A 71,524-nucleotide genomic window follows, 5' to 3' on the forward strand; every position below is an offset into this window, starting at 1 on the left:
CCATTTGTCTTTACTACCTCATAGCTGTCAGCTTTTCTTCTAGCTGCTACTATGAAATGAGCACAGGGTCGTTTTGGCCAAAAACCACTCAGGAATCAAGAATTGGAGGAGGAGGGGAGCAATTGCTGATCTTTGAAGGGAAAACTGGAGAAATCTGGGAAAGTATCAATTGAGTGTTGCAACCCTCAGCCTCCAGATCGAAAATCACCATTAATCTTACCCAATAATACATTCAAGGAAACTGTAAGCATTTATCCCAGCATCACCAGGGTTCTCTAATCCTTCTGCCACAAAGAAACCTCTTCTCTTCCGAAATAATTTGATATGTGGAGAAACCCTAAAGTGGCATTCAGTTCTCCTATTGCAACAGCTGTATTAAACAAAGATGGAGATTGACAGTGCTCTGTGACTGCCTTACTCAACAGAATTTTCCTGAAGCAATTTATTTCATCCATGCTGCCTCAGTTTCCCACCTGTAAAATGGACAGAGTGGGAGCTTCAGGTTTGACATTGTGTGCCAAGATGTGTCCAAAGAGAAATGAGTTTTCTGAGAACTTGTTGATTTTCTTCCCCCAGCTGAATGGGTTCTCAAACACATAAAGAGTCAGGTAAGAAACATTCCCAAGAACCTGGAAGAAGTAAATAACCCAGATTACTACAGAGAGAGTCCTTGTTTGACCATCCCATGAAAAACCAGCACATCATGTTCAAGCTCTTTCTGTTATATGCTTTAATAGACAATCAGATAAACACATTTCTTTTCCCCAAAGAAAGAAACCTTCTGCAGAAAAGGCCACTACATTTCAGTGTACTGTATCTTCCAACTGGGCCAGAAAGTCTAAACATTTCTTTCCAGGCTTAGGTTTCCCAGAAGATGGGGGTTTTTCACTGGCTTGTGAAAATTCAGATAATTGCATCAAATACTACCAGGATTTCAGAATGAAAGAGGTCCATCAGGACCAGAAAGAGAAGGCAAAGAGAAGACAAAGAGAAGGCACCTTTCTTTGCCCTGTTCAAGCTTCTTGGCATCCTGCTGGGTAATTTACCCTCGTTTTAGGGATGCAGAGACAGCCCAACAAAAACTTGAAAATGGAAGGGGGATGAATTCTCACTGTTTTAGCGAAGTCCTAGGTAAGAGTAGCCTACCAGAGGGGTGCTGGCTCACTACACAATTAGATATAAACACTACAACACCCACTCTGTGTTCTAAGTGGGAACCAGCAGGCACTGGTGGTGGCCCAGATTGTCACCTGGGCGCTGCTGGGCACTGTCACCCACCTGCCTGGCCCCACTGCTGCCACCCAGCAGCCCAGCAGCCCTAAGCCTGGTCTGCCAGGGCAGTCCGGAGCCAGGCTGTCCCCTCACTCCCCTCCCACCTCCCCCTCGCCGGCCGCCAGGACTTTGTGTCCTAAAAGCTCATTCTTTCCATAGCGTAAAAAATAAACCAGCATGTGCTCCTCTGCAACGCCGCCCGTCTCCACCACTGCCCCGGGTGGGTTGTTGTTGTCGCTCGGCTCTGCCTCTCCTTAAACAACAGAATTACAGCGGGTCCGATCCTGCAAAGTGCTGAGTAACTGCTCGTTCCCAATAAATTAAGCAGGCACTCAGCGCCGCAGCCCGATATTTGTATCCGTGTCCTCCCGGATTATCAGTCTCTCCTCCTCGCTCTCTGCCCGGCCCCTCGGGGAGCAATTATCTGTGAATGAGAAGAGAATAACTCTTTTAGCAGAAGGTTTCCACACTCGCGCACAAGGAGCGCTCTGAATGGATTTATCATGCTTGCTAAAAAGGGAGGTGGCAAAAAATCCTCTCTCCCCCCTCATCCTTTTTTTCGTCTATATTTTACTGAGAAATCCCTGAAGCGGCAGCTGTTCCCCGGTGGCTCCGCACACCGGGGGGAAAAGGAGAAAAAAAAAAAAAAAGGAAAAAAAATAGAAAAAAAAATTGGATATAGTAAAACTTTTTAAGGGAGGCATGAATCGGTTCTTCAGAAAAACAAGGCAGCGGTGCCAACTGGAAATGTTTGCTTTGGGGGTGAGTTAGATGGCTGGCGTCAGCCAGGGCTAAAGACATGCCAGCGGAATGCAATATTGGGGAAGCAGCAGGTCACTCAATCACTGGCAATTTGCCCAGGAGCAACTGGATGCCTTCAGATTTTTTTTTTCCTTGTGTGTGCATGTTGCTTTTTTTTTTTTTTTTTTTTTTTTTTTTTTTTTTTTTGCTAGGCAAACAGAGCCCCAGCAGTTTTGAGGCTGGGGAGCTGGAGAATGGTATTTCTGAAAGGCACGTTCCTGCAGGAATACCCCCGTGGGTCTGCTGGGCTGCGCAGCGGTGACATCTGGCAGAAGTGGCTGCGTTGGGATGGATGAGGCTGAATCCTGCCTGCTGCTGCCTCCATGCACAAGGCAGCAGATGCAAGCACTGGGCAGCCCCAAAGAGGGGATGGAGCAGAAAGATGGAGCAGTGTCACCAAAGTACCCTCCAGCAAACTAGAATATTTTTTTCCTCCAGTAGCAAGTACTACAAACACTACAGAAAAGACCTTTGTTTATATTTTTTGGGAAGCAGTAGGACTTTTTTTCCAAGGTCAATATGCTTTATGGGAGTGGAGAAATTAGGTAAAAGACAAAAAGAAAAATCTCCCCTAATGAACAATGCCCATTAACTCCCCACAGCATAGGAGGAGGAAAAGACCCAAAGGCATTTTTTGTCTGCACATCTGTAGTTTTTCATTGCTCTATCATTTGTGCAGAGCGCCAGGCTGCACGCAGAGCCCAAATAAGCCAGGGAGGGAAAGTGTCCCGGCAGGAGAGGCTCTCAACGAGGCGGTGGCCTGACTTGCAGCAAGGAGCAGAGTTAGGGATCTGCCTTTTTTGCTAACACGGGAAATCAGTGCTCAGCCAGCAAATGAATGCAGCACAGTCACCAGCACATGATGGGCTGATGTCGACCGTGGCAGCTCTCCAGAGGTAAAAAGGAGCAGTAAAATTGCCCTCGTTGTTGCCTTCTCCATCCATATGAATAAAACCCAATGTGTGAGAGGGAAGGCATCCCTTGTGAAAGCAAACCCAAAGACCAAGTTTTACCTGAAACTCCAAACTTGCAGGGTTCAGTCCCACTCTGAAGCATTTTCACACTGAAACAGCACCACCACACCCACCCAATTTCCACCACAGTTTCACCACTCTGCAGGAAAAAGTCACCCAGGAGATTGAGGCTGCAGAAGGAGGAGAGGGAAACTACTGCAAGAACAAATCTTATCAATCCATGAAAAAATTGGAGAGAAAGTAGAGATGTAGGGAGGCAAACCACAGCCATGGTCAGCAGGTAGGGATCCCTGAGGGGTCTCCTAAGCAGGGTTTTTACCTGTGCTCTTCTGATGTCTCCTGACCTGGCAGCTGCCCTTGCACAGTTGTGACACAGCCACCAGCCCACCCAAGCCCAAAGACCATGAGGCTTTGAACTGAAACATCAGCTCAGGACACCATGCCCACTTGAGATGCAGCTTCCCCCCACCCCCCCCCATTTTTGGTTTCCAGAGTCACTGGTCCAGCAGAGATGGTTTTAATTTGATCACTCTTGTCTCTCCAACAACACCTTCCTTTTTACATTTTCATCCTGGTTTTTGCTCTTGATCCAGCTGTGGGGAGAAGGAGCTGAAATGCCCTCAGCATTCAAGGTCTCCATCACTCTCCTTTTCTGCATTCATTTTCATCTTGTTAAGATTCATCCTTTGAACAAGAGCTTGTCATTAAACCATGGGACCAAGGCTTTATTTAAAATGAATTGCATTCTCAGGTCAGTCTCCAGCTTCTTGTGTGATCTTGAGAAGAATCTCCTTTCCCTAGGTCCTGCTGCTGTAAAATGGATATTGTAACTTTTCCTTGCTGTGCTTTTATTTTAGCCTCAAGAAAGAGACTGTGTCACACAAAGTGTATGCCCAGAAAAGCAGTGACAACTCTTTGGTTATATTGTAAAGCATCTTTAACCTTTATTTAACAAATTCCTGACAATGTACTGGGGAAAAAAAACATTTCACCAAGTCCTTTCTCACATGATTAGTTCTTGTAAAGAGTATCACACTGGTGTGTCCAGCCCATACAACTGCTCTAGATGCTGTAGTTGTCTGCTCAGCCTTGACACTTAATTACCTGCAAGTGCCTTGTTCTTCCCAGAGCACCCTCAGTGGGGTCCAAGGGAGCACTGATGGGCGCTGAGGAAGGAAAGGGAGGACACACTCAATCACCCCAAAGGATAAATGTCATGGTGAGTTCTGACACCCAGCCCTGTGTGCCAGGGCTGCAGATCAAGCCAGGGTGGCCAACAGAGTCAGGCAGGACTGAGCCATTTGCTTCTCCTGCCTCAGTGCTGCTGGGTTACTTGGGGAAATAGGTTTTGGTTCCCACACCTCTGTTTCCCCATCTGGAACTGGGAAATAATTGTCTTGGCTTCTTTTTAAAGGCCTTCCACATGAACAGCCCTTTTAAAGAGGTAAGTTGTATTATAAGCAACGGACTCTCACGTCTGCCAAGAACCAAAAGTGATATGAGGGAGATGAAATTCAGGCCACCTCATCAGCAAAGCATGTTGACCTGGCCTTCAAGACAAGGTTAGGGCCCTTGGTGAGAGCCCATTCCTTTTTGGGATGGAAAGGAGTGGACATAGACCCAGCACATGCTTTCCTATTATTAGTCATTTGTATCCATGTATTGCTGCAAATGTGTACAGCCCTCAACAACCCACCAAAACAAGGACACAGCCTAAAGTCACCTCACCCAGCAGCTCGACCTCACAATGGGGGATGAGGAGAAGCTGCCAGGTGATTTCCCCGTGACAGCTCGGGCAGGATGGATGCAACCTGTCCTCACCAAGCCTGCAAGCCCCAGCAGCTCCATGAGCCTCTCTGTGGGACTGGAGAGGGACAAGGGCAGGCTGAGGGACTTGCCTGGGGACCAGCTGGAGAGCTGGGCATTCCTGGAGGACCAGGTGGGTGACTCGCGTTTGGCCGGGGGAAGCAGGCGAGGTGCAGGCACAGGCGAGGTTCGTGAGGAGCTCACAAACGGGGCTGGAAGCACGGCCGGGAGCTGCTTTGCACGGCAGGGCCAAATCCGCGGTTGGCAGCGCTCCGCTCCAGCCGCGCCGGTGTGTTTGTGTAAGGATCCAGCCCTGGCCCCGGCTGCCGGGGCTGGCATGTCAGCCTGGAGCCCAGACACCGGGACAGTGCCAGATGCCGATGCCGGGCATATTTTGTCAGCTGCGCGGGCTGTGAGCTGTCACACGGGGCTGGCCGTGCACCTGCGCGACCCCGAGCCGCTGCGAACAGCCGGACACGGCGCTCGGATCGCAGAGCGCCCGTCCCGGCACGGGGCGAACCGGCCTCCCCCCGCTGCCAACCCCGCGGCTCCTCTGCAGCCGGCACCCATGCAGATGTTAATGCACGAAGTGCTTGCTGCTCCTCGGGATTCGGGCTGAGCGGACAGCCCGACTCCACAGCTCCCGGGCACCCCGGATCATGGGATGCACCGGGAGCTCCTGGTGCAGCCCCTGGAGCTGATGCGGCTCTGAAGGTCTCCTGATGTAAGTGCTGAATGTTTGGGATCCTCTAAGCAAAAATAAGGCCAGCATCTTTGGAGAAGAGCTAACCCAGTGACAGCTAACACAAGTGTGTTTGTGTCATGGTTGACGCTAGCACAATGACAGTGCCCCCATGAAAATACATTCTCCTTGATGTCTGCTGTGAGATGTGACCAGAAATGGAGCAAAGCAGGAGCAAAGCAGCGGCAAGAGCAAGAAAGTGAAAAAGCCAAGCAAAAAGCAAGAGTTAAGTGTGTTTAGTACCCAAAGGCAAGAGCTGCAGCAGGCGCTGACAATTTGGAGGTTAAAATCTCCTCAGACATGGGGGATAGCATCGGAAGAGGTCAGGGAAGGAGGCATTGAGGACAAAGCTGCATTTACATATTTTATCACCACCTCCACAATAACCTGAACAACAGCCCTGAGCAATCCTTGCACCTCCAGAGGAAAGGTCCTGCTGTGTCCAGCCCCTTTGCAGGAAACACTCAGTGGGTCATGGCCTTCACATTCTCTCCCTCCTTTCACTGCTCACCCAAAGTACGAGCAATCTGACTAATTACTAGAGTTAATTAGCCTCAGGATGAAACATCCAACATGGACTGCAGACTCTTAGGAAATACATCTTAGTGCCTTGAGACACAGAAAAATGATTTCCCAAGCATCATGTGCACAGCACAGCCGGCTCTGTGACTTTCCCTCTTTTTCCTCACCAGTTTTTTGGTTCTCACATGAAGATGATTTCTAATGCCAAAGCATTGTGCTTCATCTCTCTTTATGTCAGGCCGCAGGCTCACCACATTTTGGACTGGTTGCAACCCATCTGGTTTCACTAATACTTCTAATATAATATTTATAACTAGCTAAGGGCTGATCATATGACGGGTGTAATCCATAAGTCACGTGCCAGTTGTGGTTATTCTACACCTCAAGCCAATCTTATTTTGGTGTCCATAGCCTGCTGGGGTATTTCTGTGTTTTGTCACTGTTGTACCTTTCCATCTTTAAAGAAGGCTGTCTCAGTAATTGAGAGAAAAAAGGATCACTTTATTTCCACCCAAAAGTAGGAAATAAGATGAGAGAATCAACCAAAGCCTCTGTTTGCCATCATCTTTGGATTTTCTGAAGGAACTTGTGCTTAGGGAAGTTGTTGAACCTAAACAAAATCATCTTCTCAACAAGTTCCTCCTTCCCACTGCCACAATGATCATCCAACAGAAATCAAAACCAGGTCTGACAGCTTTAGCTCACCCATAGCCAGCTGTGGCAGCCCAGCTTCATCCTCAGCAGACACAGGACACTTCCTGGCAGACAATCAGGTGCCAGGGAGGAAAGATCCTCTGTATTAAAGGGAGAGCTCCAGCTGCATGCAGGTAACATCATTCTTGTTCTCTTTGGCCTTCTTACCCCACATTGCCAAGGTAGGCAGGTGGGAGCAATCTCTGGAAAAATGCTCAGACACATCAAGAGATGTTCTTGACCCCTCCCAAATAACACTTCATAAAATACCTTGAAGAAATTTTGAATGAGACCATATTTGAGGGCGAAAAAAACCTAAATAAACAAACAAAAACCACTTTTTCCTTAGTTTTGAAAAGAATGAATATCATTAGTGTTAAGCCACTGGCATCAGGCTAGGATCTGACCCCATGTGGCTGCAGAGGCAGAAGGGGAGTGATTTCTCCCTTTCCACGGGTGCTTACAGTTGGCCACAGCCTGCAAAAGCAAATGATTTAATGATTCATGCTGGCAAGCAGGGAAGGATGACTTCAGGTTTGAGCTTCCCACATCACTTCCAGCAGCTCCCCCCGCAGATCCAACACGTCAGTGGCCAGGATGATTGCACAAGGCAGAGCCAAGAGGTGCTGCCTTCTCAGCCTCTGGGGCAGGACCATTTTGTGTTTGGGCTCCCCCCAGACGAAGGAAGGAATGGTGAATCTGACTCCATGTTCTCAGAAGTATTATTTTATAATACTATATTATATTAAAGAATTCTGTACTATATTATACTAAAGAATACAGAAGGATACTTACTGAATGCTATAAAGATAATAATGAAAACTCCTGACTCTTTCCAGAGTCCCTGATTGGCCATTGAGTCAAAACAACTCCCAGCAGAATGCAATGGAACAATCACCTGTGGGTAAACAATCTCCAAACACATTCCACATGAGCAAAACACAGGAGAAGCAAATGAGTTAATACTTGTTTTCATTTTTCTCTGAGGCTTCTCAGCTTCCCAGGAGAAAAATCCTGGGCAAAGGGATTTTTCAGAGAATGTGAATGCCACAGGAGCACAAAGCTGGATCCCCATGTGGCACATGGGAATTCAACAGCAAAGCAGAGGCTGTGCATCAAGCCCAGGAGAAGCTAAACCTCTCCTTTTTATGCAGAGCCTTTCAGCAGCAAGAGCCTCTACCCCATGGGTCAGTTTATTCAGAACGCAGTAATGGGATTAAGAAGCTCTTCACTGCTTGGATCACTTCACAGTGGGAAGATCCAAAATCAACTGATGGAAAACAGGATAAGTCCTCCTGCAGAGGGAGTAGGATTGTTTGTGGAACAGAACAATCAAACAATGACTCTGAGCACTTCAAACATGCCATGCTTGGAGACACATACCCCAACCCTGGGGGCACTGGGCACAGTGTCAGCGCTTGGTTGGGACCCCAAAGGGGTTCTGTGGAGCTCTCAGAGCTTGAAGGTAGCAGAAGTGACAGGGAAAAGGAGCAGTCATCCTCTCAGGCAAATCTCAACTGTGAACCTCAGGGCTGGAGGCTCAGTTCCCACGAGGATGCTCTTGAAGGAACTTAAAAACCTGAATTGCCCCAGGATTTGTGACTGAGCAGCCCCAAATAACACATCCACCATCATATGAGTGTGGTGTTTGTGAGGTCCTCAGGACGAGGTGAGAGATGAGGAATATGACTCCATGTTCTCAGAAGGCTGATTTATTATCTTATTATATTTATATTATACTAAAGAACACTAGAACTATACTAAAGAATACAGAAAGGATACATCAGAAGGCTTAACAAGAATGATAATGGAAACTTGTGACTGACTCCTCAGTCTGACACAGCTGATGCTGATTGGTCATTAATAAAAACAATTCACATAGAACCAATTAAACATTCACCTGTTGGTAAACAATCTCCAGACCACATTTCAAAGCAGCAAACACAGGAGAAGCAAATCAGATAATTATTATTTACATTTTTCTCTGAGGCTTCTCAACTTCCCAGGAGAAAAAATCCTGGTGAAGGGATTTTTCAGAAAATATCATGGTGACAATATGAGGATGTGCAAAACACTGCTCTCCACTGCAGAACTAAGAGGAAGGGTTTCCCCTTCCCCACAGACACCACGTGGCCTTGTACCTTGCACAAAGCCTTATCTCCAAAGAGAAATTCTTGCAGTATCTAGCTTGCCAAACTAATTTTCTGGTTCATCCAGCCCTCATGGGATTTGGCATTGAAGAGGGTGAATTGGCTGAGCAGCAGCAGCAGCAGGCACCCAGAGCTTGTGACATGAGAGCAAGGCAAATTTTGGAAACCCATCAAGCCTCCACCATCAAGAACAGAAGTCACTCAACCAACCTCTCCAAGAGCCTTCATGGGTGAAAATATTTCACACTAAAGGCAGTCATACATTTAACATGTACACATTATTTCAACTCTGACAAGTTTTAGGGGCTTGCCAGAAATAATTATTAGAGGCTTTGTACATGTCTTGTTTTTCTTCAGTCTCTCCCATGACAGGGAGTGAAGTCTTGTGACAGCCAAGATACAACTAAGAGTTTCCAATGTTCACAAAGAGCTTGACACCTCAAAGTTACATTATTCAGGATCTTCTTCATCTGGAAGAGTGAATGGACTAGAGCTGGTCTGAAAATTGAGCTTTCTTCTCCCACAAAAATTCTGACTTTTGCTTAAAATAAATAGAAACAGCTAAAAATAAACTTTCTGCTGTTAGATATAACACTTCAGTAAACATCTGAAATTTCATGCCAGAAAGTGACACTTTTCAAGGAAAAAAATTGCTTAATCCACAAAGGCATTTCTGAGAGAAATTATTTGAGAGGTAAATATTTTGGAGCAGCCCTGGAAATGCACTTTTGCCTAGCTCAGTGCAGTGCACATTGCCTATTTTAACCATCAGTTGGAACACTGATATCTGCACTTTTAAATAGAGAAATCTTTTTTATCCTCCCTTCCAGGTAAGCTCTGTAATAGATCCTCAGAATGATTCTATGCTTTTCCTTCCCCCATTTCTACCTTGATTGTGACCAGGTTTGATACTTATCATGATACATCTGTGGATTTGAAAGCAAATTACTATCTCAGGAATGTATCAGGGGCTCTGAATGTCATTAGGAGCAATCAGTAGCAGGAAAATGATTTTAAGTAAGAGTAAATGTGAAAATTAACGAGCCTCAATGTCTTGTTTGACTGTGCATCATGTTTGGCTCTGCTCAAAGGTGGGTGGGAAGCACAGGAATAAAAATGTCCACATGAAAACTGGAGTCAGATCCACAGCACATATTTCACCAGGCTCCTGTTTCAGGGCAGCCAAGGTTGGCTTTCTGATCAACTCAGCCCCAGAATCACAAAGAGAAACATTATCAGCTCTTTCTGGTGTGCTAATATCCAATTTATTTTTCAGCAGTGCAATTTCCTGCCTGCTCTTTGAACAGCTATCAAAGGACAAGACACCAGATCGTGGCAGACATTCTTCTAGTGCTGACATCTGCTAAACTAGTCAGTCTGCTCCTATACAGCCCACTCAGTGCATCCTAAAATATTTTATAAGGCACCAGTGGAACAGAGAATGGTAATGTGGGTCCCTGACCTTTATTTGAGCCACCTTGATGTTCAGTACAGATGGGGAATCACAATCCAGCAGCCAGAATTTCTGGGTCCACTCAGTTTAGGGTTTCTGCGTTACCTCCAAACCCAATGAAATCCACTTAATGCCATCTGGCACTTCATATCCTTCACAGCTTTTCATCTGAGACCATTGGCAAATCTGCATATGAAACTTAATCCAAAACTCTGAAAACCAATGGAAAGATAGCATTGGATCATTTCTAAAAGTGCAGGACTTTATTTAGGAAACTGCTTTCTACAGCTTTGCTGGAAGGGGTTCGTCCTTTGAACAAGCACTCAACCAGCAGCAAACACATTCCAAAAAAACATCTGGACACCTAGGAAAAGGTTGGTCCCATTACATTTAGAGAAGCCCAGAAGTATCACTGCTAAGCCATTGCTGAAACTCATGTGTGTCAGCTCTGTGGCTATTTTTGCTTTGGGTGACACCATTGATACCATGAATAAATATCAACCTGTTTCACAAACATAAGCAAGTACAGCAAGGGACTACTCACAGCCCATTTTCAGAGTTATTCATGGAACCTGAAGTCTCTGTGTCACTGCCTCTCATGTCCTCTCTGGCAGTGTCCCAAAATATTTCCCATACCAGTGCTGACTTCTGCCTTAGTTTTGAGGTCTGCAGCCAGGGGAGAAAAATAAGTGCCTAAGCACCTGGTTGTTTTCTTGAAGGTTTGATTGCAGGTTTGCCTCAACCAGTCACTGTTTAAGGAGCTCTTTTCATTGCTTTCTGCTCCTCACCATCCTTCTGAGTTGTGATTGTATCTCCTGAGCATGATCTCTCCTACCCCTGTTTCACATCTCCCTGACTTCATTCCCATTCCATCTGTCCTTGTCCTGGGTCCTCCCTTGTGTCATTGCTCTTACCAATCTTCAACTTAATCCCAGGCTAAACTTTTATTTTATTCTTGAAAGAGTTTCTGGGTGTATTTTGGCCAAATTTCCAGCCCATCATCTTGCTTCTCCAGATCACTGTGTTCTTCAAATTCATATCCATTGACCACATTTGTTTTCATTCACTTCTTATGAGCCCTGCCCAGTCCTGGCCACCTTGCTGAGACTCTCAGTATAATTTCTCTTTCCCTGTGTTCTTTTGGTACAGTGTTCAGCAGGGCCCTGATCAGCACACAAGTGAGTTCACAGACCAAACTGTCAGAAAGTTGATAATGCCCACAGAGTATGCATTTATGTGCTGTGAAACATTTTAGGAGGCCAAAGTGGAGAAACTGTATTGCAGAACTGCCTTGAATTTTGGCAGGGGTTGTATTTTATATCACATTAAATGTAGGAAGACATTTACTGACTAGTACTAACCCAAGTCTTGCATTAAACTGATGTATATTTTACCAGTCACATCTTTCATATTTTAAGTAATTGAGCTTTTTCTCTACTTTCAGGATGCTGACAGGCAGTAACACAAAACTGAAGAGTTGTACTGAAAGGGAAAGTTAGGAGTCAAATGGTTTCAGGACTCACAGACTTTATTTGGACAGTACCTAAATGTTAGCAGAGTGAACAACAGAATAAAGTCTAGCAGAAGCAAAGTATGGGAATGAAGTTCAGAAAGGGAATATGGAAGAAACATGCACACAGGTAAGGCAATGCTAGAAGTCAATATAAATGTATTAAAAAGCCTTCTGAAAAGCAATTTTCTGCAGCTCTGAAAGCTCATAACAAAAGCTGCCTCACAGCAAGTAGTTTTCCAGACAGCTGTTCAGACTGATAGATGATCAATACGTGATAGATGAGCACTCAAGACACATTATCTCATGATAGCAAAGTCAAATAAACACTGAGAATGCATCCCACACTGCAGCGTTTCCTCCTTGAGAACACATCTGCAGAGATACCTCAAACTGAAACATCAGTGGGAAAGGTTTTCCCACAAACTGATAAAATGAATAGGACCAATCTGCAAGAGCAGACAGCATTCACCCAAGAGCTCTGTGGAAATCCAAAGAGGAAATTGCTGAATGGTTATCCATGGTGCAGAGCCAGCCAGCTGTTTAAATCAGCCTATGCCAAAAAGAACAGAAGCAGTAAATGTGATGCAAAATGAAAAAGCAGTTTCCAGAGAAGGAATGAATAGAGACAAGTGTGATTCCATGTAAGGCAAACTGATAAACATTCTAAAAAGAGCATTGGAGACATCAGAGAGCAAGGTGCAATGGGGAAGAGTCAAGTGTTGCATCTGTAGGACAAAATTCTGTTTCACAAATTGAGGTTTTTGGGGCTGTCACTGAGGGAATGGGGATGTGAGTGATGCCATTCACTTGGCTTTACAAATGTAAGAACCTATGAAAAATTTCATGGTAAGAGCTACCCTGGATGGTTTTCTAAAAATGAGAACTTGGTGCTCCATGGGAATTTTAAAAAGCAAAGAGAAAATTGAAAAACAGTAGGAAAACACTTCAGAGCAATATCACAAATTTTTGCACAATGCTCCAACGCACCAATCTCACAGAGGATAGAGCAGAACTACAAAAGGCAAGGAAGGGCAACAAGACACCAGAGACAGGGAACAGTTTCCAGACAAAAGAGCCAGAACAGGCTAAAACCCTTCATCTTGGGAGAAAACCCAGCAGAGGGGATCTGAGAGAGGTCTGTGAAGTCACGACTTGCATGGAGAAGGTGAACAGGAAATAACTGCAAATTATTATCTAAAATAAGTGCACCATTTCTCAAAACTTCAAGAGACAGACAGACACTAACTAATGAAATTATGGGACACCAAGTTAAGAACAGAAAAAAAGGACATTAGTCTCACAAATGAGTTATGGGACTGTCATGGACACTAAAAATTACAAATTAGTACAAATGGGCTTAAACCAGTAATGGTGGCTAGCCCCAGCAGGGCTGATAAACACCATAATCCAAATTCAACCTCAGGAGATTCCCTAGCTGCTGACTGCCAGAAGCTGGAATGATGTACCACAGGTAGCACCACTCTGCACTCAATGTGCTTCTTACTTTTTTTTTTTTATTATTTCTTCCAGTTTTCTAGAATCTTTCTATTTTATGATTTCAAGATAAGTCACAGCAGCATGACCCTGGACCCCATGCCTTTGATCCCTAATATGCCACTAAAGAAATGTGTCCCAAAATGAAGTTCAAAGTTAACCAGAGACAGGTGTTACATGAAATTTTGTGGAAAAATACACAATTGATATCTTCAAATAATAAATTCAGCCTTTCTGATGAATGATTAATAGAAGAAAATAATAAACTTTAGCAGATGGTAAGATCTCCATGAAGAGGAGCCTCTCTAAGCATCCTCTACTTTCCATAGGTGGGAAGAGCCCACTGGAGATGTGGGCACATGTAAGTGGAGCTGTGAGTGATAGCACTCTTCCCTTTTCACCATTAAAAGTTCTTTTACACCTGGAGAATCTGACCAGGATTCTCCAGATGTAAAAGAGCTTTTAATGGTGAAATAAATATGGAGTAATAAATAAATAATTTGGAATAAATATGCCTCAAATTGCACACTCTTTACATAACCACTAAGAGTCACTGGGAGTTCTTGGGACCTTGCAGACCACAGTCAACAGCCACCATTGAAAAATCTGGCAAACAAATGTTTGCATTGCCCTCACCCACAAAAGTAAACTTCCACCCAAAATTTATAGGTTTTAACTAAAAGAGAGTCTGTCCTGCACCTATGTCCTATTTAAGGTCAACTGTCCTTTTTCTAAAACAAAAGTATATCAAGTAAAAACTTTAATATCTTCAGGCCTCATCATTTTCACTTTTCTGGTTGTTTTTTGTTTTGTTTTGTTTTTTTCAGGGGTCCTGTAACTTCAAAAGAGAAAAGCCTAAAGAATGCTGTGTGCACATGGGGTAACTGAGTTTGAGCAAATGTTGATACTGGGCATCTTGCTGGTGCTGTAGGAGCCAGGGAGCACAGAGAGAAGGTGGATGGGGCAAGGAAGGACACATTGCTGCTTGCCAGGACCCAGGAGACCAGGAACACTACAGGGAACAGCCCAGTAGGGGATTTTGGCAGAGCTGGGACTATACCTCATGTCCATCTCCACACACAACCTCTCTCCTGACCACAGGAACAACCTCCCAGCCTCAGACAGGTCCTAAGCAAACAAATGGGAGGATTTTTATTGGTTTTAATGATGTATGAGGTCAGCTGGAGCAGAAGCCAGACCAGCTGCCAGTGCAACTGTGCATAAATCAGTGCATTGGCTCACAGATGGAGAAACAGTTGAGGTTTCTGCAGGTCCTTACCCAGCTATTCAACCTCCCATACATCTCACACCCAAGCAAGGCTGGAGCCAGCACTGCTCTTGCTGAAGTCCATGGGTGAGCTGTGCTGGGCCTCGATGGCCCCAGGGTCACTGTCTAAGGTGCCACAGAGTGGCCCAGGCTCTGACAGTCACTGGAGACACTTCTACTGCCCTGCCTCAGCCTGGGGGAGGCACTGAGACACTGCTTTGGGTAAGGCAGCACTTCCACTAGGGCTAGGCTGGGAACTTCAGCTTGTTTTCATTTCAAACAGCATTGCTTCTTCATAAAATTGAGCCTCTCCACCTGCAGCAGAGTGCATCCAAACTGATTTGCAAGACTGCCAAGGACCCAGTGTCTCCCACCAAGGAGCATGGTGGTGCATCAGAAAGTCAGATACCAGCTGGATTCAGTGATTTTAGGGCTAGAGGGATCCTGTATGATTATTTAGTTCAGCTTTCCACACACATTCATACAGTAACTCCTGCATCATGCCCCCAGCTTAAAATGTTACATCTATTTTTGAAATGTGTCCAGTTTTTATTTACACAATTCCAACAGTTTAGACTCCACTATTCTTTTATGTATTGCATTGCAAAGATCATTATGCTTGGCACAACTGCATTGGTCTTCTCACAAGGCTCATTTGTTGTGCCTCTGGGAATCATTGCACTTCTTTCTGACAGACAGGAGAGCCATGGGACAGCAGCAACAGCCTCCTCATGGAGGTGTGGACAGGCAACAAAAGCATCTCACCCTCTGCTCTTTGCTGAGATACACTGACAAAAGATATCTTCCAGACCTCAGATCATTGCTACAGCCAAAGGGAGAGAGAGGAGAGGAGAGGAGAGGAGAGGAGAGGAGAGGAGAGGAGAGGAGAGGAGAGGACAGGAGAGGACAGGACAGGACAGGACAGGACAGGACAGGACAGGACAGGACAGGACAGGACAGGACAGGAGACTTAAATTTCATCATTCAGGCTAAGAGAATAAAATAAAGCTGCAGACTGTCATAAGCACTTTTTTCCTCTAAATGCATATTGGCTGTGTCAAGTAAAAAATAAGCATTTAAAAAGAAATACAATTTTAAGTCAATGACAGATATTATTCCAATTTACATTGTGTGTAGATTATTCTCATTTCCTATCTCATTTCACTATCCTTCCTCAGTTTCATATTATCCAAGAGGACTCCTATAATCCTGCCCATGCACATTTGCCAAGTCTCCAAACAGCTTTTAAAAACCCCACTGATGAGAGACCACCAACTTTACGGGTTCTTACAACTCCCACTGTACATTTTATGGGTATTTAGAAATGCTACAGGGTTTTCATAATGCTGAAGAAATTTCACTTCTCTTCACTAATAATAGACATGTGTTTCAGCAGCCTTTCCTCACTTTTCCTCTCCTTGCCTCCCTATATTCTCAAATTGCTGCTTTTTAAGATGTATTTTTCATAGAACTATAAAACCAGAGACATTTTTTTCTATTTTTTTTCCTTCAGATTAAGGACTGGACAAAACTTACAGCCTGCCAAGCTTATGCTTTCTTTCTTTTTTTTTTTTTTTTTTTGGTTGTTATTTAAATACTTCACAATAAAAGAATGTGCTCCCGATGGAATTTTTACTGCAAAAAAGAAAAGTTCTCCCTTTCTTCTTTCTTATATCTTGTACATTTTGAAACACATACTGAAACTCTGAAACCTCCTGAGGAAGATGGCTGCTGAAACACTGTCAGACTATTAATGATAATGTCAGACTGCATGACACATGTTTAAACATTAAAAGAAGAAGGATTAAGGCTGCATCTCAGTCTCACTTTGATGATTCAACTTTACATTGATATCCTCAACATGTCACTTGCAATCAGACTTCTGGTTTTGCTCTTCAACAGCATTTGAAAATAATTCCTCTTGCCTAAGGAGGATGTTGGAAACAGTACATGAGAGTAGATGTTCCTTTTTAACAAGTGCAGAGCTCTGGTTTTTCACAGGGTTTGGAGTGTGTTCTGGTTTTCAGAAGTACAAAGCTGTCACCAGCTGAATCATCCTTCAGAAATGTTCAGGATGCTTCCCTGGGGAAAATGTCCTGTCCCATGGGCACTGCTTTTGAGGCATCTCCCTGGCACCCACCTGCAGCACGTCTTTCCTGGGCTCTGAAGACAAGCCTTTCCAACATCCCAACTGCACCTACAACTAATTCTTGCACCTAGCAGCTTATTTCCAATTCCTTTTCCTTCCTACTTATTTATTTAAAAATATATATATATTGTCTGAAGACACTTTCTGGGGTTTCACACTCATTTCTTACAGCCACATTAGTTTTTATCAGGGCAGAGAGCCACCCAACATGGTGTGTCACCCAGTGGCAGAAGGCATAGTCTGATTTAGGTTATGGGGCTGTAGTGAGAGGGAGAGCTTGACCCTGTGTGGGTGGAGTTAATCCATGACTGAGAGCTCAGTGACACAGGATGCTGGGAGGACAGGTTAACACTTCTCCAGTGATTTTTACCCAGGACTCTGATGTTCTTCACAGGGGACTGGCAAAGGGTTCATTTCCTTATTTCCAATGCCTGACAACCCTTTTGGTCACAACATTTTTCTTAATATCCAACATAAATTTCCCCTGGTGTAATCTGAGGCCATTTCCTCTTGTCCTTTATCTACCCTTGAAGGCAAAGGTAGCAGAGTTGCATGACAAGTGGTCCTAGTGCTTATGCTGAAGTTATTTTCTTAGCTGGTCTCAGAGGAGTAACCCCTTTCCCACCTCACCAGCGTGTAGCCATGGCCACATCACCACATCAAAAAATGAGGCATATCAAACAGGGCTGGGCTGGGTCAGCTTTGCTCACCCAAGCATGGAGAACCTCAGAGCTGGCAAAGGGAGGAAATGGGAGTACAGCAAGAAGGAGAAAGGGCAATGGGATAGGACAGTGGCACCATCAGCTTGGCTCTGCCAGAGAGAAAACCTTCCCTGGAGCGTGTCTATGTCCTGCAAGCACCTGCCTTATCCATATCTATAAAAAAATGGACCCACAGGACATGGCAGCACTGCTAAAACGATGCAGCTCTGAGTGCAGATAAGGCTGACATAATGTGGTCTGCAGAAAGGAGAGGTCAAAAGTTTCAATACAAGTCATAGCCATGGTCCTGTCACTCTGCATTACTCCCCCACAGCCAGGTGATTCCCTCCATCTGCTCTTCACCTCATACCATCATTTTGGCACGTAGGCCCTACACGGCAGGATGATCTGCTGCATCCATATGGCACAGAGCAGTCAGCACCACCTGCAGATTTGTTTGCATTTGCTCCCAAAGCCATGTTTCTCTGGAGGCATTGCAGCAGGACACACTGCTCCCAGCCCAAACTCCAGTGCCAGCACAGGCACAATGCTTTGTTTTCCAGGGGCCAGGTGGTGAGCTCAGGCATCACTGTCCATCCCCACTGCATGTGGAAGGCACACCAGTGGCTCTGGGGCTACCATGGCATGCACTGAAGGGATGGGTTTGCCCTTCAGGAAACTCACTTTTGCCTAACTGAAAGAGTAAACCTTCACCTAAACAACTTAAGTTGGTAGAAAAGGTTGCATGAACTCTTTCACTGCAGTTTAAATCTCTCTCCCTTCAGTCTAGTCCCAAGCAAGGTCCAGTTTCAATCTCCATGTAGGCAAAAAGGAGCAACCCAACCGGACAGTGACAGAGTCCCCACCCTGATTGCCCTGCTTTAACTATGGAAACAAAGGAAGGTGAGCACGGTGGGAGCAGGTTTGTGCTCACAGTGTGTGCTCTGTGGCTGGCAGCTGTCACTGCTGTCCCCTCTGGGAACGGGGCACTGCTCCTGTGTCACGCGGAGGGACGAGGCCCATCGTGACTCAGCCCGGAGCTGGGCCACCCCGGCCATCCTGTGATACCCATAACCACAGGGATACTAAAAGGAGAGGAGGGGAAGGTCTGACAGGGGGTTATGTGACTAGGGACAGGGACACTCAGGTTTAGGTTTCTTCTTGGAAGCACTCCGTAAGGCAGCCACCGCCAAGGGAGCAGCTACATAACCAGCACTGAGAAGATAAACATGCCCTAGGGGCAAAATGAGAGGGGAAATGGTGTAAATGGCTGCAAATGCCCTTGGTTTTAATGGCCTTCATCTGTTTACTGCCCAAATGGATTTGGTTCATTGAGTCAAGCTGGAAGAGCAAGGGAATTTTAGGGAGGCAGAATTTAATGGCTGAGACTGCAATTTTTGCCCAAGGTCCTCCTCTTGTGCAAAGAGCCCCCAAATGTTTAACAGAGGCTCCCACTGAAGGATAGACCCTGCTGGAGGGGCTGGTGCTACTGCCACTCACTGGGATGCTTGGGAGAAACACAGTCAACTGAAAATCCCTTTGATGGCTCTCAACTTTGAGAGTTAGAGGAACTAAGATGAAAGATGGAGAAAATAGTCATTAAGGCATGCCCTAGCATTAGCAGCAATAATTCACAGGCTCTAGCTGAGGATATCAGGGCAGTTTGCCAGCACCACCACAAGGCAGGGGGGTGCTGCTCCCCACACTGGGAAGTCAGGCACTTCTGAGTTCAACTGCCTCACCTAAAGACCTTCTGCAAAGGCAAATCAAACCACAGTGACACTTGGGACATGGGATGTAATGGAGGAGGCAGCACCGCTGTCACAGATACAGTGCTGAACCAGGACTCAGCACATCTTCTCCAGTACTTTCTCCGCAACCTCAGCTTTCTCCACATGAGGAAGCCCTTCCAATGTTTGCTCCGGGGCAGCCTGGCCACAGTAGGAAATTAGTCATCAGGCAGAGCTTGTGTTGCATCACAGACCTCCAGGAGGTCAATAGAAGCTTCTTCTCCTCACCCCACACAGTGCTGATGGCTGCTAGATTGACACACCATGGGAGGAAGAAGAGGAGGAGGAGGATAAGGAACCAACATCCCTTTCACTGCTATGAATTCAAGCATCTCACAGCTTGCATCCCATTGATTCTCAGTACAACTTAACGTCTAAGGAGTTTAGATGACTTGAAAAGCCAGGTGCCTAAATAACAGAGACACTTTTTAAAATTACAAAGGATCTCCTGAAGTCCCTTCCACCCCAAAATTTTCCTACAATCCTGATAAACGCAGTTTATTCCCAGCTGAGCCACAGCTCTGACTGTAAACTGCACCTCTCCCTCCCTCCCTCCCTCCCTCCCTCCCACCCTGTCTGTCCACTCTGCAGAGGCCCCTGGCCCTGATTCCCCCGAGGCTGAGGTAAGGGGAATTGAGGGGTTTTGGGGTCCCAGCAGAAGGCAGCCCAAAGCTGGTAACAGTAACCCACGAGCGCAGACTCCCTTGTTAGCCCTGTGAAAAACAGGGCAGACTGTTGCTGCGGAATAATTCTTCCCAGCGGGTCCGAGTCGGTGGCGGAGCAGCGACCGGAGGATTCCACGAGCGGCGGGAGGGATGCGCGAGAAGCGCCGGAGCTCCCCCAGTTTCCCATCCCGCCGGGGTGCCGGCGGTGCTGCCGAACACATTCAGGAAGGCGACGTGAAGTGAGGCACCCCATGCCTCGCAGATGAGGGTCTTGATGCTGAAAACCAGCGATAAGGGAGGAGAAGCGGAATGAAGCGGGTTGGAAACCAAAGCAAATCCCAGATTTCCCTGGGGAAGCAAGGCAGGGGGCTGGGGGAGAAGTGCACACGGTGGGTCGCGGCGAGTCTCCGGGGGGCAGGATTTCTCTTCCATCGCATGGAAGAGCGAGATTAAAGAAGAAAGTGGGAGTGGGGTGGGAGGGGAGGGAAGGGAAGGGGGGGTAGGGGGGGGATGAACAAAGGAGATTGGCAGCACAGCTGTTTTGGGAAGAAAAAAAAAAAAAAAAAAAAAAAAAGGCCAGCCTTCCTGTTTCTTTAAAGCCGCTCATCTGCGCGGCGGCCGGCTGCCGGCGGCGGGAGGCAGGCAGGCTGCGGGGAGCTGCTGCGCGAAGCTGCGCGGAGCTGCGGCCGGGCGCACGGCTCGGAGGACGGACGGACGGAGCCGGGGCTCCGCTGCCCGCCGCGGCCGGGCGGGCGCAGATGGGCGGCAGCGGGGCGGCGGCAGCAGCGGCAGCAGCAGCATCGGGAACAGCGCAGCAGCGGCGGAGCGGCCCCAGCTGAGCTTCGCCGCGCAGCGCCCCGCACCATGCGGAGCGCGCCGCTGGCCGAGGGCGAGCCCTGGCCGCGCCTGTGCCCCGCCGAGCTCGGGGGGCTGCGGCGGCTGCGGCGGAAGCACGGCGGCTGCAAAAGTTTCCGCGTGGAGCTCAAAGTGCTGAGCGGGCGGCGGACCGGGCTCCGCGCCCCCCCCGCGCCGCCCCCCGCCGCCGCCGCCGCCCCGCCGCCCGCCTGGGAGCCGCGCAGCGCCGCGCTCGGCCCCGCCGCCGCCAGCGCCTTCCCCGCCGCCCCGCCGCCGCCGCCCGCCGCTTCCCCGCGCCCGCGGCCGGGCGAGGCGTCCGGCGTCTCGCCGGAGATCAAAGCGCTGCAGCAGACGCGGCGGCTGCTGGCCAACGCCCGGGAGAGGACCCGCGTCCACACCATCAGCGCCGCCTTCGAGGCGCTGCGCAAGCAGGTACCTGCCGCCGCCCGGGCACCGCCGGCCGCTCCGCCCGGCCGCTCCGCCGGCGGGGGGCACCGGGCAGCGCTCCGCCAGCCCGTCCCGTGCTCTGCCCGTCGGGACCCCGCGGGGGGCTGCGGGGACGGGGGAGCGCCCGCGCTGCCCCGCGCCCGGGGCCAGGGGAGGTGAAGGGCAGGAGCCGAGTGGCCGCCTGACAGGAGAGGAAGTCGGTTCAAAATGCCTGGAAGTACCAACCCTAGAACTGTGCTAACACTCAAGATAAATAAATAAGGGCTTTTAATTTGCTTGCAGTTAGAAAGTTTTGGACTTTTTTTTTTCTCGCCCGGAGGGAGACTAGTGTAGAGAGCAAAAAATAAAGCAAACCCGAGAAATCCCTCCGGCGGAGAACAGAGTGTGTAGAGAGGCACTTGGTCAAGCTGGAAGCTGGGGTGATGCTCCTGTACCTAGAGCACGTGTACTTGCCAGCTGTCCAGCTGCGGTGAGCTCTCCCAAAGAGATCACCGGGAATGTGGGCAGCGCCGTGCTCCTGCTGACTTTGGTGCAGGGTGTCTGATCCCTCAGAGCCCCTGGGTTTCTTGCAGGAGCCTCTGAAACGTTCTGTGTGCCCGTGTGCTAGGGATAGCCAAGCTTAGCTGTGGTTCTCCTTCCCATGGTTTTTACTGTAGGGTGAGTTTGAAGTGTGTCTGGTGCTGAGCTTTCTTGCTGAGAGGACTTGAAAATACTCACGGTTGTCTGTAAAGGATTTGTTCATAGTGTCAGGGTGGCACTTTTGAAAGGTAAATGAAAGGTTTTGGCCAAAATCCTTCCATTACCTCCCCAGCATGAGGAGAGATGCACAGAAGCCACAAGGCTCTTGTATCTTCTGCACAAGGATAAATCAGTGCCCTGGCCCCTGCACTCAGCCTTCTCTGCATGTAGGCGCCGTGTAGAGTGCAGTGATAGACAAAGATGTGCTGTCACATTGTGCAAGCCCAGCTGTGCTGGCTTTTCTGCCTTTCTTATAAATGTTGATGGGACTATTCCAGGTGTGCAGGAAGGAGGAGATGCAGAAGGCTCAGAGGGTGGTAAGCTGCAGATGAGTCTGACTGTGAGAGAAGTTAAGCATCACCTCTCCCAGAATGGTCCCTCCAGCCTGGTGGGAGCAGCGTGCTCTGTTTGCAGGGGAGCTCACACACACAGGTTTTTCCCTACCATCTTCTGGACATTACTAATCTGAGCCATTCCCCAAGTGTACTCACTTTAGGACTCGATCCTCTCCCCTGCTTAGAGGAAATCTGCTTGTTCCTATCTTCAGCATGCTGCCTGGAGCCCTTCTCAATGACTGCTGTGTCTTGGGTTGTTGCACCCCAAGAGTTAATCCTTTCCCGTCATCTACTTCAGCAAACACAGTTCAGGGGCTGAGACCGGGGCTGTGTGTCAGGAGAATCACTGGAGAATCACTGGGGGACAACTAAACTAGAGCATTTCTGATCACTGTGCAGTGGTGGGATCTCACTGCTCCTCTTACAATCCCAGTAATCCAGTGCATGCTGGGCGCTGTCCCCCAGCGCTGAGGCTGCCCCTTGTAGATGCTAACTCCAGACTTGAATTATTTTGTTTCTGTGAGCTGCTTCCATATTTCAGTTGTTTGGTGACTGTGTGGAACACGCCTGGAAGTGTCAGTCTGATTCTCCATGGACAGACATCTACACCACCAAAACCGCAAGGGGAAGTAGCACTGATTTCCCAAATCACTGGCAATCTTGTTCTAGGCTGAGCCTCAAGCACAAGTCAGGCAGGCAACAAATTAAAGCCGCACTCTTTTGGGAAATAGGCAACTCTTGAAAAGCCTCAGATTCCTGGCCTTGGCCCTGTCTCTATAAATCACTTCAGCCATGGACTCAGCTGGGAGCCCAAAGAGCCTGGAGAACAAGTTGCCGTCCTCTCTTCCCGTGAAAGCCGGTCTCTAGGGTCAGCACAGGAGCATACAGGCAGAGCTGTGCTCACTCTGCAGAGAGAAAGAAATCATTCTCTGGGAAATGTTTGCCACGAGGTTTTCCTAGCAATTTGCTGAGGGGTGGGCTGGCTGTCCCGACCATCATTGGATGACATTTGTATTCATTTCTTGTTGGGCTGCCAGCGGCGTGCCTGGTGCCGTCCGTGACATCAGGTGACAGTCAGCTTCATTGCACACACGCACGGCGCTGCCTTGGCACTCACGTCATTGGCAGCGGTGACGGCAGAGGGGCTTCTGGGGTGCAGCTCAGATCAGGAGACAGGAGGTTCCTTTCTGTCACACCTTGGCCAGCGGGTAGGAAGCAGGGCTGTGGAGATGCCCTGGTGGAGGTACACGCAGTAGGGAAGCTTTCTCAGGTCAGCACCGTCTTCCCACACGCCAGGGCATACAAAGGGCCTTCAGCCCCTTGAGAGAGGCAATGCCTGTGTGCTGTCTGCTCCAGGCCTCTCTTCTTGTTCCTTGGTTAGTCCTCCGTCCCCTCCTTGTCATCACATATCAGGCTCTTAAGCAGCTGGGAGGCTTTTCCTGAGGCACTGAAACTGATACGTCCCCGCAGACGGGCGGGCGAGGAGCAGGGGATTGTGCCGTGCTTGCACACAGCCAACCCTGGCCCCACGCTCCTTTGGCTGGAGGTCAGGTGCTGCATGTGGAGCTGCTGGAAGCAGGAGCCTTCCTCAGCCAACATCCACAGGTGTCATCCCTGTCCCTACCCTGTTTGGATGCACGAGTGGAGATTCCCATCCTCACTGGCACATGTGAGATAAAACCCAATTGCTTGCAGGATCAGACCCACCACGGCCACACTGTAGGGAGCCCATCCATGCTTGCTGAGGAGGAGGAGGAGGAGGAGCAGGAAAGGGAAGTCATGCCTCTCTGCAGGACACTCTCCCTGTCTCAGCAGCCCACCCGAGGGCAGGCGACTGGCACGCAGCACAGCGGACAGATGGGCTGACGGCGGCGTCCCGGCGCTCCACAGCTGCCTACATATGGCACACATGTTTTGGCTTGTGCTGGCTAACTCTCCAGATGGCAGGAAGGGGTGTGGGGTTCTTTTTTTTTTCCTCCCAGTTCTTGGTGGAGGAAGAGCCAAACACAGTTGTTTCACACAAGGAGAGGCTAACCCAGCCGTGTCCCTGAGGACTGAGCTGTCCCCAGCTTGCCTTCAAGGCCAGGGCCCCCTCAGAGGTGGGAGGTAGGCAGGCAGCTGCCAGCTCTGGGAAGCTGCCTGCTGTTGGGAGAGACGTGTCCTTGCCACTGTGTTCACCCCTTGGTGTCACAGCCACCAGGAACGAGGATTTCTCTCCCTCTCTGAATTGAGCTGCTGCCTTTGCCATATGACCATAGCACTGAAGTGGGACTGAAGAGCAGATGCTCTTGAGAAACAGCTTCTTCCCCCTGGTCTTGGTACTTGTGGTCTTCAGCTATTAAGTCTGGAAGAGATTTCTCCCCCTTAGTCCCCCAAGTATCATTTGTCCAAGTGATCCTTCCGCTGACAGCAGACTCCTGAGGCAAACAGTGTAGTTCTCCTTGGAAAACACTGACCTGCTCTGAGGCACTTTGAGGTGGTGAGATACTTCTGCTGTACTTGGCTGTCCCTCTGCTGCTGCCTTTCTGGTGTCCCTCCTGGGGGCTGCTCCTGTCTCTGTGGCTGGGCAGCTCCTATCTGGAGCACTGGTCTCCTGCCCTCAAATGCCCTGGCAGGTGCTGGTCAGTGAGTTCTTGCACTGCCCTGGCTGCTGCAGGACCCTCCACATGTGACATGGTGGGTCATCACTTCCATCCTTTTCATCTTTCTCTCCCTGCCATGGTGGGTGGTCAGTGAACCCAAACATCTTTGATGCAGACAGACACATAGCACTGAGTTCACAAGGACCTGGGGTCACCTTGTCCTCCATGTGAAGACTCCTTCACTTTTCCTGGGGGATGTTCAAATTCATGGAGTGGTGCAACCATCTGGAGGGGACAACATGTGACAACAGCATTGCCTATCTTCAAAGCAACTGTTCTCCATGCAACGCAATTCTGTCTCTTTTTTTGTCTGCAAATTCCTATTAGCAGCAAGAGACTCATCCTCCAGCAAATCCCATCTGTGAAACTGAACCATCGTAACTTTTATTGCAGTATGGCCTTTGCCACCAGGTTTTCTGCTGGAGGCCTTGGCCAGAAGGGAATTGTGCTCTTCACCATGAGACTGCGTGGACAACCAAGCAAACCAGCATGTTGCACTCCCAGGAGCTGGGATCGAGCTCCTCAGCTGTGCTGACAGACCCTAAGGTGGCAGCAAACTCTCCCTCGATGGATGGAGACAACCACAGCAGCCTTCCTGATCTGGAGCCTGCCTGGGCTTGCACATCTGGTTTCTCTCTGGAGCACTGCTGTCCAGCTCCTCCTGAAGAAAGTGATGCATCGAGCCACAGTGAGCTGGAGTCTGTACTGGGAGCAAATGTGTCCACAGACATTTATCTTCCCTTGAAGTGCATTGGCGTTTTCCTAAATCTTTTCACCACCACGTTGCCAGGACATTCTCTGCCTCAGCAGCTGCTCCCCGCTCCCTGCACTCGTGTGGGTTCTGGAGATACTTTAGGGTTTTATAGGGGTTTTTAGCTGCTGGAATGGAGGTTTTACCCTCCCCCCCACACACACTAGTATCCTTTCACTTTGTGCCACTGGCATGCACATGGCTGCTGTGGCTTTTTGTTAAATCAGTGCAGAAAAGACCCTGCTCCTTCCCGTTGGGAGCATGGTGGGACATCAGGAGCAGAAGTCTCAAGGCTACAGGAGGAGATTTTGTGGCTGTGGGGACAAACTGTCTGCAGGGGTTTGAAAGGACAAGCCAGGCAGGAAATGGAGGCAGGAGCTGTGGCTTGAGGAGTGCTTTAGCCACAAGCCAGCAGAGGCTGAGGCTGTTCTGCAGATGCATCATTCTGTGCTCACCCTCTTTGTGTGTCATCCCAAGGGTGGCTGTGGTTTGTCACCTCTGCAGGCAGGACCCTGCATGTGACCAGTGTCGCTGGCGTGTCCTTTCTGTGTGGTGGGGAGGCTGAGAGCTATCCTTGATCACCTGCTGACATCTCCCAGCCCTGTTCCCAGTGATTCATCCCTCTGTGATCCCACCAGCAGGAAATCCTAGGATGCCTTAAAACCCATCTCCTGTAGGCAAACCACCCACTGAACTCTTGGGGGGTGAAGGCTGGGCAGGAAGGTTTGGCTGATGGAGAGATGCAGCTGGACTTCAGGGGAGCAGGAGCATCTTCCAGACACAGTGTGCAGTGCCACTGCTCTGTGTTGTCACTGAAGAGCCCAGCATTAACCAGAGCACCTCCATGGCTGCTGCCAGTCCCAAGTGACACTGATGGATATTTAGAGCCCAGAGTGGGGCAGCCCTGTGGTTTAACAGCTAAAGAAGATGACAAAATACTGGCCTGAAGCAACACAGGAGGAAAGAAAATAAGGGAGAAACCAAACAAAAGGACAAAAATCCTGAAAACAATGGCTGTGTGTCACCAAGAGCAGGGCTTTTTTGCTCCCTTGGCTGCTGTCTAGCTGATTTTATCCTTTGCTACAAATCCTGCTCCTGTCGGGAGGTATTTGCTCTGCCTGCTGCAGCCACCCTGAGTTAACCTCTGTGTTTTCTTATGTCTCCCACTGAAATTGGAGAAAAGAGTCTGCTTTTCTCCATCAAGCTTTGAATCCAGCCTCTGCTGCCTGCCTTAATCCACTGTCAAATTCCTTTCTGGACTGCAGTGGGGAGGTGGGACACTTTTCAGTACCTTGCAGCAGAGCTCCCCAGGCTCTTTGTTCCCAGCCTGCATCTCCTTTGGTCAATGCCATGTGTATTCCCCAAGTGATATATCCCATCCTGGTCCTGGTTTGCACTGTCCCCTGTGCCATGCAGGGATGCAGGCATGTGTGTGCTGTGGGAGGTTGTCCTCCTCTGCAGCTGCCACGGGCTCATGACAGCTCCAGGGGCTCAGCAGTGACAGCAAGGGAGAGGAAAATCCCATGGTGTGCATCAGTGGCTGGTGACTGAAGAGTTAATGCCACTGTCTCCAGTGGAGCTTGCTCTTCTATTTACCAGGGGGTTTGAATCCATTGGACCTCAGAGATGCAGATGGCCACTACTAAACTACCACCCAAAAAAGAGTTTCCCCACTATAGTGCTGGAAGGCAGCCCCTTTCAGAGGAGATTTTCTGTGTCCAGAAGCCCTGGGATTTCTCCTCTGATAATCCCAGTAATTGTCTGTCTAGTCACTGTTTTGAGAAGTTGTTCAAAGAACCAGCAATAAGGTGAGAGCTTTGCTGCAGCCCAGCAATGTGATATTTTTCAGGAGTGATACTGAGGGGTGTGCTATGTGCAGGAGGCTTTGGGGATGCAAAACCTCTGTGGGAAGTGCAGGACAACTGTCCACTAGGGAGCAGAGCCAGAACTGGGGCAGCATTAACCAGACTGCCATTTGGAAGAGATTCCCAGGGTGAACTCACCCAGCACCACACCTAGGTTTTGTTTGGAGGAAGCCAATTCATTCGCTCCAAGGAGTGAACTCATGTTTTTGTAATGTGAGCAATGGGGGAGCCAGGAGCTGGGAGGGAACCAGGAGCTGGGTTGTTTGACAGCCTGGACCCACCCCAGAGGCAAAGGCACCTCGGTCAGGACTGAGTGGTGCTGCTTTTGTTCTTGCTGGCATTTTTCAGCTGGGTTTGGGCCTGGGCTGAGCACTTTGCTCCCCATGGTGATGCCGGGGTGAGGGTTGCTTTCAAACTGCTGGGATTGCATTGCTAGCACAGGGCTGCCCCTTTTCTGCCACTGCATTTTGGGGGCAGAGGTAACAAAAGCCCCCCAGACCCATGGCATGGAATAGCTGCCCATCGCTGGCTGGAGTAGAGCTCTGTGTAGCATCTGACTCTGTGACACCAGAGATGGTCAGGGGAGGTGACTCCTCCCCTCTGCTCTGCTCTGCTCTGCTGAGGCCCCACCTGCAGTGCTGCATCCACCTCTGGAATCCTCAGGACAGGAAAGATGTGGATCTGTTGGAGCAAACACAGAGGAGGCCACCAAGTTGATCAAGTGAATGGCTGAGAAAGTTGGGATTGTTCAGCCTGGAGAAGAAAAGGTTCTGGGAGATTTTTTCAGCCCACTCACCCCTTCCCCTTAAAGGAGGGGAAAAAAGAAAAAAAAGAACAAATTGTTTAGTATGCCCTGTTGTCATAGGACAAGGCATAATGGTTTTAAACTAAAAGAGGGTAGATTTAGACTAGGTATAAGGAAGAAGGTTTTTGCAATGAGGCTTGTAAAACACTGGCACAGGTTGCCCAGAGAGGTGCTACATATCCCATCCCTAAAAACATTCCAGGTCAGGCTAGACAGGTCTCTGAGCAACCTGATCTAGTTAAAGATGTCCCTGCACACTGCAGGGGGTTGGACTAAATGACCTTTAAAGGTCCTTTTCAACTCAAACTATTCTGTGATTCTATGGGGCCATGCCATATATCCACACAGCAAGTTCTGGCCTCAGATCTGACTGGGTTCAAACCCAAGGGTGCTGCCCCAAAGGTCCAGGTCAGTGTAGTGAGCACCAGTGGCACAGAGGAGCCATGGAGGATCCTGGTTGCTGCTGTGCTGCAGGGGGGATATTCAGGCAGCAGCAGCAGGAGGGATATTTGGGAATCAGCTCTGAAGGGATCTGGCAGGACTGTGAAAGGATGTCCCAGGAATACTTGGAGGCTTTTCCATCCTACAGCTGTGTAAGTTATCTTTGTCCCACCTGAAATATTAGAAGGACTCAGGGCCTGCAGCTGTTGAAAGCAAGGTAGGGAGGCCAAGTCACCTTGGTGGTTAACCTGAACACACCAACCAAGTCATCAAATGAGTCCTGCAAGCAGCAAAAGGACCCATATGTGTTCACTTCATCCCCAGAACTGGGTGGAAAAAGGCTGGCTCCAAACCCTTCCCAAAAACACCCTACAGTGTAACACATCTTGAATGCAGGCAGTGATCTTCTGGGCAAAGCCTTCAGCTTGTTAAGGCTCTTACTCATAGAATCACAGAAGGCTTTGGGTTGGAAGGGACCTTAAGGATCATCTAGCTCAAACCCCACTGCTGTGGGCAGGCACCCTTCCACTAGCCCAGGTTATTCAGAGTCACATCCAGCTTGGCCTTGGGATGAGGCATCCTTTCAGGGATGAGGCATCCCCACATCCACAGCAGCTTTGCAGATGCCAGCCTGGAGATAATTTGAGATCATGAAAGAGGGGCTTCCCCAGTGCTCAGGGCCAACAAGCAAGGGACCCTGTCAATCCACTGCCCCACCCTGCCACTGCTCCCCCAAGGTGCCTTAGCCCCAGGAAGTGTCTGACTCACCCTGGGTTAGAAAGGGATGTGCAACAGCCAGAACTATTAAGTACTGGACATTTATATGAACCTCTGGAAATATTTTTGGCAGGAAGCGCGGCACAAACAATGAGGCAGCGCCGCTGGGCTGCGTGTTGGGATGCAGGGAGAGGCAGCCAAATGTTTTCCTGGGGGAGGGGGGCAAGGAGAGGGGCCCTGATGTGTTTTTACTCCCAGCATAAAAATAAACCAGATGAATTAGCAGACAGGTAGATTCAGCAGCTTATTATGGCATGTTGAGGAACTAGCTGTCAGGAGGGCTTGGCTTGTGCTGCATCACAAGCAGTGCCTTAGAGCAGTGCCTTAGAGCTCTACACTGCCTTAGAGCTGTCCCATCTTCCCTGCAGGGCCTGGGGGGCCCAATTCTGCCCTGTGTGACCTTCATGTGGAGGGGATCTGTGCACGTCTGTGCTGCTAAATCACATTTGGAGCACAGTAACAGAGACATCTGGACCCCCAGCACTCAACACCCTTCTTTACCCCAGCATTTTCATGCAGTGTAAAAGCAGACTTGGTTTCACAGATGTTATCTGTACAGGTCCTGAGGGTGTTTATGGAAATGGTATCTATTTTATAAAGACAGAGCTACACAGACAGAAGCTCAGTGATGTGAGGAGCTTAATCCTCCTAAGTGCACAGGATGCTCCTGGTTGTTCCCTCCAGACCCATCACGGTGAACACGCTCTGTACCCTCCTGTGGCAGGGTGACAGTTGTACCCTTTCACCCATCCCTAGCTGGTCCCCAAACTCATCCTGCAGCCTCCTCTCCTGTGCCATGTCAGAACCAGCTGCTAGCCCATGGCTTTGGTGGGTGACAGTGGTGCTCTGGATCCCTGCCCCCCTCAGGAGGGCTGGCTGCAGGTCAAGAGCACAGCAGATTTCCCACAGACTTCAAAGGGAGCATCTCTGGTTTTCCAAGGGCGCTGCCTCTGAGTTGAAGACGTCAAGGATAGAACAGACCTGTTAGGTCACATCCCTTTCTATTTTCCTGCCAAAGAAGGGCTCTTCTGCACAGGAATATGTCCCAGGAGCATTCATCTTGCCTTGCTTCAACTCCTGCCAGCCTGGGGATCACTGATAAGACCCATGAGACTCCACAGAGCCCTTTGCAGACACAGCTAACAAACATCCTCTGACTGGAGCTCTGGTTCCTGTGGTCCCAGCTCACTCTGTGCTGATGTCCCAAAGCTGAGGATGGTGCTGGTGTCCTTGCCTTTCTAGCAGACAGCTGCATTCCTCAGGATTGGTGTGAAATTTCAGTTGCAGTTCCTTCCTAATTCCTTTTAATCATTGCAAATATTGCAGACAAGATGGTGAGCTGTGCTGCTGCTCGGCAGAGACCAGTGAGGTCAGATAAGGGAAATATTTTCATTAACTGCCGAGAACTCGAGCCTGGTTCCCCCTGGCTCTGGATGGACCTGCTCAGCTCACAGCTGCTCCATTAAAGCATTGAAGTCTGTTCAGTTCAGGCATGAGGAGCAAGAAGGTGACAGAAGGAAAGGGTTTGGTCCTTGCCAGGAGCATGACAGATACCTGCTCACGTTACTGCCTGCCAAAGACCTGTGTGGAAACTCTGGGGGGTCTGGGAGGGTTATACCTGCAGGGCTACACCAGCCTCAGGTGTTTTTCCCACCTCTAAGGCACTCTCTCTGTTTAAAGCTGGATGTTGAAGATTTCTTGGCATCCAGGTGTGTCACTGACACCCTTTACTGCAGTTTGTACGAATCCGTCCCCTCTTTCCTGCAGACTTTGTGTTAAAGAAGAGGTAATACCCAAGTTACACACAGGCACACTTGGGGAAGTTTTGGCTCTGGTTTTAAACTAAGTGGCTCATTCCTCTCTTAATTTCCCATGTTTAATTCAAAAGGAAACATTAAAATGGCAGGAGCTGAGCCAAGAGAGGGAGGGTTCCTATTAAATAGTTTTTCTAACACCGTTACCATGGCAAAAAAACCTCTTATCTCTTAATGTTGGTGCCCTGCACCCAAGACAGGACTATCTGAACACCTCAAGGTGAAACTCCTTCCATGGGCATACAGGGCAGCTCCAGTTTGGACTCTGCTGCAGTGGTGTGGGAAAAGTGCCATGCAATCCCAGATGAGGGTTTTGTCAGCTGTGTTAGCACTGAAATCTTCCTTGCCTTTTGTAGCAAACACGTCCTACAAAATAGTTTGGGTTTTGTTTTGTTTCTTTTTGTTTCCTTAAAAAAAAAAGAAAAATCCCAAAAAACAAAAGAAAGAGCAAAACAGATGAGGAAAAGAGACATTAGCCTGCCTTCTTGTGTTGTAACTGGACAGCGTCTGTGCATCAGCCTCAAGGATTTCATGGTCTATTTTCCTTCCACTCAATTTAACTTCCTTCTTGCTCTAATTCTGAAATTACTCCCACATTTCCCTGAATCCTTCCATTTTAGTTTCCATCTTGCTTTGTTCTTTTCTGATGCTGTTTGATCTGGGGTCTCTGCCGCTTTCCTTGCGTTGGCGTTGAAAGAGCCTTGGGTGTTTCTGCTGCCTGGAGCTCTTGCTTTCAAAATAACTCAGCTCATTGCATCTGGGGACCAGGTACTGAGGGCAGGGGCATTGCTGGGAGCATAATGCTGGCAAAAAAAGTGAAGGCAGGGGTTTAGAGAGAGGTTTTGTCAGACAAAAAGGAGCTCTTAACAGAATCTCTGCAATGTCCCTGCTCATTGCAGGGGGAGTTTGGACTAGGGGACCTTTAAAGGTCCTTCCCAACCCAAGCTATTCTGTGATTCCTTGTATTTTTAGGGGAATCAGTAGTAGATGGTGCATATGAAAAAAAGGTCAACTGAAATTTTATGGCTGGTTTCTGGAGAGGCATCTCAGCCACATCCCAGCTCCAATCCTGTGTTCAGTTTTGGGTCCCTCTTTACAGGAAGGTCATTAAGGGGCTGCAGCATGTCCAGAGAAGGGCAGTGAGATGGGGAAGGGTCTGGAGCACAAGTCTGATGAGGAGCAGCTGAGGGAGCTGGGGGGCTCATCCTGAGAAAAGGAGGCTTGGGGGGAACCTTCTGACTCTGCACAACTCGTGACAGGAGGGGGCAGCCAGGTGGGATTTGGTCTCTTCTCACAAGTGACAAGTGATAGGACAAGAGGAAATGTCCTCAAGTAATGCCAGGGGAGGTTTAAATTGGATATTAGAAAACTGTCTTCACTCTAAGTGTGGTCAGTCATTGGAACAGGCTGCCCAGGGAGGTGGTAGTCACCATCCCTGGAAGTGTTCAGAAAATGTGTAGGTATGGTGCTTGGGGACACAGTTTAGTGGTGGCCTTGGCAGTGCTGGGTTTATGGTTGGAGTCCATGTCCTTAGGGGTGTTTTCCAGCCTAAAGCATTCTATATGTTGTACAAGACATGGCCCATAGGGTCCACTAAAATCCTTGTGCTCTTGGGTTGGGGTGAGCCAAGCAATCAGTTTGGATTTCCATAGGCACCATGGCAGAGGTCTTCCCTAGGGAAGAAGAAATCAAACAGCTTGGATGGGAGTGTGGATCAGTGATCAGTGTAGAGGCAGGGAATGGTAGGTAGGGAAATAGGGCCATTTCCTGCAGGGAGGGACATCATGAGTGGACAAACCAGGGTCTGACTCTGAGCTTAGCTCTGCTTTAAACTGGGAATGTCAGGTTCCACTGCCTGAAATTGTGGCTGTGCAAGCTGTGCTGAAGTTCAGGACTCTGAGTGATGAGGTAATCATATGGCAGATGAAATAAATACCACACAGATAAAGTGGAGTGATGCATATGGAAAAACCCATACCAGAGTCCACATGTGAAGTAATAGACCCTGAACTGACCATTATTTCAGAGAAGGGAGACCTTGGGGTTTCTCTGGATGGTTCAAGGAAAGTCTCAGGTCAGTGTCTGGCAGCAGTCACAAATCAAATCAGGTGTTGGGAAGAAAGGAATATTAAACAAAGCAGAGAACATAAGCATCTGTTAGATACATGCACCCACAACATGAACACTTTGTGTTGTTCTGATCATCTCATCTCCAAAGGGACTAGGAAAGGTTCAGGAAAGAGCAGCAAGGGTCATCAAAGATATGGGATGGCTTCCATAGAACTGTCTGCTGAGGAGGATTAATATTTTTCTTTTGGAAAAGAGGCTGAAAAGATGATGGTGAGCTAAAAAACACATGTCACACAGGAGGTGAATAAATATCTGTTGTCTTCTCTTCTAATATAGAACTACAGTACCTTAAGGGAAGACAGTAGGAGCCAAGTTCAAAACAAGCAAAAAGAAAAAAAAATTATATAGAGTGGAGAGAATGCTCTGCAGAAAGATGTTGTGGCTGCTCAAAATCAACAGGGTTGGTTCATCTTATCAGACCAAGTTCATGGGCAGAAAAGATCTATCACGGGTTGCTAAATTTGGGGAGGGGATGGCACATCTAGCTGTAGTGATTGAGGTGATGGTAGCTGGAGCCTGACAGAACACTTGGGGAAATCCTATCTATGCCTGGGCTGCTCTGCTCCTCCTTTGGCATCTGTGTGTGGCTGCTCTGGGGTTTGTGGAGGGCTGAACCCATTTTATCTTCTGTAAAGTCAGGGAGAGCATTCCGCGGGTGATCCCATCTTTGTGTCCCTGTGGAGGAGAGAGAAGCTGAGGCATGAGCATGGCAAGAGGAAATAAAAATCTGCAGCCCTAAGCTGAGTGTGACACCCTGGAGGGCTGTGGAGATCAGAGACTGGTGCAGAGGCAGGTGGTAGAGAAACATGGAGGTGTTCCAGTGATTGATGACTGTGAAGACTTTGACAGGTGGTCAGACAACCTGAGGGGCTCGGGTGGATTTCAGATGAATGCACAGCTTCAGTTTCCTGTAGGCAAGAGACTCTTGCTCATCAAGGCTGAGTGACCTTCAGCAATTTTGCAAACTAGAAAATGGGGTGCCCAAGCCTATCAAATTCAGAAGACCTCTCTTTAAGCTGAACATATGAAAGTTTTATGGCTAAAATCAAGTGTTGATGTAGTGGTTTTTTAGATCATGATTGAAAACCGGCCCACCCTTCTGCAGCAAGAGCCATATACTGCTCAGCTATTCAGACCCTTTCACTTTATTTTGAATTGTTCAAATGTTTCACCTTACAGTAGAAATCTTTAAGAGTGAAGAAATAAAGTGCATAAGATACACTCAGCTCCCTGAAACAGACTCTGTTTTTGTCTCTTTTGGATGGTGAGGTACCATGATGGAGTGTTAGAAATTAGAACAGGTAGAAATTACTGCCTGCTCAAGGGCCTGCTACTCAACAATATTGTGTTTTTGAATGGGCTGAAAGTCACAATTGATGATGTTTGAGCACAAAAACAACAGGTTGTGATTGAGCTGCTCATACCTTCTTACTGCCTTATTCTGCAAGACCTGTGATGGCATGGGAGCTAATTGTGGGGAGTAAGTTACTCAAGACAAGTTACTGGGAGGCATGGGGATGCAGGTTTCTAAGAAACAGAGCCTCCAAGAAGCAAACTGTGCAGCAGGCTGATGTCCTGGGCCGTATCCTGCCATCATATTTTAAGCAGAACTGCCCTGCTGAAATCAAGAGGCTTCGTGCTGCTTTCATCCCCATGGAGATCAGCAGGGGAGTTCTTCTTAAAAACCTGTTGGGACCATATGGCATTTTATCACTAGAGTTTCTATTTATGTTAAAACTGCTAAGAAAATAACTCAGAGTTGTTTTGTCATGCTTCAAGCGAGATATTTTGTTTATCTGGCCTAATTTTTAATTGTTTCTTTTTCCCTGTTGCCCTTTCTAGGTTCCCTGCTATTCTTATGGTCAAAAGTTGTCCAAACTGGCCATCTTGAGAATAGCCTGTAACTATATCCTTTCCCTGGCCAGACTAGCAGACCTGGATTACAGTGCTGACCACAGTAACATGAGCTTCTCTGAATGCGTGGAGCAGTGCACTAGGACCTTACAAGCAGAAGGAAGATCTAAAAAAAGGAAGGTATGTTACAGCCTCTCCCCCTGCTCGCCCCCTAAAAAATGGTAAAAGTTACAAAAGGGAGGGAAAAAAAAAAAAAAATCCAAAGTGGTTTCCTTCCTTTCTGAACCTTGTGAAATTTGCCTGATATTTTTTATCCCTCGCCTTTCTCTCTCTGTTTTTCTCCTCCATCCATCTGATCTTGTAATAACCACATTCCTCCCTAATCAAAAGCTTTTCTCTCCTCCCCATCCTCCGCGCCAGGCTCTTCCCCTCGTTAGTCGCCCATCGTGTGTTTCAACACGAGCGTGATCCCATTAAGAGTCATCCTGGGACTGTTACTTGTTAAACCAAACCAACCTTGAGTCGCCTTTGGGAGCCTGTAAAACACTGTCACCCTCCTGTGTTTTCTGTTTTGTTTAATCTCACACTTATCTCTGAGAAAAATCACCCGACAACAAAAAAAAAGGTAGCTAATGGAGACATTATATGTATAAACACATTAGTAAGATGTATGACCTGAAGGACATGTGGGTATCTTGAGGAAACAACGTTAAATCTAATTATGCCTTGCATTCCTTTAGGTTACTTAACACTGAACCAATTAGGTGAAATCATCGTCAAGCGGCGGGAGGAAGAAGCAGAGCGTTCTGCCAGTTTTCCTCTCAGAGAGTGACATGGGTGAATTAAAGGAGTGATTGATGTCTTTGTTCAGGCTTTTATGACAAAAAGAGTTTTGTAAACTTGAATTGAACTTCCCCCTGCTCTCTGAGCTTGCTTGTCAGGCAGGATAATAAATCAGCAGGATTTTAATGGATGAATGGGCAGCTAAGCTGGGGAGCAGGCTCCTTCCCCGGTGTTGTTAAGATCTGCCTCTGATTCGGGCAGGTTTCCTCACTTTTTCCTCCTCTTTAGCCCAACAAATCATCCTGCAGCAATTCAGTTTATAAATAAACACAATAGCACACTCCCTGTTGCTTCCTCTGGCTGTCAGGGGCTGTATTTATGCCCATGGAGCAGCAGTGCCAGGCAGAGAGAGACACAGCTCCACATGCCCACAGCTGACAGCTCTGCCTGGGACTGGGAGGTGTGGGGAGCTCCAGGGCACAGCCCAAAATTAGGGGTTCACCCTGGGCTCTGTAGTGCCACAGGGGTGGCAGTACACCCCTAGTCACTCTGTAGTGACCAGGGGTGTCCCAGGGACTCTGAAATGGTGCTGCCAACCCTGGGGCAAGGTTAGAGTTGGTTCTTGGGTCTCCTCTCCAGTTAAGATGGGGGAGGAGAAAAGCATAATTTTTGGAGCTTCAACAGGTTGCTGGTTGGGTCTTGGAGCCCCTCTCCATGTCAAGAAGAGAATGAGCATCCTTTGTGAGGCTTTAATAGATTGCTGGTTAGGTCTTGGGTCCCGTCTCAAAGTCAAAAATGGAGGGAAGGAAGGAAGAGAATGAGCATCCTTCATGGAGCTTCAGCACATTTCTGGGCTGCTCTTCAGGCTTTGGGTGCCCAGTGGGCTGAGACCCATTGTCTTGGCGTGTGTAAACCAACGCAGGCTTAAAGACAGGAAACAAGGAGCCATATTTTAAATGGCTCCAAATCCCGGGTTGTTTACATCTGAAGGTTAGAGCTGGGCCCATCCTTAATTTAAAAAAGAAATGAAGATTTAAAAGCCTTCCATTGACGGTGGCTCACTCCAGAGCGGAAGTGTGGAGAAAAGCCCCGAGCCAATCGAGAGTGCCTGAACAATGGAACTCTACCAGGGCACCACCAACCCACAGAAACAGCATCACCAGGAGAAAATCTGCCTTTTCTCCACCTTCTTGAAAGGACACCCACCATAAACCTCCTCCAAAAGCCCCCTCAGAAAAGCAAGTCAGGCTTGGTACCCAAGGCAGGGTCTTAATCCCTGCTCTGCCTTGCTTTTCTTGCTGGAAATTATAGTTGTGCTGCAAGTTTAGGGCGGCCACAGAGCACATAGATTCCCTTAGGGATGACAAGTACAGTTTTATTTCCAGCAGTATTTGCCCCGGTTGATGGCAAGAGCACATCCAGCTGGTGATGAAGCCAAAACCAGCAGGTACCACTGAGTAACTCTGGTAAATCCCAGTAGATGGGAGTGGGGATGCAAAGCCTGGGTTGGGAGGACTCATCTTGCACGTCTCCCTTTCTGCTTGAGCCAAGCAAATCGTGAGCTCAGGGGAGGAAAAGGCTGTTGTCAGAGGGAAATTACAGATCTGGGATGGCTGTGCAGCTGATCCAGGCTCTGGGTGTCAGGTGGTGTGAAGGGATGTCTCTCCTGGGGGGTCTCACACTACGGCTGGATGAGGATACAATGGCTTGGCCCAAAATCGCCGCGCCCTCGTTAATGTTGAAATCGGCACGTTTTTGTGAGCTCTGTGTGTTTTTAATCAGGTCTCTGAAACCACTACTCACTGAGCAGTTCCTCTGAATTATCGACTTTGGGGTGATTGTTATTTTGTTACTGTTTTTTTTTGAGTTGCCTTTTATATTCTCTCTTGAAAAAATCCCAGCGATCCTGAGCCCAGACCTCCGCTCCTCGAGCTGCAGGTTAGGTCCACAGCACCCTTATCTCCTGTCATCTCCATTTTATTGTGTGTCTGCCTCTCTCACTCTCTCAGCTCTCTGGTTGCAATGTGCTGTGGCACCGTGATCTTTTCACACAAAAAAGTAGCTGGTTGGAGTTTGTTTTGGCAGGCAGAGACTCCAGATGTTGCATTTGCTGGATTGTGCATTGCCTTTTGCTTTGTTTTTGGGGGCAAATTATCCTGTGTCCCTAATGCTAGGTTGTTGTTCATATTTTGCTGTTGCAATAGGAAATTTACTGAGTGGTTTTACCCCCCCTTTCTATTCCCATTTTGTTAATTAGAAAAGTTGGCTTTAGCCTTTCAAAGCTGACTAGAAAAAAAAAAAATCCCCTTTTCTGTCCTAACTACAGTTATAAGGTGATTTTAGTTCTTGCAATTGAGACTTGACTGAGTATGTTTGGTGATGGGAGATCTCATTTATAAGCAACAAAGGAGGCTTCAGATGCCTTTTCTTTAAAAAGAAGAAAAAAAGCTGACTGTGGCGGGGGGGTGGTGAATTCTGATGATAGTTTTCATTCTTTAAAGCTGCCTCTTGCTTGGTTATAAATGATCTGGACTAAGCCTTGTCCTTAACCGTGCACCCAAGAGTTGCACCACGTTGGAGATCTGGGTTGCGACACCCTCAGCAGAGCCCCAAGTCCTGCAGGGGCCACACTGATGTCCTGGAAAAAGGGGGGAGCTGCCCTCAGCTCTGGCCAGGAGCATTCTTCAGCAGCACAGAGGGTGCAACAGCAAGAGAAAGGGAAGTCCAAGTTTTCCTTATCCCCAAGGTACCCTGTTTCTGCATGCCACATGATCCCCAGTGGCCAGGGTTATCTGAAAGCCTCTCAGGAATTCTGTGGTGTTTGGGGTCCAGCTTGCTGGTCCCACTGTCTCTCGGGGCAGAATTCTGGTACCCTGCAGGAAAGCAGCTCAGAGTCAGGATAAGGTTGTAGGGTGCATGGCTGGGGGCTCTCCCTGGAATTTGAAGGGTGCAGAGCTGTGCACCACAGCCCCCCAGGATCTGACCCCAAAGCTGCGGGGCAGAGCTTATTTCACAACCCCAGTCACTCAGTATACCCAGAGCAGGATCCAGCCACGGACAAACACCCTGCGCAGCACACCCGGCACCCAAAACCCCAAACACCCGTGGCAAGGCTCCTTTTCTTTCCCTTCCCCTCCCCTGGTCGCTCTGGATTAGCCCCGTGCTAGGCAGCAACATCGCCGCGGCCATGGGAGCTCAGCCGGAGCAGGGAGGGATGGGTGAGGGATTTTTTTTTTCTCTCTCTCTCTTTCTCTCCTTCATCCTCCCCCCGTCCCGGCTCTTCTGGCAGTCGCAGACTCCAGATGTTCGGAGCGCGAGCTGGGAAGTCCTGCTGGCGCCACTTGGGGCAGAGGGCAGGGGAAAGGCACGCGAGCTGGAACCCGGAGTACTCAGTCACTGCAGGACTTGGCGCATTCCCCAGCTCGCTGCTGGCACATTCCCCAGCTCTCTCCTGGCCATCTGTTCCAAAAAAACACTTTCAGAACCTCATCATCACTCAGGATACAACACTGCGAGCAGCTGTTAGCGAGGCAGAAGGGGGAAAAAAAAAAAGAAAAAAAAAAAAAGAAACACACACACACACACATTAAAAAAAAAAAAACCAAAACCATGCGAAAGGTCTCTTTGTGAGAGAGGAAACTGGGTTATGAATAACAGGCGAGCTGTTGGAGCTCAATAAAAGTTTTCGGCTGGAATTTAGTTTCTTGTTTTTGTGCCTGTGTGTGTGGATGAGCACAGACACAAGGAATTAAAAATTAAAAATAAGCTGTACATATATCTTTTCCCAGATAATTAAATAATATAGAAACATATATGGAATGAAAAGCTTCTCTGTTTGTTGCAGCCTGCTGCACTAAAAGGGCTGACATTATGTATGTAATTATTGCATTATATAAAATAGTTATTGTGGTGTGCCATGCCTTGATGCCCCCTCATTGCTACTTTGCTAAAAGCAGAGCTCCTGCTGTAGGTAACACTTATTCCCACTGAAAAAATTGGAAGGAGGGTGTTCTGCAGGCGTATTTACTTGCAGGAGTGAACAAGTTAAGGGTTTATATTATAAAAGAGAAATGGTACTGGCAGACTTGATTTGTACAGCACTGAAACCATTTGCTTGGAGCATATTTTTTTGATAACACTGAATCATGACTCGTGATTTATTTAGACAAAGCCCCGAGATAAAGCCACAGCTCCCACCCCCTGGTTTGTGTGGATGATCCTGGCTGCAGGGTCTTGCTGTTATTGATCATCTGATATTGATTATCAGAACCATTCAGAGCCAGCACAGTAAAACCTTGATGATCTGCATGGCATTTCTTCCTCGTGGCTTCCCATCCTGTGTGGGGAGGAGGGAGGGGGTCTCATAATGAGATTCGACCTCCCTTTCCCCTGCAGTTTGCCTTAGCAGAGGTTCCTCTTTAAAAATAGCTTCATTTCCCTGCTAGGACTTGCCGGCGAGAGCGGGCAGCCAGCCAGTCTGATCCCCACGGCCGCCAGCTCCGCGGGCTCCAGGGAGGAGCTGGACCACAGGAGAGCAGCAACCCGCCCTGAGCCGCCTGTCCATCTGTCCATCTGCCATGGCACAGCATCCCTGGGGGCACAGAGGGGACCTGGGTCTGCCCGGCCATGAGTTATCCCTGCTGCATGCTGGCTGAAGGATTACCCACCCAGGGACCTGCTTACACGCAGGGCAGTGAGAGGGTAGTGAGATTAATTTGTTCATCACCTGTGCCTTGCATGTCCCTGCAGCCCAAAACAAGGATTGCAGCTGGGGCACAGGTGCTAAGGCTCGTGAGGAGTTCATGAGCAAGATCCCCCAACTCTGGCCAGGGAGGCAGCAGCAGCTACCCCAAGGGCATCCCCAGGGGCACTGCACACCCTGCATCAGCCCACTGGGGCATTGAGCATCAGTACCCCAAAGAGCAGGGCCCAAAGCTTTTCCTTACAGAAAGATGTGATGTGGGATTGCCCTGTGGCATCACAGCACCCCAAAAGGCCCTTTGCTTTAAAGGGTGTTGGAACAGTCACATCACAGCACAGGGATGGGACCAGGGATTTGCTCCCATGGTGGGAGCAGGATCTCAGCAGAGCCCATCCCCTTTGTAGCACGGGTGTTGCCAAGAATAAGGTAAGATCCACCCCATAGATATTGGGTAACTGCAGCAAAAGGAAGATGTGAGTAGAAGAGACAGGAGAAGCCCTGGAACAAAGGCTGACTCAATTCCAGAAGTGCTTTGATTTATAGAGATTGAAATGCTCCAGGATGCTGCAAACTCACCAAGGTCATTGGGCCAGTTGTCAAATTCAAGAGCCATGGGAGTTCTGATGTTATTAGTTTAAAGCAGACCCAGGCTCATAAATCTGTCTTCGGAGCTCCTGGCTGAGTGAAAAAGGCTGGAGGGGGAAATAAAAGCCCATTCCCACCAAATATAACCCATGGCCAAGCATTGGGCTATGCCTGGGGACCCATCAAGTGGTGCCAGTGAGGTGTGCTGAGCATCTCCATCGTCTTGCAGGGGGATCTCTCCATTCCCCTTTCCATTTCCTGTGTCTGGAAGGTGCAGCACAAATGGCCTGGCCTGGTTTCTGTATATTCCCTCTTGTCCCCCCATGGCTGATCTTCCCCAGTTGCAGAGACTTCAGAGCAGAGACCTGGCCCTGAGACTACTCTTCCTAAAGCCCTCCTGCTTCCCCAAACCCACAAATGCTTTTGATCTCTCTGCTGTCTTTTAATATTAATGAGAGCAGTCATTGCTTCCCTTCTTTTACATTTTCTTTCCATAGGTAAATGTGGGATAAATTAAACAACCTACTTTTCTATTACAGGTTATTAATATATGTTACATATTGTTGAAGGGTCCCAACAGAAATGTTGGCAATGCACAAGGCTGTTTGTCATTCTCCCACCTGAACCTCATTTATTCAAATCCCAAATAAGGCCTTGAATTAGAGAAAGTTCCTACATCTTCTCTGAGCAGCACTAGGTAGGATTGTCCAGAGACAACTCCAGGGATCTGGGGTCCAGCAGACACCAGCGTTTATTGCATGGAGGATGAGCTGGGTGCTTTTAGTGAAATATTCTTATCAAGAGAAACCTTGATGGTCCTGGGGCAGTCCTGAGCTTCCCTGGGTCTGCACTTGACAGAAGGGGGTGAAAAAGTGGATTTTAGGTTCCCCTGTCCCTTAGCCTGTCATGGGTGATGAGCTGTAATCGTTGATCTCACAGCAGCTGTCCTAATGATAGCCATAAATCAAATAAATAGCAGTAGGTTACTTGTATTTTATACCCTGATGTTACAATATCCAGTGATGGAAAAGGAGAGGCAGTACAGAAACAAAACAGACTGGGGAAGAAAGTTTTTCAGGCCAGGCTTTTAAGGAGTTTGACCTTTTTAAGACTGACAGAAATATGGCTGACCTGTTCAGGGAATTGGTGAGTGTGTCCAAATCCAAAGGACTTTCAGAAGCTCTACTGCACCCTGAAAGGTTCTTGAATCCACTGGCAAAAAGCAAGAAATGCTGGTAGCACTAGCTAAATGTGATCTCATTTCCAAGTTTCTAATTCCTAAGTTATTTAAAAGAGGATTTAGAGCCCACGTGATGAAGGCAGTTTGGACAATGGGGATGTGATCTCATGAAATCCTCAGGCCCTGAGGATTTTCCTCTGTTTTGAGCTATGTTAACCATTGTTTGTGGGATATTTGTGGGGCTTATTTTAATGCTGAAGAGGGGTTTAGGTGAGATTTCCTTGTCTAAAGCTGCCATGGTTTGGAGTCTAAAGCTGCTATGGTTTGGAGTTGACCATTTTCCTGTGGACCTGGCCATAATATTCTGTAGTCCAGTGTAATTTCCCCCAGCAGTGACTCACAGAGGATGCTCAGGCACATGGGACAAGTTGCAGTCCCACAGACTGAGCAGCCATGCCAGCAGAAAACTCAATACAACAACTAAAATGTGGAAGGAAAGCCCATCTCCTGCTTAAACCCATCTAGTTGCCACTCCTTTGCTTTCTGAGATCAGGTCCTGAGCAGAAAATAGCAGGTATTTGCCATCACTTCTAATTATTTTTTTTCTTCAGCAAGAGTTGGACCCAACACCAAATTACTGTGTTTTTCTTCTTCCCCAAGCCTTCCTTTTCCTGTCTGCCCCTCCCTCTCCTCTGTGCAGGCTCTGGCCTCCATTGTGGCACCTACAGATGGTTCCAGTGTGAGCCCAGCTCTTAAAAATTGCAGATCCATGGCCAGGAGTCCCCAAGGACGGTCCCGCGTGCGTCAGCCATGGTCCATGCGAGGGACACCACGTGTTCACTGATCTCATGGTGCATCTTTCTCTTTCCAGGAGTAACAACCAGGAAGGGAGGATTCAGAAGAGCTTCCAGCCAGAGTTACATCTGGTCTTGGCAAAGGTTGCATGATCCAGATGAAGACTGAAAGCAGCTTTTTTGCAGAAACCCCTATTGGAGATGACGATTGGCCAAGGAACTTTCTTAATCTCTGGAACAGAAAGGAAAAAAGGAAAAGAAAAGGAAAAACAAAAGGACAGGGATGCTTCTTATTGTTGTTAAGCCAGCCACCTTTTCGTACGTGCAATTTATTTAGCACTTTTCCCTTTGCTTAACTGGGAAATGTTACCCTCTCAGCTCATGTGTACAGTAATTTTTTGTTGTTGTTGTTGTTGCTGTTGTGCCAAAGATTTGATGGAGCTTCTACACTGTGTCTTATTTTTGCCTTAATGTTAAACCTTTGAGCCAAAGAAAAGTCAGAGGAGCCATTCAGATCGTGGCAAGCAGGCCAGCCAGCTGTCGGTGACAAAGCCCAATTTCTGTTCCCTTCTGTGAGTTACCTCTTATTTCTGCAGCCTGCACTTCCCTGCCTGCAGCCCTGGAGCCAGCATTTGGTGTGGGCAAGAGCTGGGACAGCACCAAACCATGCTTTTGGCATTCAGGTTTGCTTCTTCCTTTGAGCTACTCTGTAGTTCTGCCTTTTGGGCAATTTCCTGATGTTCCTGCCTGTGCGACACATCCACAGGGCAGAAATACTGACACGAAGTGAGAGCTGAAACAGGAGCTATGAATTTATTTTTTTTTAATAAAGAAATAAAATTAAACAAGCAAAAGCAAAGTTCCATGTAAAGCAAAGAGAGAGAGAAAAAAAGATATCATAAGAAAGTTCAGCCAGGCAGAAAGAAGTGCAGCAAAATGATTCAGCTGGTGTTTCAGGTTTGTGAAGTCTTTTTTTCCATGGGGTTTTTCAAGTGGTCAGAAACCCGTGTAATGCAAAAGCATTTGAATCCTATACTGTACCTTTCACTTCAAATTGAAGTAAAAAAAAAAAAGAGAAGAGATGGAGAAACATTTGCTTGGAGTAAGCAGACTTTATAGGTAATGCAGTTCGTATGCAGGACATCTGCTAATGATGGAGGGACAGAGCTCTGTGTTCAAGTAAAAAAATATGAGTTTCCAAACCAAGATTAACATGTTTTGTTAATCTCAAGGGGAAATATTGTTTGTGAGGCCAGATTCACATCCTGGCATTCAGTGTGAATCAGGTTCCTGTGTGTCTGACTTACTCCAGTGTGGGTCTGGCCAAGGACCGCCAGGCACTGGGGCGGGTGAGGGGATGGGGCAGGCAAGAGTCACTGGGCAAGGGAGGGAATAATCTCTGTTTTACTGACATGAATATACAAAACTTGAACTCCTCAGTGCCTGCCTGTTTATTTCCCAAGCTGAGCAATGGGCTGGTGAGCCCCGAGCTGGGGAGTTTGAGATGTCTTCTACCAGATTTCTGGGGCACGTGGGACAGCTGTGTCCGAACCCCTTCCCAGGAGCTCATTATATTGCTCCCCCCTCCACTCTCACTGCTGGTCATTATTAGCAGCCCAATAAAATACATTTTTAGATTGTCATTTGTATTTCTTTATTAAAGCACAGTTTTTAACGATGTCTTTTATTATATACATTAAAGCCAGCTTTTTAGCTTATAATGGGGAGAGGGGCTGAGCTCACTGACTGTGGGAAATGCTCCAGGGCTGTTTGCACTCATGTCAAAGGACTGGGTTTAAAGTGCATTTGCTTTCAAGAACCAGCAAGCAACTGGACCTCGTGTGTGTGGCCCAGCCAGAGAAAACAGAGAGAAAAAGGGAAATGGGAAAAAAAAAAGAACAAAACAAACAACCTCACAAGATGACCTAAAGGGAGAAGAGTAGGTTTTGTGATGGCCATGCTGCAATTCTCCCATCTGGGTTTTGAGCAAGAGCAGTGGGGACAACCACAAGTTGTCCTGGTACACACAGAAAACCCTGTGGGCATTTCTTTCTTTGAGCAGAGTGAAGCATTTCCTGAGAATTTTTAATTTGAGAAGTGCCATCATATTTCAGTTGTGAGTTCTGCAATGGCTCTCAGTTTGAGTTAATAATTATCAGTGAAGCAAGGTCTGCAGGGAGAGTCAACGATACAATACTGCTGATAGGTTTTATTTACCCTTTTTTTCCCTTTCAATGCCTGTTATAGATAAGGAATTTGCTGCAAATACGTAAGTCACAGGCTGGACAGCATCACTGGGTTGCAACTGGGGCTTGAGGTCACACAGTATTTTTTGTCCCTCTGATTAGGGAAATATTAACCCTTGGGATTATGTTGCTCACTTAAAAATTCCCAGATTCACTTTCCTTAAGTATTCCCTGCTATTCCCACTTTCCAGTAGGTGATGGCAGAGCGAAAGTCCCTAAAAGCTAAAAAAATAAACTGGTTTGCCTGATTTAAGTGAGCAAGACTCCGAAGAGGTTGTGTGGGTGCTTTTGAACCCAGGGAGGTCAGGCAAGGTGAAAAGAGCAGCAATGCCACCCCTCCCACTGCCCCTGCATCTCAGCCCAGCTCCACCAACCAGCCCTGACAACAACAAGAAGGATAAATGTTTACCAAAGGGTGCAAACATGTGAGTTTGAACACTGTCATGGAGGCTTTCATGGGCGGGCACACAGTGGTGTCAGCTGAGGTACAGAGCTGACCTTGCCTCACTCCTCCCCTCCCTGAGAGGTCTCTCTCTCTGAAGATAACAAGGGAATGATGTTTGTTATCATGCTGGAAAAGCAAAACAGCCCTGGTGCTGTCACCTCCTTGGGGTCAGCAGAGCCAAAACCTTTGCTCCCAGTTGGCGCCGACTCCCAGCTCCACGTATTGGAGGGGAGGGCAAAGGAGCCTTGGACACAGAGCCCCCACAAAAGAAGACAGTTCTGCTCAGCTGACCCTGACCCACTGTGGGACCAGGGGGGATGATGTTCACTATGTAAAGGGGAAATATTTGGGTTTTTCATGGATATTGAATGCCACATTAGACCCAGATGCCCTATTAAATCAGAAATCACACACCCAAACAGTAACATTGCCTGGCTGTAAAGAACTGCACCCACTGCTAATACTGCATCCAAAGGTGCCAGTTGTGGTGGGAGAAGGGCTTCAGCTCTTCCCCTTAATTCTGATCTAGCAATTGCTGAAGGAATTCAGTGGCCAAGTTGACACCAAACCAAAGGATACCAAAGGATCCTCTTATAGGAGTGACAGCACTGTCAGACTTGTTCAAAGTACTGCACAGGATTTGCAGCAGCAGTCACCTTTTACCTGTTTGTTAAATAATGTCCTTGCAGCTGCCAAGCCCTTCTTGCACAATGAGCTCTGTCCTGCAGATGACTCTAAATCCAAACTTTTTCAAGCCAGGTTTTGTATCACCACTTATATAACACTTCAGGGTGTCAGGGGTTGAAAGGCAGTCTGTGAACGTTGTCTATGAAGTCTCAAAGGTGTGTGGACTAATCTGCCCCATAAACCCAGATTCCTTTCTTTTGAGGGTTTCTTGTTGCTCATGGTTAGTGGGGTTAGTAGAGATGCAGAAGAGTAATATGATTTTTCTCACCATTTCTGTCTTTGAATAATGAGCTCAAAGTGGCTTTCAGGGTTGGCTGTAACCATTAGGACCCAAAGGAACAGCATGAAGTTATGTCAGGGGATGTTTAGGTTGAATATTGAAAAAAATGTACATCACCCAGAAGATGCTGGGAACTGGAACAGGCTCCCCAGCAAAGTGGCCACAGCACCAAGCCTGACAGATTTTGAGATGTGTTGGGATTAAGCTGTCAGGCACACTGTGTGATTTTTGGGCTTCTCCTGTGCAGGACAGGGAGTTGAGCTTTGATGATCCTTGTGGGTCCTCCCCAGTTCAGGACACTCTATGATTATATGATTTCCAGACCAACACAACCACATTTGCACAACAACCCTCACCAGGCTCAGCTGAGCATCTCCTCCCTCTGCCCCACATCAATAGAAATACTCCCACTCAGGCTAACCCATCAGTCTTTGCATGGCTGGGTAAAATCCCTTTGGCAGGCTGGTTCTGGCTGCCATGGTTCCCACTCATCACCTCTGCTCTAACTGGGGTATTTCCATACCAAAATAAGGTGCCAAAACAGAAACTTTCTGCCCAAACCAAGGTGGCCAAGAGCAAACTAGGTCCTGTTAATAACTCCCAACAATGTGTCCCCAAGGATATGCCTCAGGGCACACCCAAGCATATTGGTTTTTTCTCCTCCTGTTTTCACTTTGAAGTGCTCTGGAGACCTGAAGAGAATGAGAGTGGCTGACCCTTGTCCTGCTGCTGTGGAAAATGGGGGCTCAGCATTGTAAATCCAGGTTAGTGCTGGCAAAAGGTGCTGGTGGGCTGCTGCAAACATACCCCAGAAAGCAGGTTAACCTGTCAGCAAAGGAAACAAATCTCAGCCTAAGCTATGCAGCAGATATAAATATGTAGATGTTGAAACAAAAGTCACTGCCTGAACTTTTTGATACAGTAGTACAGGAAAAAGAAATCTCCATTGTTTCTACCCTCCACCAAGCTGCCCTCGTGCCAAGGGCTCAGATGGTGCATCTTGGAGTGCTGGGACAGCAGTGTTAATCAACCCATTAACCAATGTGCATCAACCCACATCCCTCATAAAGCCTCACAAACCCATATGGATGAACACAAATCCCTCACAGAGCTGCATGCAGAGGTCAGGACTGGCCTTGAACCCCTTCTGTGTCCTTAATCCCCACCCAGGGCCGTCTGACAGATGCCAGCACTAGCACCTTCTCCCTACAAGCTACGTACCTTTGACAGGGATCACCTTTTAGGGGAGGTCTACTGTGACTCAAAGCCCTTTTTTTACAAATCCTGGGCTGAGCCCAGCTTTTCCAAGCTGGAAGGTGAGACACAGCATGTGCACAGCTCACCTGGTGACCTCAACTCTCTTTGCTGCTGCATTTATAGGATTCCTTCCCTCCCTCCACAACTCTGGGGTCTGGAAAACTATCTCCCCTTCCCATAAATAACTAGGAGATCCATCATCTAAGTAAAAAAATGTGGATCCCTCTTCTTGGGTGTTGATGAATCAAATTCTCATATATCAACTATAAAGAGTGGGTTCCCACCTTGGTGTTTTGGATGTGGTATTTCATGGACTCAACCTTATTTCAGTGGAAGTTTCCTTTCTCCTGCCCCTGCCCTGCTTCATGTCACAGTGGCACCAATTACACTGTAGCTGTAAGATGGGTATTGTCATTATTAGTAATTGTATTCACCCACTCCATATAAAAATATCAGCACAGGAACATGAATGATTTGTGTAATGATATATTTGCTGTTATTAGTACCTAATATGTTATGCCTGTAATTACATACTATGGCCCATATAATAAGCTTGGAATTGCTGTGTAAATTTTGGGTAATTGAGGAAAACTATGCTACAAACAGGTCCCCCTAGACCAAGTTCAGCATTCACTACCAAGAAATAACCATTATTAAAGGCTCTGCAATAGACAAACCCATAGACTAGGAGCTAAAAGCCTTTTGAATATGTAGCAGCAATGAAGAGGAACAAATAACCAGTGCAGGAGAGCCAGAGAAGTATCAGTCCAGGGAGGGTCATCCCTGGGGAATATTTCTTCTAACTCTGTTTCAGGAATACTCCAGCAGAAGCCCAAGGAACTTCCAGGGGGTGCAATGTAAACTGCAAGTAGCATAAACCCATTCAGATGCAACTTTCAGAGGATTTAGAAGCCATGCTCCTCATTAGAAAGGAAGTTAAAATGCTCACATCTAGATTAAAAGTCTGCCAGAGGTCATTACAGCTTAATGCATAGTCAGGCTTTTCTGAATCTGCAGGAAACATTGACATTGATTAAATTTATCCTCTCCTTCACAGGCCCAAGAGCTTTTCCAGATTTCAATGCATTTTTTTGGTCAAGTTGATCCTTCCTGTCCTCACTGCAGTATCTGCACATCTTCCATCTAAAATCAATAGCCACAGCATGGTCCCCCATGGGCTCCTTGCAGTTGGGAGAGTTTCTGCTGAGGATGGGACGTGATGGGAAGAAATGAGATCAGCCACTTTTATGGCCCAGTGAATAGTTATGGGCTTCAAGGGCTCTCTCATGGTCATGAACCTCTGAACAATTTCTGATTGTTCAAATTTCACTGCAGCCTTCCAGCTTCGTCATCTGCACTGCCAACTTCTATTAAGGTTCCATTAAAAGGCAATGAAACACAGGGCCTTTTACAATACCCTTGACAGAACAATTTCCCTTTCTGGATACAGTAAAAATTTTCAGCCAAAAATACAACTTTTTGGATTAAAAAAAAAAAAAGGAAAAAAAGAAAGAGAGACAATGTCAAGCAGATCAAAATATTTCACAAAATGCTGTCAGATTGTCTCAGCCAGAAAAAACAATCTAGAAAAGGCTAATTTTCAAATCAAAACATTGATTTTTCTCTCTGCCTATCATAATTACATTTGTTCCCACTTGCTTATGAAAAGGCCTAGGTATCAGACAATATTTCATTTTGTGTAGAGCTAAGTGTTTTATTCAGATCAAAGTGTTTTCCACAGCACTTTGTCATTGATAGGTATTTGGTAATTTAATTTTACTGTTATTAGTGTACCTTTTCCTTCAAGGATCACTTTAAGTGTATCCACACTTAGCAGCAGAGAAGGACAAATGCTGCCCTCAGATATAACCAGGTGCATTTAAGCAAATCCTGATTAAATCAAAATGTTATAAAAGTTAAGGGCTGGGGGGGGGGGGTATAAAATTTAACCCAAAGTGACACATAGAATAAGCTTGCCCAAGACACTGCTTCAAAAGTTTTAACCCACAACACACCAATAACTTACAAAACCCATGTCCTTTTGTATCAATATTGAAATAAGTGTGATTTGGGGACATCAGTGTCCTGGATCTTTCTGGAGCCCAAGGGATTTCTCACAGCATTAAGCACAAGGAACCAGTTTGGTGTCCCAGTGACAGAGTCAGGGATGGGTTTTGTGCAAGGAAAGATCATTTACTTCAAACACTGGTAGGTATTAAAATTGAGGTCCTATCCCCATGAGCATGTTCCCTCTGATAAAATCATGGAATCATAGGATCATTAAGGTTGGAAAAGGCCAAGTCCAGCTTTCACCAAATACCAACATGAGCCAGATCACAAAATGCCACACCTGCTTGTTTTCTGAACACTTCCAAGGATGGAGACTCCACCACTTTCCTGGGGATCCTATTCCAGTGCTTAACCACTCTTTCAGGGAAGAACTTTTTCCTAACATCCTGGCCCCCATCCCAAATCTGTAAGAGAGTGTAAACCACAGGCTTAAGTTTAGGGGTCTTTGCAACGAAGCAGAAGATCCCATTGCTCTACCCCTTTCCATGATATGCATTTTAATAGCACATAACTCATTAATTACACCATAAATCACTCCTGGGCTTGCTGTACAGAGGAAAGCAAGGGAGTTGTTTTGGAAGAAGGCTGAAAGGGCTGAAAGTGAGACAAGTTGGCAGGACCCATGGACAGCCTTGAGCCAGCAGAAGAGAGGAAGGAGCTGTGGGCTGAGCAGGGCCCCAAGCAGCCAAGGCTGAGAGGGGTGGAGCTGTCCCACCTCACTGGTAGCACACATTGGAGCAACCCCAAGGCTGACATGAAATGCTGACTGGGTGCTCCTTGCAAGAGCAGTGCCTCTTTGGTGAGCTGAAAGGAGCAGGTCCTGCACAAAACCACTGCAAAATGGTCTCGAGTCCCCTGCAAGACACGTGGCTGTAAGAGCTAAAGGAGCTCTGGAGATCAAGCCTTCACTCTGGAGTCTCCTGACTTCTCCACAATGGAGTTTATAGCCTCAGGGTGGCTTACAGACTTACACTACCCCTGCACTCCCACACTGACCTGAGTTTTACAGGCTGCACATTTGCAGGTCATCGGTTCAAAACTAATTGCTATGACCTCACATAAAATAGTAATAATCAACTATCAATAATACTTTGGGAACTGGGGGGAAAATGAAGGGAAAATGTTCATTCTTAACAAAACCTGGTGCTGACGGTCAGGAAATTGAACCTTCTGCAAGCATTAGTCACAGGAGCCAAAAACATTGCTGCTGAGTGTTTCTGGGGAGCATATGCTTCATACACTTGAAAGATATTCTTCTATATCAAATCTTTGTAATTACAGAGACATGGCAAATAAAGGCAGAAATCATAAAGATTTCCTTTTCCTCTGGTAGATAATCAGTCCAGGGTGTATTTATGTACAAGCAGAGAGCTGTCTCCATCCCAGCCTCTGTACTCCCTGCATCTCCAGGATGCAGTCCGATGAGCAGCTAGCTGGTGTTCCCCTGATGAATCAAACCATTTGCTGCAGAAACACAAGATGTAGGGCCAATATTTTCAAAAGCTGCCTTTAAAACTCTGGCAGCAATTTAGTGTGGTCATGTTTCCGAGTGTGAAGTTCTCCATGTATGAATGCTTGCACTCAGGATTTATTTGCTTGGACTGCACTCACATCCGTGCAGGGAGTATGACCATGAACACAAAGTTTTCCATGTGCTATCTGCTAGATGGGGGAAAATGAGTTTAAAGGATTAAAAGCCAGGTAAGGACTAGAAATCTGGTAAGGATTTGTAGTTCCAGGGTGGCTTTTAGGGCTTTAGGACAGTCAGTGAATTAGAGGAAAGGAAAAAAAATTACATTTACAAACCCAACAGTTTTGCTACATTCACTATTACCTTTCTTTCCTTGCACTTCACTAAGTGGAGGAGCAGTTTCTTTCTGTGGACACCTGGAAGCACAGCAGCACAAAGCACAGTGCACAGATCCCAGAGCGACCTCAGAGCTGGAAATGGTCTGGCCACATCAGCATCATCCAAAATCAAAACTAATTAATCCTTCAGGGAGCACATCAGCTCCAGTTATGTGATGTTAACATGACATGAGACTGTAATCAGGACCTGAATGGGGACCTTCTGTTTGGGGGTACTAAACCTTTCTGACTTTGCTTGGGGACTCCTTGCACGCCCCTACCTCACACCTCGTTTGTTATCCAACGTGCTTAGAAGGGAGAGGCCACAGCTCAAACTGAGCAGGATGTTTGCAATGTGTATTTTTGAATGTTCTGTGATGTGCAGCATCTCATCCACAGGGCAGGACCGCACCACACTGTGCAAACCAGGAAGATGCCACTTGCCCCAGCTCACAGGCAAATCCACCCTATCTATGTATCACCCCCATTTTAAGCCTTTTCTACTTTTAAAGAAAAGCTAGATTTAATACAGAAATAAACCCACCAAGAATCCTGCAGTTTTCATGGAGAACAGTGTGCTTGCTCAGGAAGCGTGAAATTAAAAGCTCTCGAGCGTGCATTTGCCCAGCTCCACATCACATGTACCTCATCAGCTCTGCAGCAGGGCAGGAGCTCAGTCACCAATTCTCTCCATGGCCTCATCCTGCAAACATGCACCCCTGCAAGCGAGGCTTACTCATGGAAACACTATGCCTGCATTCCCAACTGTGAGCAGCTCAGGAGGAACCTGCTCCCTGGGCTGCCCTGGGGACACGGCTGGCACCTGGCACTGTCCCAGAGTCAGCCTGGCACCATCAGGAGGGCTCCAGCAGCACAGCAAGCCACCAAGCCCGGCCAAGAAATCCCATGTGCTCCGAAGGACACCCTCTGGCCGTGATCAGGACTCACTTGGGTGTTTTCTGTCAACACAGGACACCAAAATCTCTTCTCAAAAAAAAAAGTGCCTCCAAACAGTTTCCAAGAGGCTCCAGAGACATGCCCAGGAGTTTTACTGAAAGCAGCTTGCCTGTCTCTCCATCCCTTTGTTACCAGAGTTTGCTTTGTGCTGTGCCATCCTTCTCCTTATGAAAATTTGGATGTTGGAACAGCCCCCTTCAACAGCCTTCATGTCCTCAGGGCTGGGCATGAGACACACAAAACAGACTCCTGAGAGCTGAATCCCAAACTACAGCAGCACCTCACATGTTTTCAAGGCTGAGTGATGGCCAGTGTCCTGCTCCTCAACACCTCAGACACAACAGGGCAGGAGAGCCTTCAGCCCACAAAAGGTTTTTCTGGGGCAACACTGGACCACACCAGGTCTGGAAGCTCTGTCACCTGTGAGGCTTCTCAGCTCAACCCATGGGGGCTGTAACTGTGTGCTGTGACACATGACCCTGTGTCCTTGCCATGCCCTGCTGGCAGGCTCTTCCCATGTGGAAGAGAAGAAAGCCAAGGGACCTGCCCTTTTTTGAGGGATGGGGTAGCAAACACTCCTACACTACTTGCTTGCAAACCTAAGAGGGTCTAAATTTTCATAAGGAGAGCAAAAGCATACCACAAAAGAAAATCTGGTGACACAGGGATGGAGAGACAGGCAAGCTGCTTTTAGTAAAAGATTTGTGACCCCTGGAGAGAATCCCCCTTGGGTTTGAGGGGTTGAGGTACTTCCTAGGACCTCACACACCCCCCCATGGACCACGGTGTCTCCAGTGGGGTTCAGAGAGCCCCTGCCAGGACCCCCCTCCCCACGGCTCCAGCTCTGTTGGTCACAGTGCCCAATGCACACGTAACACATTCCAGACTCCTCTGGTTTGACAGATGAGTATTTTGACAGCTCAGAGAAAACACTTTGCAAGATGCACAGTCAAAGGCTCTTTCAAGCCGAGATGTTGTGGAAAGCCGCGCGAGCTCTCCAAGGCGCTATCGCTCTCTCTCTCTGCCAGCCAGGCTAATGAAAGCTCCCTGTGCAGGCCAGAAGATGCAGCAGGGAATAATACAGTCCTTTAAATAGCATCCTAGCTGGCTTGAGGAGGCCACGAACGTTTTAACTCACTTATAATTTTCCTGTGGTTCAACCCTCTCTCCCGCAGCAGCCTGCTCTGGGCACTGTGGCCAAGCAAAGGCTTGGGGAGCCTTGGAAATGGCATTAACCAACAACCCGTGACTGTTCTGGGACTGCTCCTGCTCGTGTCCTTTCCCAAGCAATTCCCACCCTGGGCGTGCTGCTCAGACCTTCATTACCTGGAGGAATTTGGCACGGGAAGACACAGCACTGAGATCAGCAGCAGAGACCTTGTTCCGCCCATGACTGAACTCAAAGAGCTGATTGCTTCAATGACACAAGGCACTGGCCAGAAAATTCTCCCCTAACATCTTCCATGTGACATTTTTCCAGAGGCAAAGCCAGCTAAAGATGTCTCTGAATGTTTTCCTCCTTAGGACCTGTTCAACCATCTGCAAAGCAGGTCAGTGAAAGAAAACACTTGGCACCAGAGGGGAAACAAAATAAGTGAGATTTAAAGAAATTGCACAGACCCCATTTGCAGCACGACCCACGAGCAGCAGCTTTGGCATGGCTGCAGGACAGAAAACTGCCAAGCAACAGAAGGACTGGGAGTCCCTTCAAGCAGCTTTGCTCAAGGACAATCTTGAATAGGGGACTGAGTCCTGAATAATGAGGAGGAGAAGAAGAAAGATGAGGGCATCATTGAGAGGTTTAGAACTTCCATATAGAAAGAATTATTTAAATTAATTCCCAGTCTCATGCCCCACAGGAAATTTTGAAGAAAATCTTGCGATTCAGTGGCAACAGCAGACTAAATAAAAAATAGAGGAAAATTTCTTTGGGGAAAAAAATATCAAAAGGATCATTTTCTCTGCTGAAAGCTGAAATTCTTCCACAAAAGAGTCATTTTGCCACTCCCCAAAAAACCAGAAAAAAATACCAGCATTTTCCATTTTAATGGTTGCCTCATTGTCTTAACTTCAATGTTCCTTCTGCAAAGCCTCCCAGCCCTGCCCTGGTCTCCTGATGCCCATCAGCTCTTCAGGACAGAAGGTTTCTCTTTTGTGCAGTTCACAGCACACAGTCTCAGTGTTTTAATCAGGTTGTACTACTGATGGCAACACTCTGATACTGCCATACCTTCTGAGCTTTGTGATGCTGAAAGTGTGTTACCAGAGCATGTCCAAGGTTCTGGGCTTTTGCTCTGTTTTAATTTCCTCTTGCTTTTCTCTGCCACTGCCCCAAAATATGTCAACTTCTCATCCCAAAGGTTTTGTGCTACAGAAATAACTGGTGGCACTGTAATATTTTTTGTGAAGCAAATGGTGGCAAAAAACGTAACACAAGTGTCCCATATTTTACAGGGGTATTTTAGGGACTGCCTCTAAGTTTTATCAGGTGTTTTACTTTGCTGTGCAGGTCTACAAAGGATATTTTAAATCACCCATCTTGTAGTGGGTTTTTTGCAGGTCTGAATTATGTGTTGCATAGATCTATTAACAATCTGCTCAAGTTTATTATATTAGGGAAAAGGTTTATGGAAGTATCAGCAGAACCAGATCTTCTTTTATCTGGGAACATCTGGTTTATCTATGAGCTTTTACCTGAGAAAAGCACTTCTTTGTATTTTTAACAAAAAGAAATTTGGCCTCTTCCTCACTTATTTTGTGATTGGGAACAGATAATTTGCATTAAGCTAACCATGGTCAGGGTTCCTCAAACTTAAAGCACAACTCTGTTTGCTACAAGTCCATCTCCATGGAGCACTTCCAGCACAAGAAAAAGGCATCAAAACAGTTTTTAGTGGGAGCTGGACAACTTTCACACCTCCAGCTGGAGCTGTGTCAGAAGGAACCATTCTGAAATAACATGGCTCTTCTGGAGACAGTGAGTACAGGTGACTTTCCATCTCCTTTCCAAACTACAGTTGCAACAGCTCCAGCTTTTCAGGCTGTAAAACAGCCCTTTGGCAAGTTTGTAATGAGGGTGTCCCCATGCCCTGTCACCAGCACAGTGGGGAGCAGGGCACGCTGACAGCACTCTCCCATGGGGAGTGGACCCATGCCCAAATCAGTGTCAGCAGCAGGCATGGACCTGCTGCTGTAGGACTTGCCCTTGATTGCAAAGCTTGATCACAAGAGAACAGATTTGGTGCCTGGTTTGACCTCCTCCAGCATCTGTTTAAAACATTCAGTGTTCCCAGTTCTCAAACATGGAGTTACTCTGCACTCAAATTTTGATGAGGCCATGTCATAAAATCTCCCCATGGTTTGGGATAGAAGGGAATCTTGAAGATCATCTCTGTCCAAGCTCCCAGCCACGGACAGGGACACCTTCCACTAGTCCAGGCTGTTCAGAGCCTCATCCAGCTTGGCCTTGAGAACTTCCAGTGATGGAGCAGCTGTCATTTCTCAGCTTCTCTGAGAAAGTGGTTCCAGTGCACCACCACCTGCAGAGCAAGCTGTTTCTTACTCATATTGAATCTAAACCTGCCCTCTGTCTGTTTGAAGCCATCCTTCCTTATCCTGTCACTCAATGCCCTTGTAAAAAGTCCCTCTCCAGCTCTCTTGAAGGCCTTTTAGGTACTGGAAGGTGTAGCCTTCTCTTCTCTTTTCCAGGCAGGACACCCCCAGCTGTCTCAGCCTGTCTCCACAGCAGAGGGGCTCCAGCCCTCTGATCACCTTTGTGGCCTCCTCTGGATTTGCTCCAGCAGGTCCACATCCTTCTTATGTTAGGGGCCCAGAGCTGGACACAGCACTGCTGGTGGGGCTTCATGAGAGCAGAGTAGAGAGGCAGAATCACCTCCCTGTATCTTCTGGTCACCCTTCTTTTGATGCAGCCCAGGAGACAGTTGGCTTTTTGGCTTCATGTGCTCATTGTCAACCTTCTTCAGGGGCTATGTTGAGCTTCTCAACCACCAACACCACCAAGTCCTTCTCTATGGAACCCCACACTGCTACACTTTTCCCCAGGGCTGGTACATACCCATTCTCCATTCAGCCTGTGTTTGTGCTTGGAATTACCCCAGGGCTAGCACACACAAAGGTGCCATCCAGGGACTTCCCTGACATTTGTGACCCCCAGCCAGGAGGAAGCAGCCTGAGAGCACATCCACGGCTCAGCTGCAGGAGCCTGCAGCCCAGAGAATTAAGCATTCAACAACCACTAAACTCAAAAATAGACAGTAGGCGCCAAAATCCTCAGCTGTGGCTCCTTGGACTACGCTGGATTTACGCTGATTTAAGCCAGCTGAGGATCTGCACCAGCGGGCCAAGTCCTGCTGTCCTACCTCAAGCTGATGGCCAGTTGACGTGACTGATGACTGAGATTCCCATTTAGCCTAACTGGAAGCATGAGCAGGGCCTGTGTAGTGCTACCATTGTTGACTCCAGCCTTTTGTCTCGGGCTGTAACCGATAGGCCTAATAACCGAAATCATCCTGCATGCATTCATTCACCCTCTTCACAAACAGCATGTTATTGAGCTCCGTGGTGAAAAGGCATGCACAAACACAATGGGGCTGGGATTAAGCCCAGCTGCATTACCAAAGTAAATACTTTTGCTGCTGACAGTTTGTCTGTGGGGATTTGGAGAAAAGTTTTGTGCATCTACTTAGGCAACATATGGTTTTATTTTTCCTGTTAACAAAAACAGTAGTGGTCAAAAGTCAACACCCTCTGATGACTGTTCAGTGGCCAGTGTGGAATGGGCTTGGTGGTCTAAGTCCAGTTCCTTACATGTCCACAAAAAAAAAAAAAAATCATTTTTTTCCTGCATTCCTCTCTCACTTGGCACTGCGGTTTGCAGGAAGCCAGGGGGGTTTTGAGGTTAATCTCATCTGTCCTCCTTTCTGATTGAAAGCAATGGGTGACGTGGTTTGGGTTAAGATACTCTGCTAGCTTCTTTCATTCCCCTTGTGATGAAAACCCCTCCACAATCTGTTTCCTTGAAGCCTGAAGAGAGTCAGAATTAATCCGCATTAGCTGGCGGCCGGGGCATGTCAGCCAGTCAGACTTCTAAAGCAAACACACAGCCATGAGGAGGAGCAGCATGCCAAGAGCACAAATGGTCTGAATTTAGCCCTTCATCTCCAAGCTGAATGCACACTGTTCTCCAAAGATCTCTGCAACACTCAATCAACAGCTGGTCACCTCTACATCTGAAACCAAGAAGAAAACCCACTAGAGCCTGGCTTTATATTTGGCAATTTACCAGCAGGCTGGTAAAGGGCAAAAGATTGGCTGAGCTGCCACAAGTGCCCATCTCACATAGCTCCAGTGAAGGAGCTGGCAGACACTGGCACTCAGCATTTTTGGGAAGAAAAAAACACCCCCATCATCAAACCCCCCATAGGGATTCCCCTAAAAGATTTTAAAGCTTTTAAGGTGCAAACAGGTCTTGTCTACGCTGAGGTAATGAGAATTACAGCAACTAGAGCACAACTGCTAACACTTAGCATCTGCAGGGTCAGAGGCAGCTCAGAGCTGGAAGGAGTGTTAACTAGATCCACCACATGAAGTAATTGTTTTTAAGGGAGTGTATCCAAGCTGGAACACAGCGATGTAGAACATGCACACACACTCAGACAGGTGTAATCCCAGGCACAGTGGGTGGTAAGCAAGGCTGAAAAATCACAATTAGGAAGCCAAGATGTCTAATCCAGGCTTCCCCACCAAGATGAAGGTGGATTTTTGAGGGCCAGATCCTGCATAATGCCCAGCTAGTCCTGTAATGTGTTTGCAACCCTCAGATATTCCTGACATCTCGAAGCTGAAGGCTCAAAGTGTTTTGCAGGGGATGCTCAAACCTGCCCACAAACAGCCAGAAATGGGCAGACAGCCAGGGCTGGAGGGATTAAACCAGGCAGAAAAAGTGCTGCAGCTTAGGCTGACAGGCAAATGGAGCTCAGAAATGGAACATCACAGTCCCATAAGTCACACACATCCATCCACGGAGGAAAAAGGGAAAAGGCAGAAATTGTTTCTACTCCTATGAAAGACAATCGGTGAAAACAAAAGCTTATCTCAACATTTTTCTACAGAAGTTCAGGGGTTTTCATTCAAGAAGCAAAAACTGAAAAATGTTTGGTTTCTGGCAATCAAAAACTGGAAACATTTTGGCCAGAAATCAAAACAATTTGGGATTTCTGGTTTTTGGTTTTCATTTGGGTTTTTGCCAAACTCCTTAGCTTACTTTTGCCAAAAAACAGCACATTTTTCAAGCTTTTTCTTCCTCAATGAAAACCTTAAAATTGTTGTTGAAATTGGACATTTCCCACAGATTTTTGTTTTGATTTTTTTTTTAAAAAAGACATTTTCAGCAAAAATAATGTTTTGAATGAACAATTTCACCCAAGAGCTCTGTAAGCAGATCCATTGGAGGGACTATCATACCCTCACTTTTATCTCCTCTCCCTCCTCTCTTCTCTCACCCAGGGGACTCAGGGTGGTGATCCTGGTTTTGACCATCACATGGCCAAGCTTCAGAGCTGTGGAGCTGCCTTGGAGGACAGACAACTCTGAGCTGGGAATGGCCTGAGCTTTTTCTGTGAGATACCAACTCTCAGGAAATAAGAAATGCAGCAAAGGAAAATAAATATCTGGAGTCTGGATTCAGCAATGTTTGTACTGGGAACATATTTGGGCGTGTGGCTCTGGGAGAAGAAGCTGCTGGTACGTGTCCTCCAAAGTGCCTAAATGTCAATTATCCTCAGGTTTGTTAAAGCTGCTGGGCCTGGGTCTACCACAAAGAACTGGTACAATCTGTATTAATGTTCAAAGTTTGGCACAAAAAATGTGGATGGGAAAGATGGACAAGAAAAATTAGATATTATGGACTCCTGACATAAATACAGTGCTAGGGACTAAACAGAAAATGGAAAACACTAATATATGTCTGCTCTGAGCACTGAGCTTGGAGGTGGAACTGAAGAGCAAACCCAGCTCAGAATGGAGAGGGTGTAGGCGCCCTGTCTCCAGGGATAGCTTTGATCTGACCCAACACTGAAACCAGAAACTGCACAGAGGAGGAGGAGGAAATCTGCACTGGAGTCAGAGTGCCAGAGTTTAATACTGCACCTTTACAAAGCAAATTACAATAAAAATTTGGACTGGGTTTTGAATTTCAGTCATCCAACCAAAGAGATCTTGGAGCCCTTGTAAGTAGAACCATCTTATGGCTGCATTCCCCCTTTAAGTACCCTATTTTTCTTGCTTTAAGGCCTGTTTGGGTGTTTTCTGTGGTTATTTGATGCCCTTCCAGTGCAGGCAGAGGAAGACCAGGAGAAGGAAGGCCAGCTCAGGGACAGCAACCTCACTTGAGATGTCAGTGGTGAGTGGAAGAGTGTGCCAGGTAGAGGAGAGGTGAAGAGTCTCAAATTTAGGCAAAAATGGGATTGCCACACAGCAAAAATGCCAGCGTGGAGGACTTTGAGCAGGATGTTTGGAGAGATCAGCCAAGACAAGAACTGCTGGCAGAAGGAGATGGATTTGGGGTGGGTTGGAGAAGGGGAGGAATAAAGAATGTGTGGGTGAGGAGGAGAGAGGTCATCAGCTGGTTATGAGGATGGAGGTATTGTCAGGATTTGGGGATGGGTCAGGGATAAGGAGGAGGGTCTGAGGAGCTGGTAAATTCTCATAGTCCAGGCAAGAAAGGAGTAATGAGGGATTGTCAGGGGGCTGGGTGGTCAATGAGGAAGAGGAGCAGATGAGGGGTTTTCTTTTCTTTTTCCACGCTGGCCTTTTACACTTTTTTAACTCTGATTCTCAGCAAAGTTTATTTAAGCTTTGACACAGTGCAATGCTGTCAGCTGAGCCATGGTTAACAATGCTGTCTCCGGAGCCCAAGGCAAGCAGGGCAAGGGGAATAAATTAGTTTAAACCTCTGTAAAGTTTTCCCAGTTGCAACAGGGTGAAAGCACAGGCACAGTAAATTACTGCAGTTCAGCTCGCTGTTAATTCAGCGTCTGAATTCTCCAAACACAGAAGAGACACTCTGTCATTGATGCAAACCTAGAAACAAGCTAAAATAACAGCACAGGCTGGTTTCAGACGCTCTGACATGGAGCAGTTGGCTTGGGTGGTGAGCTGGAGCTGCTTGTGGTGAAAGCTTCACAAATGGAGAGGTGGGTGAAATGCCAGACAGCCCTGGGACAGAAGGAAATGTTTATATTGATTTATTCTGACATTTTGAACTGTTGTGTCCTTGTAATAAACCACGCCCCAGGCGTGGGTGTTACTTGGATTGCCCTGACACGAGATAGCAAGGAAGCCAAGAAAGGGAAACTGAGGCAGGGTCCAGACCCGACACCCAGCTGCACAAACCCCTTTTGTGGCCCTTTATCAGGGCTGTTTTCGCCCATTGTGCACTCACATAGTTAAGAGGATCTAGGAAGCCGCGATTGCTTTGCTTTCCAAAGCCTTTACTCAGGAAAAGACTAATTAAGTGGCTGTGTTATTACAGCAGGTCCTGGAGTCTCCGAACACAACCAGCGGCGATTAGGCAGGCGTCAGCTACTGGGCGGGATTTCCCACTGCCCAGCTGTGTAATTATCGCCGCAACTCAGCCAAAATCCTCTGACAAAGAAAGCCAGCTGCAGGCTGCGGGGCTGGGAGATAGCACATGTCCAGTGGAGACAGAAAGAACAACCTCTTCTCTGTATTTTCCCAAAAGAAAGACCAGGGAGGAGAAGCGCACACATTCCTGCGGAGGAGCAGATGGCAGTGATGATTTTTAGGGAGCTCCTGGAATTGGAATCAGGGGTGCAGCACAGCTTGCTGCAGTTTTTTTGGGGGGAGTGACTATTCACTGCCTTCCTCATTTAGGGACATGGAGGTGGCAGATGAGGGCTACTAAGGAGGGAGGATCTGTTGCATTGCTTTGAAATATGTACCCCATGCTGCAGCATCATCCCTGCAGGGAGGGGCTGAGGGCTGTCTTTAATAACCCCAATGAAGCACTGAGAGCACTGCACATCGCCCAAAGTGCACTTTGAGCAATGGAGAAGCTTTGGGTTAGTTTCTAGAAAATATTAGATTTCTATTGTCTGTGACCCTGACGAACCTCCTGCCTCAGTGTCCCCATCTCTAAGGTGAAGGTGTCTGTGTTGGGCACCCCAGGGGCTGTCTCAGCCACATCACACGATGCCTTCAATCAAGCTGGGCAGAACCCAGACCCCCATTCAGGAGCTTTCTTCTGTCAGCTGGGGCCACCAGATGCACCTTCAAGAGATGTCTTCCTTGTCTGTGGTCACAAGGCTTTGTCAAAAGCCAATGCACAAAAACATCCATTTCCATTTATGTGTGGTTGTTCCCTTCCCAATTTCATATCATCATTGAAAGCTTTCTTTTTACTCACATCTGAATTTTTTTGAGCAATCCTGTCCCTTCCTACCAACAGCCTGACAGGACCTTTTCAGCAGGTCCCTCCCAAACACTGTTTGCTTGGTGGAGCCTGCAAGCAGGGACAGATTTCACCTGCTCTGCTGCATGAAGAATCCACCTCATCATAAATGTCCCAGCCCCAGCCTCCCACTGCATCCTCAGTGTCTGTGCAAATCTGCCAACCATTACTAAATCCCTTCTCAGAGGGCTCTTCAAGCCACAAATCCATTTACTCTGAAATTGCCTGACACACGGCCTGGATGCGTAACGGAGAGTGTGACCTTCCAGCCATCAAGCATTGCTAATATCTCAACTATTTCAAGTGTTTAATAACCAAATTTAATGCAGTGAGAACAGTTTGATTGAATGCACAATATCTGTAGCAGCTAATTAACCACAGTAGCCCAGAGAGGTCTTGGACTTGATACAGCTTTTCAATATAATTACAAATTTTTAACAGCAAAATGAATTTAAATCCAGTCTGACACAGCAATCCATCTTCATCTCCAGATAAAAGGTAGCACATGGGGTATTAACATTTAAACAAGAGCCATGGGCAGTGGAGAGAGACAAGGAGCATTAGCAGATGTGCTGAATTAATTACTAACAGCACCACAGGAGGGGAGGGGGGTGAGTACTTCACATTTTACAGGTCGGACTTACAGCACAGCCACTCATTCTGCTGGCTTTGCCTGCAAAAATTAGCCTTCATGTCAAATGCAAAGCCATTTAGGTCTATCTGTGTCTGCACCACAGCTCCAGGTGTGTGATTTCTGACTCATCCTCCTCTTCCATGTGCTGCAGAGCTCACAGCAGCAAGCACAGATCATCACATCCCTGATTCTATTACAGCTGTTCCCCAGCAAAGTGGATCTGACAAGAACCCCCATTTCTCTGTGCCTGGGTAAGCAGAAAAAAAGCCCAAACTGTCCTCTTGCTTCTGTCTTGCAGGGGAGCACTGAAGGGAACCATCTACTCTCCTGTGAGCCATGCCTGGAGCTTCTCCCGAAGATTTCCTCCTGTCCCCTTGTCCTGGACATGTTCTATGGCTTGCAGGGACATGAGGATTTGAGAACAGACCTTGCAGGGCCAAAGTTGGAATTCACTTGTTAAATTCATGATGGCAGTTGAACTGGATTTTAGCACAGTAGGTGGGATTCATGATCCCCTAGAGGAGCATGCCAGGCAGTCTGGGGGATTCAGGGTGTGTTCCTCTCCACTGGACCTAAAATATTTTAGATTTGATACAGGACAGGAGAGGGTTAGGTCCATTCCACAAGCTGAGCTTCTTGGAGACCAGAACTGTTGCTGGCACTGATGGATGCAGCAGGCATGGGGTAACTTCCATGCAAAGCCCTGACATTCAGCAGTGTCTGACCTGAAAACTCAACAGCCATGAGACACCTTCCCAGCCAGCCCTCAGGCAACAAGAACAAGAGGGGAAGAATACAACATTTGGTGGTTTAGTTTGCTTTCTTGGTTTGAGACTTCTGCATTAAGTGAGCCTCTCCTAAAATCCAGGAAGGCAGGAACCAGATTTTAAGTGAAAGGTGAGATCTCTACTTTAACAAGCAGCCACCTGCCCTCAGCTGCTTGGATGAGGCATTTTCAGCCTTTCTGGAGCCTGTACTACTGTAAAGCCAGCACAGTGAAAGTGCTCCCAGTTTGCACTGGTGTAAATAACATCAACATCAGACTCACAGTAAAGCAGACAAAAAACCCAATGAGAATAAAACACAGACATCTTACAGTCATGGTGGTGAGCAGCACTGGCGAATATTTGTAGTTCTGAATAAATAGTAGGACATGAAGGAACTATTTGTTCATACTGTTGGAACCCTTTAGATTCCTGCTTAGCTTGTATCTGTCAGATACATTTTCCCCCCAAGAGCTTGTGAAGCATAACCATAAAATGTAGATTTTTAATTGATGAGTTCAAAACCAGGATGACTCTGCCAAATGTGATAGCATCAGCTGGTGGTGTCATTTGTCATTGTTAAAGGCAAATAAACCAGTGAGTTAATCAAAGAGGATGAAAAATGAGGTGGTTTCAATTTTTGGAGTCCTGAATCCAAGTCCTTCTCCTTTCTTCTCATCAGTCTAGGCCAAAATGCCAACAACACCAGCTGCCCAGTAGGCACTCATTCAAAAATCCAGTGTAGACAACACATAGGCACATTCTCAGATGTTAAAACCAAGGACAAACAGAAGGAGATGTTACTGAGCAGGAGACAAAGAGGGGGAAAAAAGAGTTCTCTGGAGAGTGCAGCTGAAGGAGATGAGCAGAGAGGCAGCCCATGCTGCTCAGTCCAAGGCCCCTCAGTATCAAACATGACATGGGGTCTCTCTGTAAGGACAGAGTGGTGAAAAAGGTTCATTCAAGGACCCCTTGGACTGCTGCATAAAAACAAGCAGAGATCAAAATCTGAGCATTTGGGAATCCTGCTTGTCAGCAGCTCCTGGAAGCTCAGTTCTGGGATTTTGCTAACCCTGTCAGGATCCCAACCATCAGCTGTTGTTCCACCCCACAATCACTGCCCTTGGCTTGCAGACAGGAAGAGCTGCTTTCAAATCTTTGCTCTCAATATGCCAGTGCTGATGTTGAGCAGAGCCAAAGTAGGAGAGAAGATAATCCATTTGGTCCAAAGGTGTCCTGCTTGTCTCTCTTGGATCCCTTTGGTGGAAAGACAGGAGTTATTTCCCAGATGAAGACCTAGTGTATTTCATGTAGTACCTCAATCTGCTAGAGCAGGCTCTCTGATGCACAAGGGATTCAGACAAAGGGTCTCTTATCTTCTACAGACTCTGGCTTCTCTGAACCACTGTGAAGAAATGATGCAGCCCAAGCCCATGGAGGTGTACAGGCCCTCCCAAATAAATCTCCACAGTGATCACAGAATCACAGAATATCCTGAGCTTGAAGAAACCCATAAGGACCAATGAAGTCCAGCTCCTGGCCCTGCACAGGACAGCCCCAACAATCCCAGAAGGTGTCTGGGAGCATTGTCCAAACACTTCTTGAGCTCTGCCAGGCTGGTGCTGTGACCACTGCCCTGGGGAGCCTGTTCAGTGCCCAGCCACCCTCTGGGAAGAGCCTTTCCCTAAGCCTGTTACCACTGCAAAGCTCATGTATGAGCTGAAACTTTTGCATGGTGCCTTATGGCTGACCCCAGGACAAACCCAAGGTGTTCCAAGCCCATGGCCAACATCAGCAAGAGCATCTCTCCTCATTCTGAATATTTTGAAGGCATCTTCTCATAATTTCCCCCCACCCCCAAGTCCATCCCTCACTACTTCTCCTAGCAAACTTCACTACAAATCCAGTCCCAATAGTCCTGAATTTACATGCATTTATAGGGAAGTGAAAGACTGAAACAGCATCTCCTGGACAGCTCTGTCCTGGTCCTCCACCCAACTGCCTTTACTCCAGCCACAAAAGCCCAGAAGTCTGTAACAGTTCTTATTCCTCCCACATTTTCCCCTTTCTTAACTTTCCCTCTCTTTAACATGAAAATCACACTTTACTTTCACTGTCCCTTGACACGAAGTTTGTTTATGCAGGATCAGAACAGACAGTGAGGGAGGACCAGATACGTCTCCACAGCCAGCTGTGACTCCTTTAAATTCCATATTCCTGGTAACCTCAAATTCATCTGGGGGTTCAGATGGAGCCAGGTGAGCTGCTCAGCTTTGCACTTTGAGATGCTGGAAGAAAAAAGCTGTTTTCTTCAATATATGTGGAATGTCTTCCTCAATAGATGTGAAATAAATGGAGAGAACAGTGATGTTCTCTTTGCTCAGAGCTTTCACAGTTTTAGGACTTTAAAGCTTGCTGCAGAAAAATAAGTGAAGACTTACCCCAGAACCCAATGACATCTGTGAAAAAAACACAGAATGGTAATTCAAACAAAAACAAAGCCATCTCTTCCAGGACTTGATCTTATGTTCTCTGAATTTGACCTCCTCTCCACTAGTGTGTATGAAAATATCCTCAACAATGAAACATTTCTTCATAGGCAATTATCTTAATTTTTATTACACAGGAATTCCTTTTCCTGTCAGACGGGGTTTGGGTGAGCTGAGCACTGCACATGGCATCTCTAGTTCCTCCCAGCAGATATCACAGTGAATGATCTCACAGAATGTGCATTTCCTCTCCACAAAATTTCGAAATGGGACCACCTCCCTACAGATTTCCTATAGCCTAGAAGGAGATTTTACCTGATTTGTCCCACCAGCTCAGTGAGAGCAGTGGCTGGACTTGCTGCAAGCTTTTAGGAAGCAAAGATTGAGCCAGAAGAGAGAAATGCTATTGTAATAAACAAGTGGAAAGCAAATAAATGCTGGAAAGAAGAAATAAACTGCAAGAAAGAAGCAGCATGAAGGAAATTTGGTATCACAACTGGTGGAGCAGCAAGGTTTTGAAGTCAGTAGGTATGAGCAAGATGTTTTCTCTGCCTAAAATGCAGTGACCAGCAGTGGCTTAGTGTACACAGTAGCAATTGGCCTCAGAGATCAAATCATCCTACAGGGCTCAAGGTCACCTCCTTTACCACTGAATATCTTGAGCTGGTGTCTGTTAAGGGTTGTCTTTGCATCCCCAGGTCTGGCATTGCAGAGCACTGGTCGTGGTCTCAGACCCCAAGTACCCTGTGCCAGTGGCTCAGCACATGAGCATGTTCCCTTTCTGAAAGCAGAAACTAAACCAAAACCATGTGTCATCTTGCCAAAACTCACAACTCCACCCTAAATCTCATGACCTTTGGAACCTCAGATCCTAGCAGCAAGTCTTTTACCTCTACCTGGAAGGAATTCCTTGGTGGAGAGCACCCTGTCCCATATGCCCCTGCAAAAAGGGAAATAGGGAATGTTTTCACACCAATGAGCTCTCAGCCCCACTGAAGAGAGCCATTGTGGAGTGACTGCATTATAAAAGTTGTTAAGACCTCTTCCAGACCATAAAATATGCAGCAAAACAGAGTGCCAAATACCAGTCCTCTCCATGGCCCAAGACAAAGAGCTGCCCTGCAAAGCATTAATCCCTGCAGCTGCCTTGAACTATTCATGTCTCTTGGCTTTATGTAAGGAGCCATTCCATTCTAGCTACCAGCCTCTCCAAAACAGAGATTTGCAGAGCCTTTAACACAATTAAAGGTCATTCTGTCAACAGAAAACCCAAAGATTTGAATGGGAGGCTGTGACTTAGCAGAGAAGGCCAGACTGTTTATCTTCAGTGGGGAGTAAGTTTACCCAAAAATGCAGTTATGATTGTTTCTCCCTTACACACATCAACACCCCTTTCTTTCATCCAGCAGCTTCCTGGGTAGTGCATTCACTTGGGCTACAAGGGACCTTGCATCAATTTCCTCCTTTTCCTGGGGCCATCTGAAAATCTCCCATCTTCCTGCCTCAAACCACGAGACCACAGGACAGAGCTTCACAATTAGGCATTTCCAAAGCCCCAAGGGTTGAATTATTGAGGTCAGCACTGCAGGGCCAGGGTGCTGTCCCCTGAACCGATCACACACCACCTCCTGCTGCTGGGGATGGCAGGAGGAAGGGGAGCTCACCCAGGGGAAGGTGAGCTGTAGGAGACACAAAAGCAGCTGCAGAAATGTGGGAAGAACAATGGTTTGCTGGGCTCTGTGCAAAATACACCCACATCCAGGTACAGGCTGCAATGTGCCATCTGAGTCACCCTGTTAAAGGTCTCTGGTGGGGTTTTTCATTTTCTCTTACTGACACTATTAAACCTTTCACACATCAACATGAATATGCCATGGACAGGGTGTCCCTTTCCATAGCATCCTTGTTGGTGGCAGGGAAAGTGGAACTACATGATCTTTAAGGTTCTTTTCAACCCAAACCATTCTATGATTCTGTGAATATTGGGAAATTTAATCTCCAGGCTGGAGAGAAAACCATGGGCTCTCCTTCTGTGGCAGAATGGATTTTTTAGGATTTCATCATACAAGTCTCTAAGAAGTAGATTTGAAAAACATCCTCTGCCTGAAGATAAAGCATTTTTTCTTTAAACCAAAGGAACATTTTGTCTTGACACAAGAATAGGATTTTTTTACTTCTTGGGTTATTGAAATAAAGCTACAAATTTTAAGCTTAGCCACAGGAAGACCACAATTTTTTACAAATGTTGGGTTCTGTAGCTAAGGCACACAAACAAACAAACAAACAAATATCTGTTTCTCACAGCTCAGCTTCTCATCCCAATAAAATACCTTTCTCCAAACAAGTAGTTTTTAGTGAGTATGAGATGCCACATTTGGTGTTTGCTTATTTGAAGACCATGGGATCTCTGCTTAAAAACAACAAGAAGAAATTGTCCCTAGTGACAGGAAGCCCATGTTTCTGGCATAAAAAGCAAAAGCAGCAGGTGCATAATTGCACCTTCAGCTGGCAGCTTGTGACAAGATTTGTCATAGTGAAAGTCGTTGCACCAGCATCCAGCCCTCATCTCACTTATTTTAAGTCAAAAGGAGGCAAAATGGGAGGCTGTGATCCTGGACTTCAGCTGGAGCAGGTTACATGAAAGGGCCTAATAGGCTAAAGACTCTCTGGAAGAGAAATCCCCAGCTTCCACCCAGCATGGTCCCTCTAATTTGCCCAAACCTTTCCCCAGGATGCCCAGCTCACACCTTTGGATGAGTATTGAAAACTCCTAGGACGAAACACAAAACAAAATAAAACAGACTAAAAACCCCCCAAAAACAACAACAACAACAAAACCCCCAAAAAAACCAAAAAACCAAAAGCCACTAAGAGCTGGCAAGATTAGCCTAATTTGTCCTTCCCTGTGAGTCATCAAAGTATTTTTAAATGAACTTTGAATAACAGAGCCCTCTTCCCTTGTTCTGCCCATGTGGTAGATGAGAGGTCCTGGCCCCAAGCAATGTCTTATGGGCATCATTCTGAACAGGAAGCAAAACCAAAGTTGCTCCATTAGCAAAGGAACTTGTTTTCCTCACCACTCTGGTCTGGGCTGTCCCAAAGCCCCTAATGGCTCTGGTGCCCTTGCTTGCAAATGCTCTGATGAAATACTACCAAATCCTGGCTCCCAAGCCCATCTCACACCAGTTTTATGTGGCAGCAAATCCTCACTTTAGAGGCTCCCAGAAGTTTAATGTGCATGACTGAAATAACCTGTCTGTTTGGTGACCCAAAATGGCTCAGACAATTACACATCCACTGGGATTCTCAGAGCTGTGGGGTGCATGGAAACCAGTCTACACTGAGCCATCAGCTGTGAAAGCATTTTCACTCCTTAATATGTGAATGAACCGGGGGGGGGGGAAATGAGATCAGTGCTTTTCCAATTATTATGGCATTTTCAATTCAGTTTTTGGGTATGTTACTAACAGCAGCTGGACACTACTCTAAAATTTCAGGCATGTTGGTGCAAGCTCATCTTTCCTGTGTGGCAGCTCCAGTGGGGTTAGAGATGATGTCACTTCAAAGACCCCAAAATAGGGTTTAATAACTGGAAAATGCTTTATTCTGTCATGTGTCAGCACACCCAAGTGTATTATGCAACCTGGTCTTAAAGGGGAACCACACCTAGGGCTGTACATCAGCAATTTGAGAAAAGCATCTTTTGGACTCCTTCCCCAGCATGGCCAAAGGACTATTGGAAAGAGGATGTAAAAAAGCAAAACAGGCCCCCAGACAGATATATTTTAAAACGGATTTTGAACTGCACAGAATTTAAAAAAAAAAAAAAAAAAGGAGTAGCAGGCCTAATGAAACCTATTTGCCTAATGAAACCTATTTTTTTGGAGACTTTTCTCCTACAACTTTTTCCCAGAACAGGAAAGATGTGGCCAGCAGTACACTTTGCACTGTCCAGCAGTGGAGGGGCTGTGGCTTCATTCTGGGGACCAAATGACTGCTCTCCCCACCAACAGCTTGCACAAATCCATTAAAAACCCAAACTATTTATGAGGCCACCTTGCCTTTGCCAAATTTTGTTGAAAAAAGTGACTCAGGTGAAAGTAATGACTGGATGGCAGAGTGTTTGCTGAGGAAAGAGAAAGGACCAAAGGTGGAATGAAACTTATCCAAAATACTTGGAAAGATCCTTGGTCTTTGATCTGGCTACCAGTGAAAAACCACAGGCAATGTGCCTTGTGCAACAGGCTGCTTACAAGAGCAGACAGTACTGAAATCCATGGGCAGGGACACATGTCAGTAATGTTTCACTGATGTGCAACCCTCCAGCCTGTTCTGTCCAAACTTACAGGGATGCAGGACTCAGCTGCTCTCGGCTACAAGCCCAAACCCAAACTCTGTTAGCAAAGGCACTGCAAATCAGGACCAGATTTTGAAATTCTGGGTAGCATAGGCTTCAGTTAGGCAACTTTAGGTGGAGGTGCAAACCTCACGTGGTAGGTAGAGATGTTGCTCATCTGCTCCTATCTCCTGGCTAATTTTCTGATTATTCCAGAAATGAGTCAACCAAAGGCACTTTTTAAGCCTCTGTGGCAGAGAGTGAATCTCAATCCTCCACAGCCCAGCTCCCCTCGGTTTTGGGTTTTTTGTGTTTTGGGGTTGGCTGCTGAACACCTGTAAAAAAAACCCTACTGTGGGGAAAGCAGTACTTGAGCTACCCCTGGAAATAAAAATGCTGATTTCTGCTGGAAGAGAGCAAGGATGTAATCCTCATGGATTTTCCACCTGATCCAACCAATTCCAAGGCAAAGTTCAACCACCAAATCTCAGAGCTGGAAACATTTCAGCTGATCAGATCTCTTGGGCTCGG

General features: G+C 47.2%; 1 protein-coding gene across 1 annotated transcript; it reads left to right on the plus strand.

Annotated features, from left to right (window-relative positions):
• Positions 1 to 20,856: 20,856 nt before the first annotated feature.
• Positions 20,857 to 45,133, plus strand: ATOH8 (atonal bHLH transcription factor 8). The gene is made up of 3 exons (XM_030239563.2): positions 20,857 to 21,279; positions 35,435 to 35,626; positions 43,568 to 45,133. Exons 1-3 carry the CDS (start codon positions 20,857 to 20,859, stop codon positions 43,571 to 43,573), a joined length of 621 nt encoding a protein of 206 aa, XP_030095423.2. The 3' UTR covers positions 43,574 to 45,133.
• Positions 45,134 to 71,524: the final 26,391 nt, after the last annotated feature.

Source organism: Serinus canaria, chromosome 4 (genome assembly GCF_022539315.1).
Source record: "Serinus canaria isolate serCan28SL12 chromosome 4, serCan2020, whole genome shotgun sequence".
Classification (NCBI taxonomy): domain Eukaryota; kingdom Metazoa; phylum Chordata; class Aves; order Passeriformes; family Fringillidae; genus Serinus; species Serinus canaria.

What these genes read in the sequence shown, in the direction of transcription:
- ATOH8 (XM_030239563.2), top strand. Translation starts at nt 20,857, where the DNA reads ATGCGGAGCGCGCCGCTGGCCGAGGGCGAGCCCTGGCCGCGCCTGTGC. An exon ending in TCGAGGCGCTGCGCAAGCAG is followed by an intron (nt 21,280 to 35,434) that starts GTACCTGCCGCC and finishes TGCCCTTTCTAG; the next exon opens with GTTCCCTGCTATTCTTATGG.